Source organism: Juglans microcarpa x Juglans regia, chromosome 8D (assembly GCF_004785595.1).
Source record: "Juglans microcarpa x Juglans regia isolate MS1-56 chromosome 8D, Jm3101_v1.0, whole genome shotgun sequence".
NCBI lineage: Eukaryota > Viridiplantae > Streptophyta > Magnoliopsida > Fagales > Juglandaceae > Juglans > Juglans microcarpa x Juglans regia.
In genome coordinates this window covers 649,331-721,419 of record NC_054608.1, presented here as the reverse complement: position 1 = coordinate 721,419, position 72,089 = coordinate 649,331, and the positions used below count along the sequence as shown (strand labels likewise).

At 37.8% G+C, this 72,089-nt stretch overlaps 4 protein-coding genes and 1 pseudogene across 5 annotated transcripts; 1 reads left to right on the top strand and 4 right to left on the bottom strand.

Annotated features, from left to right (window-relative positions):
- Positions 1 to 2,341: 2,341 nt before the first annotated feature.
- LOC121243672 (probable carboxylesterase 6) lies at positions 2,342 to 3,651 on the bottom strand. The gene has a single exon (XM_041141790.1). The coding sequence runs from the start codon at positions 3,482 to 3,484 to the stop codon at positions 2,441 to 2,443; it is 1,044 nt and encodes a 347-aa protein (XP_040997724.1). The 5' UTR covers positions 3,485 to 3,651; the 3' UTR covers positions 2,342 to 2,440.
- Positions 3,652 to 15,075: 11,424 nt separating this feature from the next.
- Positions 15,076 to 20,318, bottom strand: LOC121243070 (annotated as a pseudogene).
- A 13,101-nt stretch (positions 20,319 to 33,419) lies between these two features.
- On the bottom strand, positions 33,420 to 37,595 carry LOC121243473 (CTL-like protein DDB_G0274487). Of its 2 annotated transcripts, none has more exons than XM_041141585.1 (7): positions 37,205 to 37,594; positions 36,229 to 36,692; positions 35,834 to 36,017; positions 35,495 to 35,719; positions 35,290 to 35,406; positions 34,348 to 34,581; positions 33,420 to 33,826 (listed from the first exon to the last, which is right to left on the bottom strand). In XM_041141585.1, the coding sequence occupies exons 1-7, from the start codon at positions 37,268 to 37,270 to the stop codon at positions 33,608 to 33,610; spliced, it is 1,509 nt and encodes a 502-aa protein (XP_040997519.1). In that variant the 5' UTR covers positions 37,271 to 37,594; the 3' UTR covers positions 33,420 to 33,607. The 2 variants fall into 2 exon arrangements, with proteins under 2 accessions (XP_040997519.1, XP_040997520.1); XM_041141586.1 differs by having other exon boundaries at positions 33,525 to 33,765; positions 37,205 to 37,595.
- A 13,269-nt stretch (positions 37,596 to 50,864) lies between these two features.
- On the bottom strand, positions 50,865 to 52,980 carry LOC121243258 (protein ASPARTIC PROTEASE IN GUARD CELL 1). Its single transcript, XM_041141359.1, has one exon. It carries the CDS (start codon positions 52,553 to 52,555, stop codon positions 51,095 to 51,097), a length of 1,461 nt encoding a protein of 486 aa, XP_040997293.1. The 5' UTR covers positions 52,556 to 52,980; the 3' UTR covers positions 50,865 to 51,094.
- A 13,436-nt stretch (positions 52,981 to 66,416) lies between these two features.
- On the top strand, positions 66,417 to 71,141 carry LOC121243550 (GDT1-like protein 5). Its single transcript, XM_041141680.1, has 13 exons — positions 66,417 to 66,663; positions 66,792 to 66,860; positions 67,781 to 67,840; positions 67,950 to 67,997; positions 69,094 to 69,182; positions 69,326 to 69,362; positions 69,435 to 69,482; positions 69,801 to 69,869; positions 69,952 to 69,996; positions 70,085 to 70,146; positions 70,342 to 70,414; positions 70,517 to 70,608; positions 70,803 to 71,141. Exons 1-12 carry the CDS (start codon positions 66,646 to 66,648, stop codon positions 70,586 to 70,588), a joined length of 690 nt encoding a protein of 229 aa, XP_040997614.1. The 5' UTR covers positions 66,417 to 66,645; the 3' UTR covers positions 70,589 to 70,608; positions 70,803 to 71,141.
- Positions 71,142 to 72,089: the final 948 nt, after the last annotated feature.

Genomic DNA, 72,089 nt, shown 5'->3' with positions numbered 1-72,089 from the left:
TTTTACAAGGACTTCCTTGAATATCGAACGACCCAATATTTCATTTTGAAGACGTTTACATCTAGATCTGCATAAGTTATTTTCCTAATAATATTGCTCGGAATATTACTACTTTACTGTATAATGTCTAAGCCTTGCGCTAGCTAATTAAACACACATGCATGGACCTTCTTAATTTGTATAATACGCCTCCTTTGGTTACAAGATGAAATGAAATAAAAGTTAAAAGTTAAATAAAATATTGTTAGAATATAATTATTTTTTAATATTATTTTTATTTTTGATTTTGAAAAAGTTGAATTATTTGTTATATATATTTTGTATGTGAGTTCGAGAAAATTGTAATAATTAAATGAGATGAGATGAGATAAAATGTCTACATAACCAAACGAATTCATGATCTTGTACTAATTAATATTCTTAATCCTAGAACTTCTCTTTGATCTTCGTGTGGATGGAAGACGAATAATTAAGTTAATTGGAGATTTTGTTCTCTGATGGCTACGTCTTCCAAACTAGACTGGTCTTTTAATTTATAAAAATTCTTTTAAATTAATTAGATGGTCCCCTTTAATTAACTTATAAAAGCCATCAAAATGAGAAATGTAAAAATCTAATAAGTTGACGTATAAGGCTGAAACATAAAAAACATAATGATTCTTGACTAGTAATATATATATATATATATATATATATATATATTTATATTATCACCAAAATTTTCTGCCAATAAATCAAATACCTTTTTTTTGAGCTGAATAAATCAAATACCTAGCTAGCTAGCTAGCTATTTGGTTTATTGATATGATGCATCAAGTCAAGCATTATACCTATTTTTGAAGAGCAAAGGTATCTTGACAAAGTAGATCAATTTCCGAGGGCCAAAACCATGGTCGAATATATATATATATATTATAAGAAAATTGATTATTTGTGATTAGTTATTTCATACAAAAATGACTATTTCTACTAAACTAAATTTATTTACATCATAAATAGTCATTATTATCACAAATAATCCATCACAAATACTATTTTTTTTGTAACATGATCATGATCATGAGCTGAGGCCAGCCTGGTGCATATATATATATATATATATATATATATGTATCAGTATATAAAATACTCCACTGCCAAAAAATTCTTAATTTGATGGAGAATAAAGCAAGTCGAAACTGATAACATCCATCCCTTTGGGTTAAGACTGATAAACGAAGTTTAATTCCTATTTAAAGTGGCAATTTGTTTTCCTAAACAGCTTTCGATCGATCAGCATTCAAATTCCCACATTGAAATTAAAAGAAATAAAAAGATCATAGAGAAATATCTTAATTGGTTGGTGTGAAATATTTTAATAGTGACTTAATTAATTAGTACTCCACCGTTGAAATGAAAACTCATTTAAAATAGGAAAAATTTAATTGTAATTAATACGCGCATCCATTCAATATGATTGGTTAGAAAATATATTTTATTGAAAACATTGCTAATTTGAATTTAGAAAATAAAGGTAACAACTTTAGTACTTAGATTGGTATGCAAACTTGCTTGTACATAGTAAAACTCTTAAAAATATCTCACACGTCAATTAATATAAAATTAAAGATAAAAAAAATTGAAGATAAATAATATATAATGTTTTTAAAAATAATTATATATATTCTAATATTACGAAAAAAATAAATAAAAAATAATAGTTGGAAGCTGGAATCTTTTCATGTAAATATAGATATATATATATATAAAAAGAATTCTAAGTCATTATTCACTTTTACATTTCATATTTATATTTTTTTTATAAAATATGGAGTAGTAAATAATACCTGATAGAAAAAAGAATTCTTTTATATATAATACTTTTATTTGTTTGGGAAATGCTTGAGCACAATATAATGTAACCTTTTGAACTCTAAGCATATAGTACTCTCCATTAAAATGGACTCTTTTATGACGTCGACGCACCATGAAGGGCCAATACCATTTATCCTTTTTATGCATGAGTATGTTTAATTTGCTAGTCTTTGTCACACTTGGAACATCACAGTACTACTAGTACTTCATGTATTAGCTAGCTAGCTTAGATGCCTTGTATAGAGCCTATATATATATATATTTATATATATTGACTTAAATAGTATAAGAGGATGATGTAATTATATTAATGGGCAAATATCTTTCGCATGCACAGGCTAGCTAGCAAACATTGCACATGCCAAAGGCCTGCAAAGCGTAAATCAAAGGCATCTAGCTAGAAGGCATAAATAAAGTTGGTCCCTATTTTTCTTCGGGAGGAAGTTATAATTAAAGACAAAATTAAAGCATTAACTTTCCAGAAATATTGGTGCAATATTGAAAATAATTTTATTTCCAGTTTAATTTGTACGAACATAAGCACATGATGGGGGGAGAGAGAGAGAGAGAGAGAGAGAGAGACAGATCATCGACTAATTAGGAAGGCTTTGATATGAGCCAGCATTTCATGGGTTCGGGTTTGCGAGAGCTGGCTCCTGCTCAGAACCTGAAATGCATGCCCTACACCTTTAAACACCACGTATTCAGCCCTTTTACCTGCTCTGACCAAAGCCGTACAAAACTCCAAGTTTCTATCTTTCAATATATCCATCTCTGATATGCACACCATCGTAGGCATCAGCCTTACATCCTCCAATTTTGTCGACAAAGGGTTACACCACGGATGGTCGCGGTTCGCCCCAGCTGGCAAAGCCAACCGCCAATATGTATCGGAAGATGATAAGCTCAGCGCCGAGCGCGGCGGCTGAACCATGTAGCTCTCTGAGTGTGTCCGAGCATCTCCTCCAAAAAATGGCTGTATTAAAATGGTACCCTTTAGACCCAATGGCTTTAAAGTCATTGCTTCGATTGAGTTGTTGGAACCAAGCCTCGAGGCCACATTGTAGGCTATATTGGCACCGGCGCTGTCACCAGCAAGGAAGATTTTAGAGAAATCACAAAGCCTAGACCACCAATATTGATCGCTGGACCCACGTAGAGATTGTCGTTTCAGCCATATCAGAGCCTTTAATCCGTCCTCATAAGCGGCTGGAAGAGGATTTTCCGGCGCCAAACGATAATTTACCGACATGATTTGGCAACCGGCTTTGGCTGATAACCTTGCCAAAAACTCATGGTAACAACTCCAAGCAGCTGAGCCAACACAAAACCCTCCTCCATGGAAGTAGACAAGTAAAGGGAGCTTCCCATGGCTGCAGATAGACGGGACATAAAAACGAGCCCAGATGTTGGTGAACTTGTCAATTACTATGTCACGAGAAGTCACTCCAAGCTCCAAAGACAATGGCGCGGCTGTGACAAATGGAACAATCTGAGGTCTTTCCACCTGTCCATCTCTGTATACTTTTATAAGCCCTTCAATTTCCTCAACAACAGCACCGTGATGGTGAGGGTCTTTGCCATTGATATGTTGTAGTCGTAGACTTGGATCTAGACTAATGGCGGCCATTCTTTTTTGTCTCCTAAACTGCAGCTAGCGAATTAAGGAAGATGATCAGCTCGATCGTAAATAATTGGAATGTGTTTTTGAGGCCAGTTACATGAAAAATGTGCAAGCCTTTGGAATTCCTTATATAGGACATGAAAAGATAAGGCCAGAGTTTGGGATACCAAAGGGTAAAGAAAGAATCTACCTATCTTGTGCTGCCAAGTGGGCAACTGGGACTTCACTATGCCCCCCTTCACGTGGCTTCAGAAGTGTTGGGGAGGGTGGCCCCCAAAAACTTCGGCCTGCATTTTCAGAATTCAAAGACTACTTCAGAGTTCAGACACATCCCATGTTGGGAATGCATCACTTTATTAAAAACAAAAAAAAAAAAGTAGATGTTTTCATTTTTATTATTTGGTTATTGGAAAAGTAATGTGGAATTAATGTCTTGGTCGTCGTAGAGGTGGGTGGTTGGGGCCAACCCCAATAATTAAGTCTAAATGTGTTTTTTCATGCCAAGTTACATGCATAATATATATTTGGCGACATTCATTTGACGATGACATTATCGAGATTCATGATAGTTACAGTAACACTGCAATTACCACTAACATGCATGCTCACCCCCCACTAACTCTGATCCCTTATAAATAAATTACATACATAAGAATTATAGTTATATATATATATATATATAGTACTTTGAAAATATATAAGATATATATAATTTTCATCATTTCATTTGTCAATTTAATTTCCCTTAAAAACACAATGATTAATATAATATTTCATGTTTCCAATTAGATGTTTTCTAGTACTAATGCAAATAATTAATGCATGACATGGTGGTCATGATATTTTTGCTATTAATAAGGATGATTTTTTTTATTTGAAATTCATTGTATTCTAGCTAGCTAGCTATTTGGTACAAGAATTAGAGCTATATATTCATGGGTTTAACCAATATATATATATATATATGTACACATAATAAACTTGTTTATTTGTAATAAGTTATTTTTAGCGAAAATAATTACTTCATGTTAAAATAAGTCTGTTTTTATCGTAAATAGTTGTTATCATCGCAAATAATCCGTCACAAATATTTTTTTTTCTTTTTTTCTTTTTATAATTTCCTACAAACACAATTACATAATTTAACATATTTTACACTACATATAATTATATGTTTATGCTATTATATATCTATTTTAAATAAGATGGAGAGGATATATATGATCATGATCTTAGTTCTAGTACTACTAGTTTCAGTACGAGTACCATCGATCGATCACCATCACCGCAAATCACTGTCACCACTCTTGAAAAAGTGGAAGAAGAATCCAATTAATTAGTGCTTATTTAACAGAATAATTCTAAAGTAGCTTAACTAAGAATTATGATTCGTAAGGCCAGAATTGTACCGACACAAATTTAAGGGTTCTAATCATGAACTGTTGGCTCTGAACAACACAAATTCAAGGGCTCTAATTCCTTGTTGGCTCTGACCAACTCAAATTTGAGGGCTGAAGATGCATGCTGCATGTAGTATAATATGAAAGCATCAATTACCATATAGATATATATAATGGGTTGCAGGCCGCAGCTTAAATATTCTTTGTCCATTTAAAATGGGTAGCTAGTGGCATGACAATGTTGACCATTTTACCAAACAATGCCATGTTGTGTTGTGGTGTGAAGTCAAAACAGCGCACACACAGATGTAGAGAAGTAGTAACTTTTAGGCTGCCTCCCAATAACATCTTTTCGAATGAGCTTGTGGGACATTATCTGCATATATAAAGTTAAAGGTATTCCCGATTTTTCTTCCACCAATATGAGAATTGGGAGCCTAGCTAGCTTCCGCGCTAGTTGCCCAGTTACTTTCGCAAAAACTATTTGTGCTAGCTTTTTCAGAAGAAGAGGCCCCTCCCTACTTCCGGGACGTCCACGGAACATGCTTCCCGGTGGACACCTAGCTATTTCAGATATATATTAAAAGGCTGAAAAGCTAGCATTCCTATATATATCAGACTTGTTGGTCGAAAGACTTTGGCTTGTCAATGCCCCAATCAATTTGCATTCATGCATATGGAGGTTGTCCTTACACATAATTGGGTACTGTGACTTGATTCTAATCAAATCACTGAGTACTTCTTCTCTTCTTCTCTCTCTCTTTCTCTCCATGTATGTCAGCCTTGGAATTACGTATTACTCTTTCATCTGGTCAACGTACGTACGTACGCACGCGTGTCATACATAGTAAGTCGAATTGGCCTCTTGAACCACCTTAGAGAATTTATATAAACAGGTACGTTCAGCCTGCATGATTTTGTTTTGGGAGTGTGGGAATTTATACTAGTGATAATGAATGGTGCATTAATGCACATGAAGAAGATCAGTCGATCTAGAGTACTAGTGTCATACTCGACTAATGTTCTCAACATATATATAAATATATATACATACACTATGTTAATTAATTCACCAGATATCCCCAAGAATATATGAAGTTAAGAAAGAGTGAGATTAATCATCTAGAGTATAACTTGCGGAAATATGTTCTAGCTCTAGGCCGATTTCGTGCAAGTCATCATGAAACACATTTCAACTTAACTTTTTTTGGCGGTGTGAATTAGGACAATTGTTGAAAAATATTAAGGTTGTGTTTGAATGTTAAAATAAGTTGAGATGATAAAATATTGTTAGAATATTATTTTTTAATATTATTATTATTTTAAGATTTAAAAAAATTAAATTATTTATTATATTTTATATTAAAATTTAAAAAAAATTATAATCATAAATTAAAATAAATTGAGAAAAATTATATATCCAAACTAAGCCTTACAGATAAAGGACATGTATAGTGAGAATTTTCCAATTTTTTCGCTTTTACCATGCATGCAGTAAAAAGCTTGTCGAGTCTGTCATGCAATTGTCGAGGATCATGCTGATATTGTAATCATAAAGCTGTCTTCTAAGTAAGAGTCATCATGATTCATGATCACCAGCATCTCCTAATTAATGTTCTTGTCTTTGTAGGCAGTTGGGAAAGGGGAAAAAAAAAAAAAAAACAAAGAACAACCAAAATAGAAATCATGTCTAACGTCAACTGTTTAGCTTATTGATCGTACAGATTCTTCATGGGTAGACAGCTAATTAGATTGTTCAAATCAGTCTGATGTTTCGTTTAGTTAATTGAATTGTTTGTTATATTTTATATTAAAATTTAAAAAGATTATAATAATAAGTTAAAATAAATTAAGATGAGTTAAATAATTAAATCTCAAAATAATAATAATATTAAAAAATAATATTCTAACAATATTTTATCATCTCAACTCAATTCAACTCAATTCAGTTCAACATCTAAATGCAACCTAATTCTACCATTACATAATTGACAATTAGTCTTGGTTTTTGTTTCCATTTCAAGATTCACAGTGAAGAATATATAGATTTAGTTCCTATTGTTATTGATGTCGTATTTCGTAGGCTTGGACAGCTCTACATAGATAGTGTACAGACTATCACCTGCACAGTGGAGAAGGGGACCTCGGGATTCGTTATACCTCCGATGCTTAAGTCAATTTTGATGTAGGAGATGAAGAGAAAATAATAATAAAGATGAGTGTAGATGTTAACCTTCTTGTCGGTTGTAGAAATCATTTATTTATACCTGCTGACCTGGTCTCCATGGTAGTGGAGTGTTGCTTTGTAGGAGATCGGGTGTTCATGCTGCCTACTCATCGAGCTATAAGGCACTCAGGCTTGATGTGAGCGTTCCGAGCTCATGCTGCATTGAATGTGACACGCTTTTATCTTTTGAGTTTCCCTTATCTCATTAATGTAGCGTGCCTTCCTCTATAAGCTTCATTTTCTTGCATTGAATGCGGCGAGCCTTCTTCCTTAAGTGTCTTTTGTCCCATTAATGTGTAGTGTGAATTATCCCGAATTGTCCTGGATATTCCTGGATTGCATTGAATGTAACATCCCTTCTTCCTTAAGTCTTTCTCCCTGGACTTCTTATGTGTGCATGGCTTGGCTCGAGCTCCAAGCCCCGGATCCAACCCAATCCTTCCTAACCCGTTCGGCCTTACCCAGGCCTCCCGACTGGGTTTTGACTTGGGCCTTTCTCCTGGTGAGGCCCAAAGGAATTACTCCCTTTACAATTGTAATATCTCATTTAAACATATATAAAATCTGTACAATCTCAGTAATGAAAAGCTAAGCTTCTTTACTATAATTCACTTATTGTGTGAAACTCCTCGTAATAAAATATTAGAGTAGAAGTTCTAAGTTCAAATCGTAACTCTACATTCTATTCAATTTAATAAAATATTCTACGTATTGGGGCTCACTTATTGAGAAGAGTCTGGACCACATTTGAGGTGGAGTATTAAGACAAAATATAAATGGTTAAATCTACATTTTCGCATTAACTTAAACTTTTGGGACACGTGAGGGGGAGGGGGAGTTTCAAACCAAGAAGTGTATATTTCTTGGTTACAACTCTGATCACCATGGTTATCGTTGCCTTGACCCCACTTTCAATCATTTATTTTTCTCTAGAAATGTCGTATTTGATGAGCAGAATTTTCCACCAAAGGATAAGACTCATTCTCCCTCAATGACTTCCAAGGACTCTTCCACAGGTATTATTTCTTCTCCCTCTCATATCTCTTATTCCTTTTTTCCTCTTAGCCTCTCTTCTTTTTCTCGCCTTATACCATCATCCAATTCACCATCATCCCCACTCTAACTTCTACTCAGAACCATACTACTCCTAATATTCTCCCCCTACATCAGTCCCTACCTCACCTACTACTTCACCCCCAATACCATTACCCCTACAATCCACTCACACAATGATTACTCGAGCCAAAACAGAATCCTAAAAATCCAAAATCTTCTATGACTATCGTCTATTCTACTCCCATCTCCTTAAAGCCTTCCACACTACCATCCTCCTTAAAAAACCTACTTCTTTTTTCCAAGCTACTAAATGTGAGGAATGGATGGCTATCATGATTGCTAAGTTCAATGTTCTTTGAGCCTTTGTTGTTAAATCTAGGGGTGTAACTGGTTCGGTTCGGTCTGGTTATAGACATATTTTAGAATCAAACCAGTATACACCGATTTTGAGGTTTGAAGAATCGATATCGTACCGGTTACACTCCTAAACCGGTACTTCTAATTTTATTGGTTTCGGTTTTATTTTTTCGGTATATTATATATATAATATCTATAATATAGTATATATATATATTATAGTATATAATAATATAGTGATAATATATAGTTATTTATATATAGTGGATTACTAATAGTATTAGTATTAGTATTAGTATTAGTATTAGTGTGTGTGTATATATATATATATATTTATATAATAGTATCATATAGTGATACAATATTTGATTATATATGTTAGTGATAATATGATGGATACATACACTTTTTATATGAGTGTATATGATCAAATGTATAGAAATGTTTATATAAAAAATAATATGTATTATAATTTATTATGACATAAAATGTATTTATCCTTCATATATATATAGTTTATATTAATTACATATGATCAAATGTTCTTGTTTAAGATTAAATTTTATGTTATATTAATTTTATGTTATTACATTATTATTATATATGAATAATAGGATTTTAAAGTTTAATGTTATATTAAAAATTTAGCATATAATATAAAACTATTTTATATATAATTATATATAAAAATTATAAAAATCATATATAATATCAAAAATCATATCAAAAATTTATATATATACATATGAATTGGTCCGGTCCGGTGTTAGAAAAAGGAAAACCGGAACTAGACTGATTTCAATCGGTTTTGAGAAAAATGGAACAGTATCAGACCAAATTGGTTCACCAGTTTTGAGAAAAATGGTTCGGTTCACTAGTTTCGTGAAAAATGGTCCGAGTCACCGGTTTTTTTTTTTGGCCCCTAGTTAAATCCCCTTAAAGTCTTTCACTCTTGATTCAACTTTTTCAAAAAGACTTTCATGCTGTCAAAGAATTGTGCAACTTGGCATTCTTTCCTGGAGTACAAGCTTCCAAGGATCTCAATGGAATTCATCTTAGTCGGTTGAAGTATATCTTAGATATACTGCAGTACTGAGCTCATATGGTTGAAGCCAAGTTTAACACCCGGCCCATCACGAAGTTTATGAGCAATTTTGTTTTATTTGTGGATGAAAAGGCCATTTGAGTTTTAACGAGTAACTTTAGAGTAAGTTACGAGCCCAAAAATTTATTTGGCAGAATATGGATTTCTTTGGGCCCAATGTTTGGATAAAAACCCAAATAATATTTACAGACCAAGGGGCCGAATTAATTAGAATTCTCCTAAAAGTCTGAAGATATTATCAGACAATGGATTTATTTTGGAGAGGATTAAGGCCTAAGCCCAGGATAGTATCCAATTTTTTTTAAGCACACTAGGGTTTCCGTTTTTTTAGGTCCCCTTAGGTTGGAATCCATTAAACCCACTGCCTTCTATGTATTTTAAAACCCATGCATGAAATTTCTTTCCTCGTCAAATTTAGGTTTCTTGGTTTCACAGCAGCTCCACGTCGCACGTCTTCCCCACGGCAGACCATGACTATTGGTTTTCACTTGCTCCCCAACCCCACGAAGACCCACGCCAAAGCACCTAGTGCGTCCTCGCCTAGCAAGCAACAGTAGCTCCCCCTCTTCAACAGGGAAACCGCCCAAACTGCAAGCTACCATCAACCACACTGGCGCCCAAAGTCACCTTCAGCCCCACCATCGTAAAGCCCTACATACACCACGCAATGTCACTTTGTAGCACATGTAGCACTCGCCACCAGCGGCTGTTTAGCAACCTAAACGAGCGACCATCGAAAGCCACAACCAGCCCTGTTTCATGCCAACCTGGTATGTTCAAGACATCCAAAACAAACAAAGACTGCACCTTTCAGCCATCGTCGTTGCCGTCCCTGCAGCACCACTGTGATAGCCCACTGCTCTACCATCGAATCCATCTGTTAAGAGAACCACCAGGTCATCCTCAAGCCAGCAGATAAACCAACCGTTGTCCTCTGTTTCTCCTCCCAAAAACAGGGCAACACCACAAACTCGGTTGAGCCACTGTACGACGGAATAAATTATCGGGCTAGCCACATAATCCACTGGTCTTCACCTTCCCGTCAGTCTCGAGCCGGTTCTGCCTTGTCCCTCACGGTGAGCCATCGCCGAACGTTCCACTACTTCTCCGCCTCTCTCTCTCTGCCTCTCTAGCTCTCGCCGCCCAGCGTGGCAGCCTCGTCGCAGTACGCCCTCCTCTGCACTCCAGCCGCGCCACCACAGTTCCTCCAACCTAGCCCGTCGCACCTTGCCCCTCCACGCATATCTCGGTTTCAGTTGTAAGTCCACGCCGCCGCACTTCAATTCATCTATTTCTCATGTTTGCTAACTTAAAGAGTTATATATATATATATATATATATATATATATATATATATATTGAGTAATTCTGTAACCTATTAGAATAGGAATTATTACTGTTATGCCATTTATCATGTTTTCAAATGATAAGGTATTACAGAAGCAATTGCATAGTTGGTCTTCTAAATAGATAAAATTACAGTATTACCTTTGAGTTACAAGTTGCATTATTGTCTTTAAAACTTGTAATATGTATTTGTAAACTCTAAGTTTTCCATTTTTACGGAAATTATTTTGGTAGGTTAAATTTATTTTAAGTAAAGTTTTCTTTCAAAGGTAAGTGATAATGTTGTAATTTTATTATCTTCTAGTTTATTAAATAATTATTGTTGTATAACTTAAAAAGGAATTTTGGTATAATTATGTTATTTAGTATTAAATTTGATAATTTGATTTTTCAATAATAGGTCAGTTAGAATTTAATACTTTAGTCAAATATTAAATTTAGGATATTTTTAGGGTTTTGTGGAATTTAAATTTTTAGGAAAATAGGTTACTTAGCATTTCAGTTGTAAGTATTGAAAAATTGTGTTAATCTCGGATATTTATAGGAGTACGTGACTATTTTTATAGGTGACGATTGATTTTCGTTCAATACTGCTATGGAGAAATTCTGAAAAGTTAAGAAATCCAGGTAAGCAGGACTCCTATGCTAGGTTTTATACGAGTTAATAAGACTGAGGTTGACTTTATGAAAACTTGCATATTTTGTGATGAAATGAAGACTTGGGAAAACAAAACCAACCTCGGTCGCTTATTTTCATTACTTATGAAATCTGTGTGGAAAAGGAAAAATATTTTCTGACATGCATTGTATAGACATGAGCTAAATTTTGTTATGATGTCTCTGAAATCTGAAAAGAGCAATATTTGATAACTCTGAAAAATTGTGCATTTATTTAGAAAGATACTTCGACTTTTGTTTTCATTATGTAAGAATGACCTGGTTATGTTTTGGTACTATCTGTTTTGATATGACATCTGAAAACTTTTGGCATGGTGTACTGATTTTGTATCCGACTCTGTCTCTACTCTGCTCTGCTATGCTCTGCTCTGTTTGGGTTGGTACCAACTTCTCTGTCTCTGAGTGCACCTACTTTGGAAACAAAGTGGTTTTATTGTGGTCTTTCCTGTGTGCACACTCGGGGCTCTGAGAAGAATAAAGGAAAGATTTCACCTCTGTCTCTGCCCGATTTGGCCACCGGGGTTAGCACAACCCTACCACGGGGCTGAAACATGGTCTCTGCTCTGTGAGATGCTCTGTTTTGATGTGATGATGATGCTCAGGTTATGTTATGCCAAAGTACTCTGGGTTTTACTTATCTTAAAACCATCGCTTTGTTACTTTTGAAAACATATTTTGTTCTGCTTAATAACTCGGTAAAATATTTTATACTGCATACTGTACTTTGTAAATGCTCATATTTGCACACTAGCATATGTCCTATGCTTACTGAGTTGTTGATAACTCACCCCTTATCTCCAAATATTTTTAAGATGATTTTGAATAGTTTAGCTAAGGATCAGGATTATGGAGCATCGATGAGATGATTATTTAAACATAACGAATTACTCATAGAAGATTTATGAGAATTGACAGATTTTATTAAGAGATTTTAAGTATTCTGATGACTTTAAATTTTGGAGTCTTTAAATACATTGATGAATTGTGAGTTTTAAATTACAGGAGGTAACTCTTCGATTCCTGCAGGACCGGGGAGTTACACCAAGCCTTGTTTTTCGCTTGTTGTGTCTAGCACCAAACCGTCTTAGCATGATGGTGATTCCCTTCTTGATGGAACTGAATACAGAAAAATTGTAGGTGCCTAGCTTACAATATTTCACCTTAACAAGACTGGACATTGCTTATGATGTAAATAAGTTTTTCCAGTTTCTTTATTCTCCTGCAACCTCTCATTGGACTACTACCAAAAAGGTGCTAAGATATCTTAAGGGCTCCATTACTCACGGTCTTTAATTTTCTCGTGGCTCTCTTATACTGTTGGGCAGGTTATGTTGATGACTGTAAGTCCACTGTTGGTTTTGGTGTCTATCTTGATCCGTGGCTCATTTCATGGTGTACTAAAAAGAAAAGAGCTGTATCTTGTAGCAACAGTTACAGTTGAACTCCATTGGTTAAGGATGCTTCTTTTTGAGTTAAAATCTCACTTTCTTCACCCCGACTGTATGGTACTGTGACAATCTTGGCACTATAGCTTTAACTTTCAATCCCATATTACTATATATATTTGGGAGAATGTGTTAAATAAAGATCTTCAAATCAAATACATTCCTACATCTTATGAGTGTGCAGACAAGTTCACCAAGGGCCTTACCTCTACCTATTTCATTCTCCTTAGATACAAGCTAATTCTTTGAACTCTCCCCATTAGTTTGCAGGGGACTGTTAAGCATATTGATTGCACATATTTCTCGGGTGAAGACAGCTCATTAGATTACTCAAATCACTCTGATTCTACTGTTCTATAATCAACAAATGATCTTGCTTTTTGTTTCCATTCCAAGATTCATTGTCAAGAACATATAGATTTAGTTACTACTGTAATATTTCACACAAACATGTATATAATTTGCACAATCTCAGTAATGAAAGCCTAATTAAGCTTCTTTATTGTAATTCACTTCTCTTGTGAAACTCATACAACAATGACAATATAGTCATCCCACGTGAAAGTGTGGAATGCTACAAAAATGAAGGAAATGAACCATACGTGTCTCATTTGCCAAAAGAATGACCTCACAATTGCATACATCATTACAATAATTGCAGAGTTCAGAGGACCAAGGTCCCTGAAAGTGTAAGTTTAACTCATAGGCGACAACAGATCTTGCAGAATTTGTTTGTTTGGTTGCATTGTAGACGTTCCTTTACTAGGCATCAGGGGGCATTTGGAAATCTGAAGAAAGTGGATGAAGAGGCGGAAGCGCTGATGGTTCCTCCTCCATGTCATTCATACTTGAATAATGTAATGATGCATTGAACTTTGGGGCCCAATAAACAGGTTTTGAAGTCACTCTTTTTTTCTTTTCTTTTTTTTTTTTGGCTTTCGGAGGAAAGTGAAAGAGTGCATGCCATGAAACTAACGTGCCTCCTCATTCAAGAGCGGTTGGGCAAATCGTCAATATATAGGATTACAAGGATTTTCATTTCGGTTGAACATTGTGTCAAAGATCCATTTGTGGACTAAGCTTAATTCTATCTCATTCTTTTTTGAAGTGCCAAAATCAATTATTAGCAAGACATGTCATCACACACACTGCGGTAATATTATGGAAAACGAAAATTATAAAATTGACAATTCCTTAAATCCTCGCTAGACCTTCGTGAGGCCTTCAATCAACCAAAAATTACATTGCTACACGCATAAAGACTCTCGATCGGGCAAACATGCAACTCATACACCATTTTTTCACTTCGTCTTCAAGTCATGACGTTGTTGACACTAAGGTGGTTCCTTAGTGTGTTCCTATCCATTAATGTGATTTTAGAACGTTTCTGCTTATTAATGAATCTTTGTAGCTTGATTTCAAAAGCAAAATAAGTTTAAAAAAAAATGTGCAACACATTAAGTTTCTACTTAATATTGAAGAACCACGAAGAAAAAACAAAAAGGAGATTGGGTGGTTTGCATTTTATTAAACTACAAGAAAAACAAGCATTTGTGACGGATTATTTGTGATGATAACGACTATATACGATAAAAATAAACTCATTTTGACATAAAATAATCATTTTCGCTGAAAATGACTGGTCATAAAAAAAAATTAATTTTCTTGTAGTGTTAAAATCAAGAAAGCATTCCATTAATACAAAAAATCTTGCAGAACTTTCCTCCATTTAACGGCTTTAAACTTTTACTCGCTCGAATATATAATGTGATTAAAGATCTCAATGAGCCAAGAGCAGATATGCATACCTATGATCAATTGCTGCACTTGAAGATGAATTTCTTGGTCCAATCCACATGATCATTCTCCATCTTCGAGGACCCATGCAAAGCTATATTAGGGGGCTCCTAATGGACCTCATACATAGCCAATTAATCATCTGAGAAGCATTTGCGAAGTTCTAAAGTAGGATTCGTTGAATGTCATTCTCTAGGGCGTGCTAACCATAATGAACTGAGTGCCCGGAGTTTTGAGACGTAATCGCTGATGACAAGAAGTGTACGGGCTACTGGGCGAGTCATCAAAATTTGATGCATTTGTTGTAGCGTTTGCTGCCTCAAAAGGCTAGCCTAGCAAGCAATAGAATACAAGAGTTATAGTTACAATTTCCTATTGTCCTAGCATAGATGAATCTGCTTTTGAACATCAACACGCGTGCGCGCACACACACAAAGCAACGAAAACAAGTTCATCTAATTCTAAGCATTATGTGCGAGGTTAATTTATTACTTGGTGTTGGAATATAGAAAATCATATAGAGAAATTAGAGTTAAAATCTCTAGAAGCCAAACAGAGAGCTTCATATGTAAATTGTAAATAAACAGATAAGTTAGTTAAGTCTGTTACAGATTTACTTGGGTAAATGAAGTGTATAAATAGACCCTTTGTACAGTCTTTTATCTTCACGAATGTAATGAGAATTATACAAGTCTCCATTCATACAATCATCTGTTTTCAAGCTTTACTTATTATAGAAATTTACAATTGGTGAAGAAAATTCTCTAGTGTTGCAAGCTTGCCCATGGCAATTGCCATTTGTCCCATCTAGTAAGCTACATTTCCAGAACCACTAGGGCCCAAAGATGTAGAAGAAAGTGTCTCTACTAGAGATTATTGCAAAGCTTCCATCCCTTGAGATAAGGCATCTTTAGTCTATTAGGACAATTGCTGCAAATTACATATGCTCATCCACTACTGTTGATTTGTCAAAGGTTTAAGGTGGTTCCCAATTATCTGAACCTTCAAAATGTTAGTCTCTCTCTGACCAGGGAAGTAATGTCAATTTCATCGTAATGCACCATCACACCATCAACAATAAGTAGCAATTCATTGTCACCCCCATAAGAGAGAGGGCCGATCTTAGATCATTTATCAGTCGTTGATGCTCATTGATCCATGCAGCATGCATATTCAATGTCAAACGGCAAGGCTCCTGGAGATACAATTAGTTACAAGAAATCATCATTAAAGCATACTATTTTAGTTTCAAAAACAATCATTGAGCTATAAGGTCAAAAACTCAATCTTTCAAGATCATTTAATAGCAGTACATAATACTAATAATGGCTTCCTCACCCTTCCAATTTTAAATACAATGAGCAAAGATCAATGAATAACATTTAGGTATGTAATGATAGAAATGATATTTATCGCATATCGGTGTGGTACACATGCAACAACTTTTCAGAAGAGGGAAACATCTAAAAATATTTTGTATCAGTCCACATAAATATACCTATACCCAAAATCCCTTCCCATTCCCAGTCATTGAATGACTATGATCTCTTGAAAATCCATTTGCAATAAACATACCTTGTATTGATATCAAACTCGAGAGAAAATGAGTTTAGTTTCTCCTCAACCCACCCCCCAACCTCCTCAAAATGAATTTCAATGGAATAAGAGTTAACTTGTAGCACCTGTTGGCATGCCCTCTAGAGCTTTTGCTCTAGCTGCTTGAGCCTGAGTCAATTGTTCTCCCGCTATTGGACATATGCCTATCTAGAAACAAAACCTATAAACGATCAAGTACGTTTCATTCATTAAAATAATTAAGTTTCGGACAACACCTAGGACACTGAATAATCATGACTTAAAAAAGACCTCTGAAGCGTAATTAAAAACACTATTTAATCCAATATATAGAAGATCATAAAAAACTAGCATGGCAATATTACTTTCGTTCTTAACCAACTCTTCCTTGGCAGCTTCTCGATTTTGAGCCAGCCTTCTAAGTGTCTGCAAAAGTGTGAACCCAAAAAATTTACCTTCCAGCACAAAACTTGATAACTATCAGTCTACCATGCAACATCATGATGGTAACCTTTTGGCCATCAGCTTTTGTCTTGGATTGATCCATGGAATCTATTGCCACAAGGGCTCCGTTTTGTGCTGGTACAAAAGGGGCTACAAAACAAAAAATAGTGAGAGAAAAGTTTGCTTCAAGGCGTATTACGAATGTCGCTTTCCTTAAGACAATATTCGCCCCCACAATAACGGTATGCACATGAGTTACAAGCGAATTTGCTTCCAAGATACAATGAAGCTTAGAAAAAGTCTGTTTGTCTAACTGCGTTATGTACACACGAAATTAGACCCTGAATACCTTTAGATTTTGCTATTCAACCAAGAGATTAGAAATCTGTTCTCTACAAAATGAACAGATCCTAATAACAAGTTTTGAAGAAATGACAACTTTTGAGAGAGAGAGAATTTCAAAAATTGCCTTCTTTCCGTTCTGTAATCTTTGTTGAATTCGTAGGCCAATGAGTCTATTTATAGATAACCAAAGAATGTGAATGAAAAGTTATAACTTTTCATTTTTCTGTAATCTGATCAAAATAGGTATGTATATTATGCCTGTGACCAAGTGACATAATTGTTGGACCTAGTCCAACAGTCATGTTGCTTCCCACCATTTGGTTTGCCCAGGTTCAAGTCCTAAGCAGTGCGACTTTTTGCATTTTTATTTGCAAGCACTTGTGTGCCAAACGCTGCACACACATGGGCAAGCGCGCTACTGCGCCTTGGGTTGACTGGGTTGTGCGCCCTTGTGCTGGCTGGGCCGCACACACCCAGGCCCGTGGTAGGGGCCCATCCTTTGTATAAATAATTAAAACTCCTTTTTGATAGAGGTGTGGTTCGAATCTCTACCTTCAAGGTAGATAGTGTTAGTCAATACCACTGAGCCACTTGACAACTACAACCACAACAATGGACATAAATTATTATAACCATAAGCAAAAGTTTACAAACTTTCCTTAATCTCTTTCTTCCCAAAATAATCAATAACTTCCAAAATAAATCCCCAAAATATTATAAATAAAAATATAATATATTATTTTGAAAATATTTCCAACAATCCCTCACCATTTTCAAAATACATCCTGATTAGAATAGGAAAATTTATATATAAATGAAGGTGTCTTTAGGACTTGAACCTTCACATAGTGAAAACACATAAAAGCTAACCAGAATGACATAGTAGACATGCTTTGAACTAGCGATTCTATACAATTAGCCAGATATATCTCACATATAAATTCTCTTCTCTTTGGGTAGTTCATAAAAGCCGACACGTGGATTGGCCTTGTGTCTATATCCTAGTTTCATGAGCGCTCTAGAGACAAAGCCTAATTCGCATAGGAGGCGACACCACCCCCGACACTCATATAGGTAGACTTATCGAAAGTGTCCTATAACTAAACATTTTAACATAACTATGTTATAAGTCTATTAAAAGCTTATTGCTCATCCTCTCCTTTTCATTACAGTACCAAGCACTTAAAACCTTGGGATGGTAAATTAGTTTGAAAAACTAATTTAATATCATAGTGCTTATAAACCACGAACATATAATGTACTTTGCTCATTGAACTCAAGTCATGATATGTTCATGAGTTGAGTTGAGTTTCCATTATTGATGATTTTATTGTTTTGGCTTTAAACCCATCCCTTTGCTGTCCCACATCAAATCTCTTGCAAGTTCTTTAGTTAATGGATATGCTTGTTCCGGCAATATCTCGTAAAATCAATCGTAATTACTCTATCTGTGAGTAATTGCCTTAATATGGCTAGACTTGACATTATATATATGGCTTAGGCCCGTGACAATATAGTCTGACTATCACAATGTAAAGACATTGGTGGCATTGATTTTTGCCAAATCTGAGATTTCTATCAATAATTTCTTAGCCACTCTACCTCTATGTTTCAAGAAGCCAATGCTATAAACTTAGTCGTTATGGTTGAGTAAGTTATGCATGCTTGATTCTTTGATTACAGGAGATTACTCATCCACCAAGGGTAAATATCCATTCACTGGTTTATTTGATCATCATGCTCAGTTCCCAACTAACATTTATATTTCTTCTACAACCGAAGGAAACCTCCTTCTATAATCGAAGGAAATCCGTTGTACTCAATACCATAATCCATGATATTTCTTAAATACCATAAAATGCTTTGTACAACTATTCAATTAACTTGATCCTTTAAAAGCATTCTATAAACATAGCAATATATAGAAAAAATCATATATAAAAGTCACATTTTTTATTTGTTTGCATTTACATTCATAATGTGTTCTAAACAAAAATGCCACAAATAATATAAATTAAGTAAAATATTAATTTAATTAATAATATCGAGTTTGAACATGCCTTCACTTAAATATCCCTTCCTCACAAAATTACCATTTTTGGTCAGTACAAATTTATCTGACTCAAAAAATTAATTTAAATCCAAACTTATTCAGAAGACTACCAGATACAAGATTTTTTCTAACTTCTGGTACATGACACACATCCTTGCGAGTAAGAACTTTTCCGGAGGTAAACTCCATTTTTATGGTCCCTTTGCCTTTAACTACGACAGTGGATGAGTTTTCCATGTACAGAACATGGTCATCTTCTATTGGCTCGTACCTCTTGAACAAGATCCTGTCTTTACAGACATGCCTTGTTGCTCCTGAGTCAATCCACCAAGAGTTATCTCTTTCAAAAGTATTAGTCTCAGAGATCATGGCCTCATAATTCTCTATAGAACCAGATTCCCATCTTTCCTTTTTAAGAAAATGACAGTCTCTTTTGTAATGTCCTTGTTTGCCACAATGGAAACAACTTACTCCCAGATTTTTCTGATTCTCATTTTGGAAGTGATGACTTTGCTTTCTTCCAAAATTATTCTTTCTCTTCTAGTTTTCATATCCGGATTCATTGGGTTGTCCAGGTTTGTGGGTCTTTCCTTCTTCTACCATGTGCATGTTGGAAGTCAAAGAGTCACGCTCTTCATTAATGTCTCTAAGCCTAATCTATTCTTCTATACGAAGATGTTGACCTAATTCTTCTAGAGACATTTCCTCTCTTCTATATTTGAAACTTATTTTATAGTTTTTCCATGATTGAGAAAGTTTATCGATAATGGATGAAACTGATATGGATTCATTCATTTTCATCTCATGTTGAGAGAATTGATTAAGAATATGCAAAATCTCATTGAATTGTTCAACAACAGGCCTAGAATCTACCATGGTATAATTGAGAAATGTTATAGTCAGAAATTTCTTACTTGTAGCATCTTCTAAAAGATACTTAGCCTCAAGTGTGTCCCACAGATCCTTGGCAGTTGCTTTGTTTTGGTACGCGTCAAACAATGTGTCAGACATCACATTGCAAATATGTCACTTGCAGATGTAGTCGTCTTGTTCCCATTTGATCCTTGCCCGACTTTGAGCGATTGTCTCATCTTCATTTATAGATGGCCTAGGAGTGGTTAGAACATACACCACTTTGAGACTGGCCAAGAGGAAGTGCATTTTCTTTTGCCAGCGGCAAAAATTGGCTCCATCAAAGCGTTTGAGTTTTACAAAATCCGCAGCAAACTCTCTCAAACTATGTGCCATTAGTAATCAAATATTGTCTTAAGATTGTTGGAACAAAGGGGCTGCGAAACAGAAAATAGTGGGAGAAAAGTTTGCTTCAAGGTGCGTTACGAATATCGCTTTCCTTAAAACAATATTCGCCCCCACTAATAATGATATGCACACGAGTTACAAGCGAATTTGCCTCCAAAATACAATGAAGATGAAAACAAGTCTGTTTGTTTAACTGTGTTATGCACATACAAAATTAGACCCTGAATACTCTTAGATTTTGCTATTCAACTATGAGATTAGAAATCTGTTATCTGCAGAATGAATAGATCCTAATAACAAGTTTTGAAGAAATGACAACGTTTGAGAGAGAGAATTTCGAAAATTGCCTTCTTTCCATTTTGTAATCTCTGTTAAATTCGTAGGTCAATTGGTTTATTTATAGATAACCAAAGGATGTGAATGAAAAGTTATGACTTTTCATTTTTCTGTAATTTGATCAGAACAGGTATATATATTATGCCTATTACCAAGTGACATGATTGTTGAACTTAGTCCAACGGTCATGTTGCTTTCCACCATCCGGTTTGCCCAAGTTCGAGTCCCAAGTAGTGTGACTTTTTGCAAATAAAGTTTGCCCAGGTTCGAGTCTAGTGCGACTTTTTGCATTTTTATTTGCAAGCACTTGTGTGCCAAACATTGCAAGCACTTGTGTGCCAAACATTGCACGCACATGGGTTAGCGCGCTTTTGCACCTTGGGCCAACTGGGTTATGGTCCCTCGTGCTGGCTAAGCCGCACAAAACTAGGCCCGTGGTAGGGGCCCATCCTTTGGGCAAATAATTAAAACTCCTTTTTGATAGAGGTGTGGTTTGAACCTCTACCTTCAAGGTAGATAGTGATAGTTAATACCACTAAGCCACTTGACAGCTACAACCACAACAATGGACCTAAATTATTATAGCCATAAGCAAAAGCTTACAAACTTTCCTTAATCTCTCTCTTTTCAAAATAATTATAACTTCCAAAATAAATCTCCAACATATTATAAATAATAAATATAATATATTATTTTGACAATATTTTCAACATTTTGTCCTCCATGGAACTACAACACAATAGAGATATAATATCGGAAACCTCCAAGAAATAAAATTTGTAATTTAAAGTAATGAGATCAATAGATACCATTCATCAAATGGCATCCCAAGATGAGCCACATTACATTTTCAAAATTGTTCACCAACGTAGCCATTTTTAGTCCAACTGAACCATAACACACGGAAAATTACCATCAAATGAGTAGTTTTAATTAGTTAATTTTTTAAAATGTAAGCATATATGTATATGTATGAAACAGAGCAAATGTTGAAGAAAAAGACACTTAATCTATTTTTATAATCAATATCAACATCTGTAGAAGGATCAGTCAATTAGCTTGGTGTCTGCAGCCTTGCTTGACTCACACTAGTTGTCAATGCGTTGCCCGCTTCCCAGACTTGCACCAATTGTGTGCACACTCTTATGGTACATGAATTACTGCCCTGTGTCCATAGAACCAATGCTCTATGCGAGCACACACACCATTCAAGACACTGAAAATAAACACAAATGAATCAAGCATGCAATTTGATAATATATTCCATTCAAGTTTATGCATACCTTAAGAGGTAGGTAAAAAAGAATACTGCGTTCAAAGCCCCATAGTGTAGGTTATTAGGAACAACAACGATACTGACTGATTGTTCTTTGAAGATTGAGGCTACAAACTATTAAACATAGAGAAGGTATTTGACAAAAAGACAAGAAGAGAAACCAATTTCTAAAATTCTATTGAAGATTCTCATTTTTCATATCTCTTGTGTACCCATAATGCTATATATAGACTTCACGTTTACATTATAGTATAATAACAGAATGGGATTCTAGAATACTCTTTGAATTACAATCAATTATTCTTTGTGAATGACGTGGCTAAGAGGTGATTCCTCTGTTTTGCTCCTCTGTTGTTCATGTGTATCTTTGGTTGAGTCAGTTATTGAAAATGCCTTAATATCCCTCCTCGCTACAAGCAGCATAGGTAAGATTGTGAGGCTTGAACGAAGAGTAGAGAACCTTGCAGCTAAAAGAGGTTTGGTGAGGATATTGACCAGTTGATCCTTACTTGAAACAAAAGAGACTCTAAGAATCTTGGCAGCCACTCATTCTCACACAAAGTGAAAATCCAGTTCAAGATGTTTAGTGTGCACATGCATAACAAGATTAATAGACAAATATGTGGCCCCAACATTATCACACCATAAATTGGGGGATGTTTTAAGAAAGATTCCAAGTTCTTTTAACAAAGATTGAAGCCAAATTAATTCACAAGCAGTATTAGCAATAGACTTATATTCAGCTTCTGTGGATGATCTAGCAACAATGGGTTGGTTTTTAGATCCCTAAGATCTAAGATAAGATCTGAAAAAGACACAAAAACCACCAATAGATTTTCGGTCATCAAGGCAACCAGCCTAATCTGCATCAGAGAAGGCTGTGAGTTCGAGTGAGGAGGTGGGTGAAAAATATAAACCAAGAGAAGATGTTTGATGAAGATAACGAAGAATCCTCTTGACAGCTTGCCAATGAAGAATACAAGGAGAATGCATAAACTGGCACACTCAGTTGGCAGTGAAAAAAATATATGGACGTGTGAAAGTAAGGTACTAAAGGCTTCCTACAACACTACTATAAGGATGTGGATCTTCGAATGAAGTACCATCGAGGGCTATGAGTTTATTAGAAACTGACATAGGGGTGCTAACAGGTTTGGAAAGATGCATATTAGTCCTAGTTAATAAACTAGAAATGTATTTGGTTTGGGACATGTAAAGACCTATAGCATCACGGTGAACTTGTATCCCTAGGAAATAATGCAAGGCACCTTAAGTCTTTGACAAGAAATGACAAACTCAAAGCAAAACTAAATTCAGTAATTAGAGATGGTTTAGATGACCTCAATATCATCAACATAAATCAACACATAAATCGAAATTGGAGGAGTAGAGTAAATAAATAATGAAGAGTCAGATATGGAATCAACAAAACCTAGTTCTAACAGTTTAGCACTAAGCTTAGAAAACCAAGCCCAAGGGGCTTGCTTCAAGCCATAGATTGACCTACACAGTTTACAAACGTAAGAGGGAAAATTAGATTGAACAAATCTTTGGGGTTGCTGCATATAGATGTCCTCCTCCAGATCTCCTTGTAGGAAGCGTTCTAGATGTCCAATGGATGGAGGCACCAGTTGTTGTGTATGCTAAGAGAGAGTAGAAGCTGAATGATGCTTGGTTTGAAAAATGGACTAAAAGTCTCGGTATAGTTTAATTCGGCTTGTTGATGGTACCTTTTGGCAACAAGTGAGCCTTGTGCAGTTCAAGAGTACCGTCAGCTCGTCATTTAGACTCGATGACCCATTTGCATCCAAGGACATTGAAGGTTGAAGAAGGGGGAACAGGGTCCTAGGTGTGGTTATGGAGGAGAGCCTGGAACTTAGTATTCAGGGCAAGACGCCATTCATGAAACTTGAAAGCTTCTGTAAATGAGGAAGGTTCCTCAAGAACTAAAAGAGATTTGGTGAGAGATGCAAAGGGTCTCGTGGGCCAAGGGATTGTACCATCAGAACGTACAAGGGGGCGATGAATGTGAGATTGAGATTGGGTAACCGTAGGGTGTGGAAGAGGAAGTTGAATAGGCGAAGGAGAAGCAGATGAATGGATTAGGGCATTAGGGCTTGTATCGGGGGAGAGGAGGCTATCGTGTAGAGAAGACGAAGTGGGGCTCGGGTTAGGGCTAGGAGAAAGTGAGGGAGGTGGGTCAGTGAGCTGAGTAAGAGGAGACGAATGCCTAGTAGAAATAAGAGACTGAGTAGAAGGAATAATAGAGGGGAGAGGGAGAGGCCTGGGTTGGATGAGGATGGGCTGACTGACGTGGTTGGGCTGGACTGAGTGTGGAATGGGAAATGAGATTCTTCAAAAAATAACGTCCTGAGACACAAAGAGTTTTCCATTGGGTATATGCAAGCAATTGTAACCTTTATGATCTGGTGTATAGCCCATAAAAATACACAATTTGGAACGAAAATCCATTTTGTGGTAATTAAAGGGTCGTAGATTGGGCAATATGCATACCCAAAAACACATAAAAATGAGTAATCAGGAATGTGACCAAAGAGGACTTGAAATGGTGACTTATTTTGAAGAATTGGAGTGGGCATTCTGTTTATTAGAAATACTACAATCTGGAATGCCTCAGTCTAATATTTGAATGGAACAGAGGCATAAGCTAAGAAGGATAAACCTATTTCAAGAATGTGTCTATGACGTCTTTTGACCGTACCATTTTGAGCATACGAATAACAAGTAATTCGGTGAGAAATGCTAAATTTTTTAAGTAATGAGTGAATGGGGCGAATTCACTACCCCAATCCGTTTGAATTGAAATGACATTAAAGGAAAAAGAATTGCTAACATATAGTAAAAAAGCCATAAAAATGGTAGACACATCAGATTTAGAATGTAATGGAAAATACCAAATATATTTTGTATAGTCATCTATAATAGAAAGATAAAACTTATGACTAGAGGTAGACAGCATAAGCGCTGGGCCCCAGACATCTAAAAACAGGGAATGGGGAAGTCCGTGAGATTTTGCTTGAGCACATGATGAGCATGGGGAGATCACTGATTTATTTGTGACTGGAAGCTGAAAATTGGAAATGGTAAAGGAAGTCATGCGAAGTTGTGATTAGTTCTTTCACCAATGAAGGCCGCAGCAGATTGTGATGAAGGAGAGGTGTTCTCGGCATCAATGGGAAGCACATAGAGGCCATTCCTAACGGTCCTTGAAGTAGCACCGCCTGTGTACGCAGGTCCTTCACAAGAAAACCAGAAGAATTAAATTCAAAATAAAAGGAATTGTCCAAGAAGAATTGACGAACTGATAAAAGGTTACGAGTAATATTTGGAACATGTAAAAGCTTCTTGAGGAAAAATTTTCCAGTAGATGAGAAAATATGAGCCATGCTAGTGTTTGAAATTGGGAGAGACGACCCATCACCTGTGCAGATTTGTTCTAGACCATGATAAGGAGTGGAACCAAGATTGAGATTGGAGTGGAACCAAGATTGAGATTGGACAACTCAACTGTGAAGTGGTTCGTAGCAGCTATATTTGGGAACTAGTTTGTAGTGGGAGAAGTGAGATTAGGGAGAGCAGTGTAATGTGTGGCTAGAGAAAGAGGTGGTGAGACCTGATAACTCTGATCGAAACGATGGTGACAGGAAATGGTTGAGTGTCTTATTTTGTGACAGACTTGACATGTGGGGCGAGAAGATGATTGAAGGGAAAAAAAGGAGGAAGGGGAGGGACTTGAGCGACCAGAACCACATGGCCACGACCACGATATGATGCAAAGGAGGGAAAAGGTGGTCTGACCATGGTATTATTTTCAAATAGTGTAGTGTTGGACAGAAGAGACTCATTTTGGGGTGCGAGTCTTGACTCGTGATTTAGCAAATACCCATAGACCTGAAAGGAAGAAATGGAATTTGGTCTGGTAGTAATTGAAGTAACAAAAGACTCTTAATCGGGACTAAGACCAGTTAACAAATAGGTGATGAACTCAGTGGAGGTGAGTTGTTGCCCAGTGGCACTAAGGGAAGCTGAAAGAGATTTGGCTTTGTCAAAATATTGTGTAATAGAATCAGAGCCTTTTTTGAGTGTTGCTAATTTGTTTTGTGTTTGCATGATGTGGGCTAAAGTTTGGGCAGAAAACATGCTCTCCGATGTTGTCCATACTTCACAAAAGGTAGTATAGTCAAGCACTTAGGAGAGCACCGTATCTGTGAGAGAAGAATTGATGGCTAAAATTATAAGTTGGTCTTGGAGAAGCCATTTGTGATGTCCTGGGTTTGATTTATCATCAATGGTGGAAGGGGGCATGGCGATGATGCCATCAACATACCCGAATAGTTTATTTCCTTTAAGGAATGGAAGGAGCTGGGCTTTCTGGAGGAGATAATTTTCATTTGAAAGCTTCTGAGTGATAAAGTGAGTTTCAGAATTGAGAAGGGAGGGATTTGCATATGGGTGTTGATTTTCTGGATTCATGATATAAAAAGGAAAAAGACGAAGATGCTAGTCCTATATGGCTCGTGATACCATATTAAACGTAGAGAAGGTACTTGACCAAAAGACAAGAAGTGAAACCGATTTCTGAAATTCTATTGAAGATTCTAATTTTCCATATCTCTTGTGTTCAGACCCATAATGGTATATATAGACTTCACGTTTACATTGTAGTACAATAACAGAATGGGAATTGTAGTACAATAATAGAATGAGATTCTAGAATACTCTTTGAATTGTAATCAGTTATTCTTTATGAATGATGTGGCTAAGAGGTGATTCCTCTATTTTACTCCTCTGTTGTTCATGTGTATCTTTGGCTGAGTCAATTATTGAAGATGCTTTAATACAAACAATGTTTTAATATCAAAAGCAGTTAGAGAAAATGAACTTTCCAGAGAGAGACATGTAATATGTGAAAATATAAAGTCTTTCATGAAAAGAGATAGGGTAGAGATAGGATAGAGATAGGATACTTGGACTTAAATCAATAGAATCATCGTGATGAAAGGCAGCAGCAGATTGTTCAAACTCTCCAAGATCCGTAAAAAAAATCTGGTCTTGCCCACTTCCATGTTCTCTATTTCACACACACAAACAGAGACAGTTTGTTTCCCCCAAACACTCTGTAACACCCGTATGGAATGCTTGCTAAACAAAAACCTTTAGTTCTTCTTTCTCTTCACAAGTTGTGCTTCGTTCTCCCCAGGTTCTAATCTAACACGATGTGTTAGTTTACATACAACTTGAATATTGTCCATTTTCACCTCTAGTATATTTTCTAGCACCTTTTATATGCATGCCTCTAGTAATTCAAATATTTTTGACTTTTTATGTAGTAGAACGTAGATTTCCTAATACCATCTTTTTCACATTTGCTCATGCTTTCACCAAGTTACAACACATGCCCATACATAAAAGGAAGAGGTGTAAAGAGAAAGAAGGAAGAGAAGAGAGCAACATACTGAAGAAAAGACGAGTGGAAATAGAGTTGAGGTTTAACTGGAGCTTCCTTGAAGCTCTGCATTTTTACCTAACTACACGGTCTTCGTCTGTCTGCCTTTCTCGTGAAGATTATCCCTTTGAAGAAATGGAAATGGACGAAGTTTTTGATTTGAGAAAGAAGAGGCAAAAAGAGGAAGAAAGACAATGCAATGAAGAAAATCTTAAGATATCTTTGAGAACAGGACAGCATATCAACACAGTTGCTTTATTTATGAACTTAACACCAACATATTTTTTATTATTGCTTTCAAACTTGGGATTTTAGTTTCCCAATACCTTCTTCCTTTCTCTACTACCCATGTTTGTCAATATTAGTAAGTGTGTCTAGTTCATTCTCCTTTATATTTTAGACTAAGCACAAAGCCTTTACTGCAAAGTTCAAACAAATCCTAAATGTGTTTCATTTTCTATGTGCTTTACTTAAGTAAAGTGAAATTGTTCTCTATGTAGTAAGCAAATAAATATCTATCATTGTCTTTCTAATACGTGGATGCCACGTGTGTATGAGAAAAGCTTAGTTTCTAACAGTCTTTGATTTCTTTGGAGTTGTTGCCACTGATCTTCCTTTTTGCGAGAAAAGTGCAAATTAGAGTGGATAGAAAGAAAAGAATGAAAAAAGTTCCCACACTCGGTCCAAAACAGTCTAATGTCCAAAACACTGGAAGAATCCTTGGTTTGATTCTCTTGCTCGCTCTCTCTCAAGCGCCTTTCCTACTGAGTATTGAGAGTAGGAGTGTTGTACTTTTTTCTATTTTTCTTCGATTTCTTTAGGGGGGGTAGAATTCCTACCGAGAGTCTAATGTTCTTCCTATTCTTTAGAATTGTATGCGAGAACGCATTATGTAGAGGGTTAGGGTTCTTATGGGAAGGTGTGTCTGGGAGCAAAAGATGATGGGTTAGTGATGAGATGTGGTCCCCCCATAAATTATAAATATTACAGATATGTATATGCAGACAACAAAGTAATTCACAACTCGTTTTGGGGTCTCTGTCATTGTTATTTAAGGGGAAGAAGAGGCTTAAAAACGAGGGCTTTTGCTTGAAAGGAACCTCTTGGGTGAAGGAGAAGGAGTTGGTTAGGGGCTTAAAGAGAAGCATGTGGCAAGCAAAGGCAGAGCAAAGCACAGTCTAATGTTGTTTTGTATGTATGTATGTTTTCGGGCAAATTGGACTCTATACGGCTATCGTAGTCTTGGTGACAACATATCACTTTCCCCTCTGCCTTTGGTGTTTTTTGTGTTGTGGTACAGTTTGATGTAGCATATAGAATATAACATAATGTACTAGCTAAAGTGACATCTGTCATGATGTGATAGGTGAAAGAATCAAAGTTATTATGAATGTTGTCTATAAATAATGTCATGTAATACACTTTTCAAAACAATGAAAATGATAGACTTTGACGGCACTCTTGTATCTCTTTGTGCTAAACATTTTCTCAAACACTATATGTCCTATCCTTTTTCTTCACATGGTATCAAGAGCTAGTGACTAACGTCCCCTTCCATTCCTTATGGTTGATACTGATAAACCCACCACTCCACCCACTGCTCCTTCCATCCTCTCCTCTTCTACAAACTTCATCAACATTAAAGTCACCAAGGACAACTTCCTCTATTGAAAAGCACAAATTGTTCCATTTTTGAAAGGTCATCAACTTTTTGGCTATGTTGATGAATCTATCTCTACTTCTACAGCCTTTATTGATGGTCATCTGAACCCTGCACATGCTCATTGGGTTCTTCAAGATCAACTTCTCATCTCCAGCATTAATTCGTCACTATTTGATTTGGTTCTAGCTCAGGTTCTAGAGTGTACAACCACCCATAAAATCTGGACTACCCTTCAAAATCTGTTTTCAGCCAAGTCAAATGCTTATGCCAGTCAATCTCAATATCAACTTGCAACTCTTAGGAAAGGGTCAAAAACCATAACAGATTACTATAATAAGGCTAAACCTATTTCTTCCTCCCTAAGTGCAATGGGTCATACCCTCACAGATCATGAATTTTCTATCTACCTTTTAGCTAAACTTGGGACCGAATATGAGTCCCTTGTAACATCTTTAACCACCCACCCTGATCCTCTTTCACCCCATCAAATATATAGTTTCCTCCTCAATCACGAATCACGACTAGCTCATCAAACACCGACTTTGCTTTCGGGCACCCATACGTCAGCAAAAAGTAAAATAAAATGACCAGTGGACTGTGTAGGTGAAGGAGGATGGGCCAAGGCATGGGCCTTGGCTGAAGTGCGAAAAGGGAGCCCACGATCTAAAGTAGGAAGGTTGAACTACTGAAGAACGTTGGTTGCGACACGAGGAGAGGGGTGACCTAGCCAAGGTGCCATTGTTGTGCAGTGGTGCGGGAGCTAAGAAAAGTTTTTGGTAAAGAAGCAAGTGACGAGGTCGAAGAGGTCAACGATAGAACATAGAGCCCTTCCTCAACAAGACCCTTGAGAAACACCACATGAGAAGCCAAATCCTTCACAAGAAAAAAATTTGAATGAAACTCAAAGAAGACACTGTTATTAGTGTAGAACTGCCTAACTAACAAACCACAAATTACGAGAAATGGAAGGAACATGAAGAAGATTATGGAAGAGAAATTTGCCAGTGGGAGAACTGAGTTGGGTAGATCCAACATGTAGAATGGGTAGGGAGGAGTCGTCTTCGATGCTCCCTTGGTTGCCAGCCTCTCGCCTTTGGACCCACCCTCACCTCATGCCGTAAGCCCACCTCTTGATTCACCTTCGGCCCACAGCTCACCTAGGCCTTTAACTAATCTGTCTTCACCTTAGAACCCTAATTCCCCTTCACAGAGCGTTGTTTCTCCAAAAATCACAAACCCTAGCTCCACTCTCACGTCTCCTACCTCACTGCGAGAACAAACTGCCTCTTGTCCACCTTCTGCTATGCCTCTTCTTCATCCCATGGTTACTAGGTCCAAGGCTCAAATACACTGTCCCAAAAAATGTATCAATGGTACAATACCCTTGCCTCCACCGCGACCTTCCATCTCCATTATCACTCCTTCTGTTTCTTCTTCGACAGTCATCCCTGAAGAACCTGCTTCATTCTCTAAAGCATCAAAGTATCCCGAGTGGAGGTCTGCTATGCAGACTGAGTTTCAAGCCCCGATTCAAAACCAAACTTGGGAACTTGTTTCCCCTTCCTCTGACCTCAATGTCTTGGGTTCTAAATAGGTCTTGAAGACCAAAATGAGAGCTGATGGGACCTTGGAATGCCGTAAAGCACGGCTTGTGGCCAAGGGCTTTCATCAGCAACCTAGGGTAGATTTTTTTGAAACCTTCGGCCCCGTTATCAAACCTGTTATTGTTCGTCTTATTCTTTCTGTTGCAGTCTCCAAACAATGGCCTCTTCACCAACTCGACGTGCAAAACGTGTTCCTCCATGGAGGCCTTGAGGAAGCCGTTTTCATGAAACAACTGCATGGATTCCTTCATCCTGAATATCCAAATCATGTGTGTAAGTTAAGAAAATCCATTTATGGATTAAAACAGGCCCCTCGAGCCTCGTTTGCAAAGCTTATAGAAAAATTACTTGATTTAGGGTTTCATGGTTCTCGGTCTGATAGCTCTTTATTTATTTTGAATACTCAATCTGATTGCATTTATTTGTTAATATATGTAGATGACATAATTGTTACCGGTTCAAGTTCTACTCTTATATATGATTTATATCTTTTTTAAGCTTGTATTTTCCAGTCAATGATTTGGGTCTGTTGCAGTATTTCCTAGGGTTTGAAGTCAGTCGTGTGTCCTTTCGTCTTTTTCTGTCTCAGTCAAAATACCTTAATGATCTGCTTCTACGTACTAACATGCATAAGGCCAAATCTGTTTCCACCCCTATGGCCATTTATGTTCGACTTTTTGCCCTTGATGGACATACATTTGAAGACCCCCAACTATACCAAAGCATAGCAGAGAGTCTTCAATATTTGTCCTACACTCGCCCAGATATATTCTTTATCGTAAACAATGTTTGTCAATGCATGCATTGTCCTTGACAGTCCCACTAGCAAGTTGTTAAGAGAATTCTCAGATACCTTCAAAACACACAGCATTTGGGTTTTTTATTTTCTACCTCTTCCACATTTAAAATCTCTGCACTCTTTGATGCTAACTAGGCAGGATGCCCTAATGACCGCAAGTCCACAGAATGCTTCTGTGTCTGTTTTGGCGCTCACCTAATTTCATGGGGGTCTAAGAAACAAGAAACTATAGCTCGCTCATCTATTGAAACAGAGTATAAGTCAATGGCCAACACAGCCTGTGAGGTTCTTTGGCTTTAATCCCTGTTAAAAGAATTAGGCATTTTTTTTACTGACTCACCTACTTTGTGGTATGATAATTTAGGAGCTACTTATTTGGCTATTAACCCTGTTCTTCATGCCCGTACCTAACATGTGGAGTTAGACTACCACTTTGTTCGCGAAAGAGTGGCTGCCCTACAAGTCTCCTTCATATCAAGCAAAGACCAACTGACTGACATCTTAACCAAACCCCTTTCCACAGCTTGATTTCTTCAGTTACGATCAAACCTCACTTGTTTCTGTGCCACTTGGATTGCGGGAGGATAATAAGGCATCTCAGCCAACTACAACAACACAAGGCTCTGCACCTCACTTGACAGCTACTAAGGCACCACAGCTAACCATAGCAGTAGCACAAGGCTTTACACCTCACTTGACAGCAGCAGTGCAACGCACTACACCAACAATACATAGTACACTCGCTGCACCACAGAGAGAATATTCTGGATTGTTGTAGCATATAGAATATAACAGAATGTACTAGCTAGAGTGACATCTGTCATAATGTGATAGGTGAAGGAATCAAAGTTGTTATGAATAATGTCTATAATAGTGTCATGTAATACACTTTTCAGAACAATGAAAATGATAGACTTCGAGGGCACTCTTGTATCTGCTTTGTGCTAAACATTTTCTCAAACACCATATGCCATATCCTTTTTCTTCACACATAGAATTTTCTTACTACTAAACGTTTATAGAAATGATGTCATGGGCTTCCACCAGATCGACCTTCTTGTTTCGATTATAGACATGATGGCATCCCCTTGCATAAGGTCCGATTTGGAGCTGTCTGCAATTCATGTTATACAGTGGCGAATGATCGCGTGAAAAAGCCAGTAGCTAGGCATGGCATGCAAATTTCCATGTGGCATGCTGATTCCTAAACAACAGATACGACATCCAAAAAAGCATGGAATTTATATTGTATCACCGAGCAAAAAATCTGACTTCAAGAGCCCAATGCCTTACCAATACTTCGGGGCGGGCATTACCCTCTTCAACCCCTTCAGGAACGTGAAAATCCATCTTTCACAGCTTCTACAACTTGGATGCAGGTGCAGCTTCCATTACTCAACTGCTCCTGGGGACAGTCTTGTTTTGGCTATATATGGTATACATCACAGACTGACTTTCATGACATTGGATCAGTATACTGGACTTATATCGATGACACAAACATATAGATGGTTATTCTCCGATATTGTGTTAAAGATCTGGTCTGGTCGTAGCTCTTGATTATGGAGGTGGGCTTGTATCATTTAGTGTTAACAACACTAACCCAAATCATCCCCACAACACTTGTCAATTGATGTTTCAGGGCAAATGATGTTTGTTTGTCGCTGTTTCTGTTCCATGTAATGCCATCGAGTACTTGCAGCAGTAGTGCTATATTGATCTTTATATTAATAGAATAAAATGCACTTGCAGTCAATATGCCATTCATCACATACAGCATTTGCACATTATGAATACCCAAAGACAAAGACAAGCAACAAACAAAATGATTCATATATCTAAATTGATAAATTAAAGGGTGGTGAATTACATTTCACATGTAAAAGATAGAAGATTCAAGCAGGTGGCATTTGTTGTATGTGGCCATCGAGCCGCCGATTGTGGGTTAATACTTCCCTTGCTCTTGCACTCCTGTACTGAAGACGATGGTGTAGCATCTCTGACATCTGGTCGAAAAATTCGGAATCCCATCTATGAATCAACAATGGATCTTCTGCATAACAGATGTAGATGGATGTAACAGCACTTTCAACCACCACCATTGCCAGTCCCACCTGAGATTAAATATTGATGCTGTGCAACTATCATACAGAAATTACATGGCAACATATATACAACAACATTCCAGCAATGTCACACAACGTCAAAACAATCTCTAGTAGTCGAGAAGGATACTGATACACCATCGTGCCCTATTTCACAGTCAATCGGTGGCTACTTTCAATTTTTTACCTCTTTGCCTCGTTGACAAGCAATCTATCATCTCTTGGTATTTTACAACACATGAAGTGGATATACAACATGTAAACTGGAAGTGGGAGACAAAATGTCGATTCCAACTAGCTAGGGGTGAATTTCTTCCTACGCTCTGGATAATATCGACAGGGTAAAAAATCTGACAAAAAAACTCCTGATTATGGAATCACGTATAGCACACCCAACAAATCCCCTAGAATAATTGGGGTGCGTGTATCACCTCTAAACCAAGTATTAAAACTAGACCTTTCAAACAACTAGAAATTTCAGCAACCATGTGGCAACAGAAAGGGATAGAATTTTTGTGGAAAAAACTTACCAAGACCATTCCCATCAACATTGTAGTGGAGCCCACCATGCTTACTCTGTCCCTCCATTTAATCCATGTCCAGACTCCTGAGCAAGTTCCAGTAACAAGCCCACCCAAAAGAGTGCCCATTAGTAGAACAGCACCCGAACAATCATAGGCCACAAGAGCTTCAACTCCTGTTGACTGGAATAACTCCCAGGCATCCCTTGCTGAATGGTTAAAGCCTTTACCATTTACTGCAATCTGGAGAATAGGGGTGCAAACCAAGCTTTACATAAACAAAATTCTAAAAATGACAATAGCTGGTGACATAAAAATTACTTTTAACAAACATCACATTAACGGTTAGCGTCCAAAGGGATAAAAAGGAATTATCCACCATCCAAGGTTAAGGCAGCATGAAAGAAGAAATAGGTCACGGTAAGTCATAGATCCATAGAGTAAAAAAGAGAAAATGAGGACAGAATTTTAAAAGAAAGAGGTGTGTATTATAAGCTTTAACAACCGCATATATCTACATTCATATTTTATTGATGAGAGAGAAGAGCAACACAAACAAAGGAAAGGAACGCCAATAAAGGTAAGATAATATTGGATGTTACTTGAAATGCAATATTCCTTTCAATGGTAAAATGTTTAGACTTCATGTGCTATCTCAATTGGATCACTTTCCATTATGACCTACCAAACCCATACCCACATTCTAAATTCCCTTTTCCTAGCATACCCAACGAATGGCCCACGAAGCCTAAGACTTGCCAATACCATCTTTTATCTTTTTACTTTAGTTTCACTTGTATGAGTTAAATAAGCCATACTACCGGAAATAATTTTAACCACACAAACAGCTAGATATACACATCAACATACATCCAAACATGCATAGGCATGCACATGTATATTATGTATGCAGACACGCTAGCAAGACAGAGTTAACTAATAGAGCAGTACCTGGACATAGGCATACTTGTTGAAAAAACGAACAAGAGTCTCCACAAGATGAAACAGGAAATCAACACAGCAAAGTAAACACTCATTTTTGCCAATCTTTGACCGAACTCCCCTGATCTGATATATATCCCAAACCATTAAAGTATAAACACACTCAAATTTGAAAGCAACATGGTGAATCAGTCACAAGTGCTGGCATGTATACCTCCCACCGTAGTGTTCGAATAGCAGCAGTGAAGAGTGATCCATAGCAAATGCTGCCAAAAGATGTTGTCACAGCATACCTTAGGGAATTCATCAAGGAGTTCGGAGGTATTGATGATGCTTCGCGACCACCATGGAAAAGAACAAGAAACACCATCCCAGATACTATAACATGTACAGCATTACAGAGGACTGCACCCGTCCAAAATAAACTTACAGATAAAACCTGGACCACAAAATAAAACTTTATTCGTGTACTATGGTTCATTTAAATGGTGGCTTCATGCAATTTTCGTTAGGATAATAACAGCTGAATGAAGAGCAAAACTTGCCAGCTCACCACAAGAAGCCACCAGCGTCCACCATCACCCATGCTTGAAGCCACAACACCAGCTGCTCCAAAAGACCATAATCCCAACCATAAAAGCATGACAAGCATGAAAGCATATGCTACTCTCATAACTTCTGGAAGACTCAATACCATCTTTACTGCTTTTCGCAACACCAGCATGGTAAAAGGAAGTCTATAGTTAAATAAGAGGTAGTTAGATTAAACTTTTTGTGGTAAAATCAATAAATTATCCACACACTCACATACCACCGAGTCGCATTTTTTTGCAAGTAATTAACCTTTATTGATAAAAAATAAATCTCTTTTGTAAGTAATAAATCTTTAATAATGCACCGATAAACATTCTGCGAAGCTCATAAACTCAAAAATATTTGAAATCGTACCTGTCTATTACTGATATGACATACAAAAACTGAAAAGCAGCACCAGTTGCAAACACAACGCCCCAAAAGAACTGCTCGCCCCAGAAACACAAAACACTAATTACAGCAAGGTAAGTGGTCAAAATGTGCACTGAAACCTTCATCATTTCATTCGCATGCGAGCCCAGTAATAGCAGCCAAGTACATCCGATGACAGTCCCAACTCCGCCGGCAACAGCATACATCGGCCAATAATTCTCCGTCAAGCCCCTGTGGTGTTCCATAAACCTAGCAGTGTACCTATCAATGTTTAGCCTATCCGTTTTCTTAAACCTATTGAGCCCAAGAACCACGAGGCCACATCCCAAAACAACCAAATGAAGCATAAACACTGTCAACCAGAAAATATCGCGCCAGCGACGTGATGTTACAGAAGCAAGCATTTGGCCCCCACCATCCCCGCTCCTCTGACTCCGGACAACGTTCTATAATTATTCAAAAACATTCAAAAGAATTGCGGACTCAAAAGTATTCAATAAATAACAAAAAATCAAAAATTTCATAAAAAACATAGATTTTTCCACTAACTGCTGAATTGAGCAAGAGGCGATCATCTCATGAAACTGAATAGAAAAAGTTTCAACATCTCAACAAGTAAGAGTATATTCCTAGAAAAAAAAGATCACTCATTAAAACAAGGTATCCTTTTGACACTAACTGCTGAACAGCATTAATAATGATAAATGCTAATGAAATTGATTAAAAAAAGTTCCAACTTTTCAAGCCATAAATTAATCGAAGATAGTAAAATTTCTTTTTTTAATCTTACACAACTTGCAATCGGATTAAGAACATATTGGAAATTACGAAAACATGGCGGAAAAAGGTAAAGAAAAATTTTTGACCCTTCGGATAGTGACTTGAATGAACTAAGAAGCTCCAAATGGGATCAAAAGTATTCCAGTCGTTTTACAGTAAATGGGATTAAGAATCAAACCTGGTCGGCGGCGGATATCGAGGCAGAGTCGAAGGAGGAGTTGGAGGAGCTCAGTGAGTCGGTCATGGTGTAAGGGACAGATCGAGAGGCATAGCACGGAGCAGTAGAACAATTTCCTAGAGTCTTTGGTTTTTGAAAGGTAGGTACAGAGAGAAGGAAGGAAAACGGGAAGAGGCAAGGCGGGGAAATGAGGAAAAAGTCAATGGAGGAGAATTCCAGGGTGGTTTTGGATTAGATTAGAACGAAACTTAGAAACTGGAGGGGGGAACTGAAACTCAACGGCTGACTCTGAGAGAGAGAGAGAGAGAGAGAGAGAGAGAGATGCAAAGGTTCTGAGATTTGTATGGGTCGTCTCACTGGAGGCGGACGAATAGGAGTTTCCTTTTTCCTTCCTTCCTTTTTCTTATTTTTATTTTTATTTTTTATTTTGAATTTCATCCAAAGTTAACTATTTTTTAACAAAAAAGTATATTTTAATAATTATATGAAGATTTTCTATCGATACAAATCTATCTACTCATAGCAGCCTATTCAGCAAAGCTTAGGTTGTCTGACTTCTATATTATCTTTTATCTTTACTCGAAAATAAATGAATTGATATTATTTTATCTACATTCATTACTAATATTTTGGCATTGTGAAATGATGTTCATCTAAATTTATTCTGATTGCACTAACTAATGATAATTAATTAGGACACCGGTAAAAAAGCGTGAGCAAACATGAAGATGAATGTTTTAATCATAAAAAGATTTTATAAAAATAAATATTTAATTTAATATGATTTGATGATACGTTAGATTATAAAATTATTTTTATTATAAAATTAATTTAACATATGATATAAAATAACACCAACTTATAAATTTACTTGTATGGCCATAGAACTTGTAAACATGAAATACATCAAATCTTTAGTCACAATTCATATGATCACAAATGCTGTTGACATCGAAGCTGCTTTTATCCATGATCTTTGGCCTGTGTCTGGAGTCAACGAATGGATAGTGATGTATCTTATGTTTGTAGTAGTGAACATGATGGTATCTTATCTTAACTAATATCACACGTAAAATAATAATAATAATAATAATAATAATAATAATTTTTTTCATCAGTTACTATTCACTAACCACACTCTATACCTTATGAAAAAAATAAAAAAAATTATCAGAATATAATATGTGAGATGTGAAAATAAATAGTGACAGATATATAGCAAAACCTCAATAATAATATAGAATATTATCTAACTAATGATAATTTGGGGGATCATTGTCTCCCTTTCTCATTCGGAAGCTCTTTTGGATTAAATAGAGTTAATTTATAAAGGGGCTTGAAGAAATTCATGGACTTAACTCATCTCATAAAATCGATTCAACAAGAGAGGATTGCTCCTTATTTATAAACATGCTCGAGACATTGTCCACAGGCAATGTGGAATTATTCCTCAATAGGGCCAACATGCATTGGCTGATTCTCAATTGGCCCACGCCACCCACGATTCCACTTGTCGCTTATACAAGACCAAAAATAAAATAAAACAAGAGTCTTACAACTTTGTTTTCACAACTCCTTAGAGGCCTTAGAGGTTAGAGCAATTCATCAAATTAATATTATATGGTAGTGATGTTATTACATCACTTATATTATAATAGTTTTATTTGAAAATCTTTAAATCATACACCATTCACGTGGTATAATTTAATTTAAATTTTAAATTTTAAAATTTAAATCTTACAAATCAAATTATATCACGTAAATGGTGTGTGGTGTAAAGACCATTCAAATAGTACAAATCAAATAGAAAGTGTCTTTCCATATTGTCTTTCATGCAATTCTCTCCTCTCCATGTCTCATTTTATTGTCTATTTTCTTTGTTAGTTTGGGATTGTGATTGAAGCTAGGACATGGCAATCAATAATTTATGAATGGCAAACTTCTGTGCGCAGAGAAGGATAACACTAGTGCTTTTACTTTGCAATTGTAAGCATTGGGTAGAAGGATAATCTGCCTAAATTCTCTATTTGCAAAGCCTTCCCCCTTTGTGTATAAGCACTGCAAAATGGAGAAGCCGAACAGAGAATTTTCCATGATGCTGCAACATTATTATAGGATGAAAAATGCTTTAACTACAAAGAGATTTTACAAAAAGATTCATTTCCTTAGGATTAACCTCCTCTTCCAACGTTAATGGTAATGTATTCGGTGATATTAAGATTTCATTTCTTGGATTAGACTTTCTTTTTCGTTTATCTCTTCAGAATATTGTTAGTCATAAATGGAAATGACTGCTGTGAGGCATACCTACTTGAATATTTATACACTTTGATAGGTGGCCGATCTGCTTGAATAATTGCCCATAAAAGAAAGAAAAGGAAGCCTTTCACCTACACGGAGACAATGCAGTCACCGTACAGAAATTAAGCATGCATTCTACAGCAGCAGTACTAAAAAAAACTATCTTAGATGTTTGTCACATTGCTAAGTTGTGTACAAATCGTGTTTAATCAACAGATGTTAATGCTACTACCAGCAAGGCAAGCGAGCCCCAGATTCTTGTCTTGGCAACCTCATCACAATTTCCTCCGCCAAGCACAATCTTATGTTTTCTTGAGTGATGCGTTGGAATAACATCATTAAAACCTCTAAACGTTTTGAATTGTGTAAAGAAAAATGATAAATACACATAATTTTTCACAACACATTACACAACTATGTTTTAAAATGAATGGTAGTTTAGTAAAATACTTTATAAAAGTAACATCATTTTACAAAAATACCCTTACTTTAAAACATGTGCTGTGAAATATGTTGTGAAATGTATTGTGTAGTTATCATTACTCTTGTGTAAGATTGTGATAGATGATGTCATGGAAAAAAGTAATTTAGTGCTCTGCAATTAGGAATTGGCTCCGTACTTTTCGGGATTCCTTTCTTGGCTTTTTGTGAGTTTACGTTTCTAGGGTTTTTTTCATGGCGGCTTGCGCCGCCCCTTGGTGGGTCCTACACCAATGGGGTCTCCTTCTGAGGGTGGTGTTGGTCCAAATACTGTTGCCCATGCAGTTTTACGTGCGTCTTCTTCTTCCTCATCGTATAAACTTCCTATGTGGTATCCTGTTGATGTGGATGGGGAAGTTGGACTCATTTTTTCTAAGATAGAGATGCACAAAGCGGCAAAGGATTTTTGATATGCATTGGTCATGAAGTTTCTACATTTCAATCCCTCCATTGATGTGATCAGACTTTCGATTATCAAGAGGTGGGGTCTGTCGGAGATACCGACTATTAGTTTCATGGATGATTTCCAGGTGTTGATCCAGATGAGGAACGAGAGAGATTTTCTGCATGGATGGGCGAGAGAAGGTAGGGTTTTGGCTGGGAGTTCCTTTCGTCTCTTCCGCTGGAAGAAGGATTTTAATCTGAACAATGAGCCATCTCTGGCCTCTCAATGGATATTTCTTCCAGGTCTTCCGATGCATATGTACAGATCTGACTGCTTACAGATTCTAGCTACAAGGTTTGGACAGTATTTGGGAACTGACAATCCTACGATAAATCGAACTTGGGCTACGGGTGCAAGGTTGTGTGTGGAGGTGGATTTATTGGCAGACCAGGTGGAGCAATTCTCGATTGTTGTCTCTGCAAACCATAAAATGTGGCAGGAAGTAAGGTATGAAAAACAAGGTTTTATTGTGATAAATGCCATAGACAAGGACATTCAAAGGTGGTATGTTGAGCGGGGGAGAAGAAACTACCTATCAGTGTTAATGAAAAACATAAGGAACGGAATGGTCTTCGATAAGAAGTTTGGCGGATGAAAAAAACCAGATCGGATAGAGGTAGTTGCAAGGGAGAATGACAAGAAGGTAGTTGCTAGGGAGAATGACAAGGAGGATCACGGAAGTTCAAAGAAAGTATGTAAAGACGATAATGAAAACATAGTAGTCTTGATGAAAAACAGCGTGCTGCAGTTGATATTGAATTGGCGATAGTGGCTGTGAACACAACGACTCCTTAGAAGGACTTGGAAGAAGGGGAAATTGTGCATGAAGAGGTTAATGATCTTGTGGGATTAGGGGGTGTGCGTAAGGAACATCAAGGGGACAAGCATGTGGAAGAACCTACTGTTGAAAATGTGCAGGTTGATCAAATCAGTGTTGGTTAGTGTTTGGCTGTATAGGAGGCAAATATGTAGCTAGTAGAAGGACCTGCTATGGTGCGAGATCATTTATCGCAGTCTCATGATGTGGTTTCAGAAATACTGGAAAAAGAATGTTGGTTCTCGATTTCGCATGTTCCTCATGAGTGTGAATCTAATCGGGAGGAGGAGGTAATTGCTCTAGAAAAATTACCTTTGGAAAAAGGCTATAGTTCGAATAAGGATTTGCAGATTCACCTTGCAAAACCGAATGCTAATGGGCAAAGTGCAAAGAAATCTCATCGGGTGATCACCCGTCCAAATAAATTCAACTTATGATCAAGACAATTTTAGTTTGGAATGTGCGGGGGTTGGGTACATCAAGAAGTCAATTAAAGGAATTGGTGCCTTCTATTGAGGTTATTTCTGAACCGTTCATTGAGGAGAATATGATGCTTAGATGGGTGAGTTTTTTGAGTTTTCCAAACTATCATGCCAATGAATCTGTGGAGGGGAAGCTTTGGATTTTTTGGAGTGTGAAATTGAAGTTTGAGTTTGCTCGTATGTTTGATCAAAACTCATTTCTGGGTTTTTTAGCTTTGAAGAGAAGATATATATATATATATATATATATATATATATTTCTTTGTTTATGCAAAATGTCGTCAATCTGATCGTCGTGAGCTTTGGAGGGACCTAGAGCTTGCAAAGAGGGAGGATATTTCTTGGCTAGTAGCGGCCGACTTTAACATAATACGGGATGACACTGAACGCATTGGTGGTAATCCAAGGCCTTTATTGGCTATGGAAGAGTTCAATAATTGTCTGGATGGTTGTGGCCTTATGGATATTGGAGTGAATGGTAGGAACATGTCTTGGTGTAATGGACATGATGGCTCATCCAAAAGCTGGGAAAAACTATATCGAGCTCTCTCAAATGCGTCTCTTCTGCAGGATTTTCCAAACACTTTTTATGAGTATGGCAATCGAAAGTCTTCGGATCATAACCCGATGATAATTTGGTTTCAAAGGGAGGTCTTTAGATATGAACCCTCACCTTTCCGATTCCAAAATATGTGGTGCACTCATCATAATTTTTAGAAATATATTGAGGATTCTTGGAGGGACGAGGTTCAGGGCACGGGTTTAGATTAGCGACAAAGCTCAAAAGAGCAAAGTTGGCCATCCGAAATAGGAACTGGCAGGTGTTTGGGCATGTTGATCACAATATTAAGAGACTAGAGGAACGCATGGAAGGACTAGAGGTCCAACTTCAGGGAGGGCACTCACCAGAATTAGAGGAAGAATTTTTTCTTACTAAAATTGAGCTAGAAGCCTGGGAAAAGAGAGAGGAAATTCGTATAACTTAACAGGCCAAAAAGAAATGGTTGGTGGAAGGGGACAACAACTCAAAAACTTTTCATGCTTTTGTGAATCAAAGGAGGAAAAAGTCCTTAATTTCCTCATTGTCGTTTGCGGATGGGGAAGTACTTGAGTCTCCGGAAGCTGTACATGAGGGTGTTATGCTTTACTTCCATTCCTTTTCAACTGGCATCTGGCCTAGTGGAAGAGCAGAGATTGATGAGATTATTTTTCCTGTAGTTTTTGAGGAGGAAAATCTAGTTTTATGTAGTGTGCCTACGGAGGTGGAGGTAAGGTATTCTTTCTATTCCTAGACAAAGTAGCCCAGGTTCAGATGGATTTGGTTCAGTTTTTTTTCATGATTACTGGGATATTGTCAAAGAGGAGGTTGTAGAGGCGGCCAAGGATTTTTTTAATGGTTCTCCTCTACCAAGATTTTACTCTGCATCTTATATTGTTCTGATTCCAAAGGTTCCTAATCCTCAAAGCTTTGATAAATTCAGCCCCATTAGCCTTTGCAGTGTTATTTATAAAAAAATTTCTAAGGTTCATGTTGTGCGCATGACGGGCTTATTATCTAGATTGATATCTCCAGAACAGGGAGCTTTCATTCCAGGTAGAAGCATTGTTGTGCGCATGACGAGTTTGTTCTTTCGAGACAATTTTATGAAGTAAAGGACTGAGCCACTTAACCAGAATCTCGGAGAATACTTTATACACCACCGTGCACAAACTAATGGGCCTGAATTTAGCAAAACTCGAGGGGTTGTCTTCTTTTGGAACAATAAAAATAAAAGTGGAGTAATAAAATTTAGGAAGAGGAGAGAACCATGAAATAAGTCAACGGCAACTTCTAGGTCTTCCTTGATAATATCCCAACAATGCATAAAGAAACAAGAACCAAATCCGTCAGGTCTCGGACTGCTATCTTCTGGAATGTCAAACAGAGCAGTTTTTACTTCCTCCAACGAAGGACTTTGACAAAGAGTAGCATTTTCCTCCTCTCTGATAACTAATTGAAAGAGATCCTTCCAATTGTCCATAAGATACACAATTTTCATGATTGCATCTTCAACATTTTGCACATGTAATTCCACCTTGCCAAAAATCTCTTTATTCCAGGTCCAGAGGATGGGTTTCAACCTTTTTACTTTAGCAGCAAATTTCATGAAGCCTCCCCCATAAATGGGTTGGTTCCAGTTATTCGAGATGACTGTTGTAAAAAGACTTATGTGTTCACCACATCCTTATGAATCTAAAACAGGAGGGTCATATCTTAAACCTTCATCTTTGACTCGAATAAGAAGAGGACTATGATCAGAATATGTCCTAGCTAAGACCGTAGTATATAAAAGAGGAAAATTCGCAAGCAAGCTGTGTGAAACTAGAGTACAGTCCAGCTTGGCCCATATACGTGCTTGTCCCTCATGCCTATTGCACCAAGTATACTTGGAACCATAATACTAGGTTCCAACAGATTGCATTGAGAAATAACATTATTGAAATCATCCATAACCACTTGCGGTTTTGCTTTGCCTCTAATCTTCTCAAAATTGCTCTTAACAGTATTAAAATCACCACATATCAATCACTTATTAGTAAGGATGGAGATTTGTTGTAATTCATCCCATAGAATCATTCTATCTAGATATCCACAACTCCCATAAATAAAAGAAACCATGTACAACAAATTACGACAATTAATGAAACCTGTAATGGCTTGTTGATGAATGGAAATAGGAGAAAAATAAATATCGCCCATCCAAAATACCCAAATTTTACCGTGTTGCTCTTCATTGGATATACAATTCTGCATTTGCAATCTTTTAGCTATCGCATCAACCTTATTGAAACTAATAAAAGGCTCCAAAATGGCAATTATTTTAGGCTTAAACTTTCTGACAATTTTTTTAAGCTTTCCAATTGTGAGCATATTACCAATCTCTCGAATGTTCCACACCAGGGTCTTCGGGATCATGTATAATTCGTAAATATAGTCCCATCAACTAGGGACAAGTATTTTGTATTCTTACCCTTCTTTCTATCATTTTGTTTTTGTCTTTCAGAATCTGACTTGTACCCTTTGTAGGAACTGAATATGTCCTGTAACAATTCTTCTTCGTCATCCAGGTCTTTGAAGGAATTGAAAGAATTTGAGATCAAGGTCACAAGGCCCTCTTCTTCCTTTGATTCGCCTTGTGAATTCTGGCCCTTCGATAGAGTTATTTCTCCCAAGTAAGACCCCCTCATGTTCTCCACCTCAAACGACATTACTAGTCCATAGGTAGCCTCAACATTGTTCTTTGTGGGACTACTATCTGAGATTTCTTTGGGGTGAATGGACCTCTGCTTTACACACATTTGGTCTTGTACATCAAGCCTTTGCCCCTCTATTTTTTCCTCTTCAACATCTACTCTTTCTGTGTTGTGTCCATTATTATCATGAAGTTTCTCCTCGAGATTCTTTCCAGCTATCACCATCACCTCATGTTTCCTTGTCTCTGTTTGACCTCAATATCCACTCTTTATGCGTTGTGTCTATTATTATCATTAGCCTCCTGAAACACTGTAAGGTTTTCTTTATGCCTACCATGTGGATTTTTAACAGCATACTTCATGTTTGGGGCTTTTCCTATGGGTTTAATGGATTTACCCAAGAGATTGTTCTTAGTCATTTCGACAAACACCTACGTAGTGTCCTTGTTGCCTACATATGAAGCAGTAGGTTGGGACTTTTTCGTATACCACATGTTGCCAAAAGCCATTATTCTCCGATGTTCCCACCTAAAACCATCAATCAAATTTTTCGAGATATCTATTTCAATACATACACGAGCACATGAAGGTATAGTTCTACTTATAGTCGGATTATTAGTACATAAGAATCTACCCATAACACTCAAAAAAAATATGAAGATAAGCTAATTAAAAAAAAAAAAGCAAAGGTAGAGATGGAAAATTTACCCAGACTGGAGCTAGAGGAGGTTTTTCTCTACCATTGAAATCTAGATACCACTTGAAAACCCAATATGTAAAGCCCTCCATTTCTCGTCTCTCTTGCCCAAGCTTTAGCAAAATCATATTCACTCTTCATCATCACCATGATGTGTCGATTATCAAAAATCCCAATCATGGAAAAGCTAGCAAGCCCCCACGGTTCACCACGTAAATTTTGATACTGTCTAGTGAAGGTCGACCACAAGGGAATTTCATAACCAAAGTATTTTTGACAGATTTTTCAACCACTGCCATCTTTTTCTAAGAGAAAATAAATGCCAGGGAGCCGTTCAGATTCATCGGAGAAACCATTGGAATACCAGCAAAAGAGGTCGCCAGCACCTGAGGTTTAAGCATCTCGACATATGTGTGGGAGGGACCAGCAGTCAGAGCCAGCAGGGCCATATCAGCAGAGTAGGCGTTCACGAGCACAGTAGAGCTCATCGGCACTTGAGGTATGCCGGCAAAGGGGTTCGTCGTCGCCAGGAGCATGGGCATCTCAACCTGGGTGCAGGGAGGCCCCGCCGTTAGGGCCGAAGGAGCCATGGACTCCAGTGGCAGATCTAAAGTTCCCCTCAAGTGAGATTTAAAAATCAGCAGACCTTTTCCTACGCAGTTCGCGCCCACCTCACTCAATCTACAAAAGAGGATGAATTTGTTGCTTCAAAACCCTCTTCGTCGTCCTCCTCAAAATCTGCTTCAAAACCCTCTTCATCGTCTTCACCCTCTTCGTTAGAGTTCTCTCTGGTCTTCTCGTGTTTCTCTCTAAATGGATGATAGCTTACAGCTGGTGGTTACGATGGAGGAAACGGCGGTGGAATGGCTTTGGTGGAGGGTATGGCAAAATGGTGGTGGTGGTTATGGGTCGGGCATTGGTGGTAGCGGTGGAGGGGTTGGTAATGGAGGGGGCTCAGATGATGGCAACGGTGCAGGCCAAGGTGGAGGATATGGTTCAGGTGGTGGTAATGGTGGCAATGGTGGTGGTTTTGGTGGTGGATGGGGCAATGTGGGTCTGGTTTGGGAGGGGAGGAGGTGGTGGCTTTGGGTTTGGGTCTGGTTCTGTCTTTGAGTCTAACCATAGCCTAATAAACCTTTAACAATATACCTGCAAAGGAATAGATCAGTCACAACTTGAAACAAATTATAACAATTCAAGATCAGAACAAAATCCTTCTATAACTAATCGATTCTCGACTATGTAACGCTTGCGAGAGCCTATAATCAGGAGGTTCTAAATCATAGCAAGTAGCCAAGCAAACTGCTTAGGGTACCTGTAAGGATAAGCCCACAACAGAAAAGTACATAGATTATTTTGCTCTGAGAAAAAGAAAGGATGAAAAGTCCATTGCAAGAGAATTAATGTTATATGAGACCAATTCCACTCCGACTATATGGGAAACACTAGTAATATAGAAACAAAGAACCACTCTGATTATATGGATAACAGTAGCACAAAGCATGTTAACAAACGTCCCTTGATAATTTCATCACTCCAATCTACTTATAATGGAATTGATAAACCCCATGAACTAGTAATATTGTTTGGAAGGAATTGGTGGGTGCAGTACATAAATTTTTTTGGGGGCTAATCTCCCCATGAACTTTGCAGCTTCTTTTTTGACTCTTATTCGTAAGGTGGAGACGCCAACAAGTTTTGACAAGTTTAGACCAATTAGTCTATGCTCAGTATTCTACAAAATCTGCTCAAAAATATTGGTGAGTCGCCTGGCTCCGATACTCCAACGAATTATATCCCCAGAATAAGGAGCCTTCATTCCAGGCCGAAGCATTTTCGACAACATAAGTCTCACTCAGGAACTGGCACATAGTATTAACAAACACGTTCGGGGTGGTAACATCATCTTGAAACTTGATATGGAGAAAGCTTATGACAGTGTATATTGGGACTTTCTTTTACACATTATGGCGCACTTTGGATTCTCAAATCAGATGTGTGGTTTGATCAGGCAATGCATCTCTAACCCGTGGTTCTCAGTCGTCATGAATGGGGTCTCAAAAGGTTTTGTTAAAAGTGGTCGAGGCTTGAGGCAAGGAGATCCAATCTCACCTTATTTATTTATCATTGTTGAAGAAATCCTTTCTGGATTGCTTAAGGTGAGATTTGAAGAAAAGAAAATTGGAGTCTACTTGCAACCGAGAGGCACACCATTGATATCGCATTTGCTGTATGCCGATGACATGGTTGTTTTTGCTAATGGGAGTAAAAAGTCAGTGAGTGCCATAGGGGATACTCTGTCTACTTATGAGCAATGGTCAGGACAAAAGGTTAGTAAAGCCAAATCCTCTATAACTTTTTCAAAATATGTTACCAATACTCAACGTCGTTCTCTCCTTAATCTCACTGGTTTTGTGGAAGGTAAAATGCCTTTCAAATACTTGGGAGTGCCAATCACAATTGGGCGAATGAAAGCTGTATATCTAGAGGAACTTGTTGGAAAAATAAAGTCAAGGTTGGAGGGGTGGAAAAATAAGTTGTTAGCTAATGGGGCCCGTGTACTACTCTTAAAGCATGTTCTAATGAGTCTTCCTATATACTTATTATCTACTGGGAATGTGCCTGCTTCGGTGTTGAAAAGTATAAATAGATGTTTGTGCAATTTTTTCTGAGGTATGCATGAAGGAAAGCCAAAAAAATATTGGAAGTCATGGGATAATTTATGTTTCCCAACAGCAGAAGGTGGAATGGGATTTAGAAATTTTAAAGATGTTCAAAGGTCTCTTTTCATGAAGTTTGCGTGGAAGATTATGGTGGAAGACTCTTTATGGACAAAATTTTTTAGAGCCAAATATGTTAGAAATAACCATATTTCACTTGTGGATCAAGGAAAAGGCTCAAGATTCTGGAGGATGGTAGCTTCGTGTATCCCAGATATAATTAACCATTCAAAATGGAAGATTAAAAACGGGAATGTCTCTTTCTGGTTTGACAAGTGGCCTTTTGTGTAACTTGATTTCTATGGGTGATTCCCCAAGCTTACAGGTGAAAGACTGCAAAATAGAGAATGGCTGGGATGTTGCCATGTTACGTCGCCTACTGGGGGAAGAAATAGCCGAAAAAGTGTTGAATGTTTTAAGCAAAAGCAGAGAAGGGGCTGATTTGCTGGTATGGACAGAAAATAATGATGGAAAATTCTCTACAAAGAGTGCATGGAACTGTGTTCGAGTAACTACCTCCAAGGTTAGATGGGCTGAGTGGGTATGGCACCCTTGTATTCCAAAGAATTTTTCGTTTATTATGTGGAAAGTCTTCAACAACGTTTTAAGTGTGGATGATAAAGTTAGAAAGTTTGGCATTCCTATAGTCTCAAAATGTGATTGTTGTTTGAATGGTGGCTATTAAGACATAAATCATGTTCTTGCAAATGGTGATATTGTAAAGGAAGTGTGGACTAGAGTCTCTATGCAGATGGGCTTGGGCAGAATTACAAGATGTTCATGGAATCAACTAGTAGAGGTTTGGTTTACTAAGGCATCAAAATCAGCCCAAATGGGGTAGCTGCTGGGTATAATTCCTTCTATTGTCACTTGGTCCCTCTGGTCGAGAAGATGTAAGGCACGTATGGATGGAGTTAAAGACTCAGCTGCTACCGTGTGGTATAATATCAAGATATGGATTGAAAAGTGGGAGAAAAACTCAAAGCGGGAAAATTGTTGTCGAGACAAGATGAAATAATTCTATCGGAGCTCAACATCCCAATTAAACCTTCGAAAAGATTAGTTCCAATTTGGTTCGATGGGCAAAGTCGGCAACTGGACGTCTAAAACTGAATGTAGATGGAAGCTCAAATGGGAATCCAGGTGCTGCGGGTGCGGGTGGAGTGCTTAGAGATGCAAATGGAGACTTGCTCATGGCATATTCGGTTCACCTCGGTACAGGTACTAATAACTTTGCAGAACTTATGAGTTTAGTTCATGGTATACGTTTGATTAAAATGATGGGGTGGGGCGCATTGATCTGGAATTAGATTCCATGGTAGTGGTCAGATGGTTGAAAATATCGGTTTGTGAAGTATGGTATCTAGTAGACTACTAGGATGAACTAATGGAGGTGTTGAAAGAAGTAGATTCACAAGTTATGCATATATATCGGGAAGGAAACGCCTCGGCAGATTATTTGGCGTGATTGGGAGCGAGGGGTTGCACTCAACAATGGTGTTATGAGGATATCCCCAACAACTTTAGAGGAATTTTACGTTTGGAAAAATTTGATTTGCCTAGTATCAAAAATGGGAGATAAAAGGATTAGTAGACTTTAGTCTGCTTCGTTTTCTTGCTTTGTTTTTTTTTGTCTTTGTAAAGCCTTTATGTTTTACGGCAAGTAGTTGTACCACGGGTTGGTTTAAATTGGCTGATGTTACCACGGTTTTCCTCCACCAAAAGTGAGGGTTTTCAATAAATTTCGGAGGTTCCGTCCTCCTTTATTTAAAAAAAAAAAAAGAGAAAAAAAAAACCCCAAATAATCCAATTTTATATTAAATATTTACTGCAGAAGGGCAGATGTGGGTAACTTACCAAGACAAAGGAACAACAGATGAAGGCCAATATGGTCTGTCTCACTCATATTTGCTTTGTCCTCACCAAGTTCCTAAACCAACGAAACATAAAAGAAATACATGCTACAACAATCTCATATAAAAGATTATGAAAACAAACCGCAAATGAGTAGCAGCAGCCAATCCACGAATATAATGTAAATGGAAACAAACCTGTTAGATAAACATTTGCATGATTCCTGTTTTGACACCTAAGCAATGCAGTAGAGAAAGTCCCAGATGAAATTATTTCAAATGACGAACAATGACACGAAACGTTAAGAACAGAGAAAAAGAGAGAGTAAAGCAGAGCACTCCAATGAAATCTGAAATGCAACCTTCAAGAAAGATGGTATCGGTTTCTCCAATAAATTTCCAACTAGTCAGTTAAATAGCTAAAGAACTGAAAAGAATAGTGGATCTCTATTTCAGATGAACATTCAAAGAAAACAATAATCCGGTGCTTAAGTTGATGGAAGCTGCCATATTCAGATTATAATAATCAAAGTTTTGACAATAGCAGAGAATATGCAAAGGGACAGTGAGACCAGCGATTTTGTTTAAATATTAATGGTAATTCGTTTCTCCGCCGCAAGATATAACATAAAAACTTTGCGAAATAATTTGATTGCCTTTCGCTTACAAAAACTAAAAACACAGCGGTGGTAAAACCCATATACAGTACATGACGACCATAAATATGCAATCTTTTTTAATTCAGCTGTTCTGTTTTCTTGACAAAATCACCAACCATCCAACCAAAAGAGCAAACGTTATCGTCAAACATGACCTGCCTTCTACATTCAAGTGGAAATCCCATCAAACAGGCATCTACTTCTAGCATCTGTTAGGTGAGAACCCAATCAGGGAATTAGCGAGGTCGAAGCCGACACGAGTCCCTTGCTGTTGCACATTCCCGATTATCGACAACGACGACGGAGTCGAAGCGAACGCCAGACAAAACGTCCCGACCGAGTCAACCGGTATGAGGTAATTCTTTGCCGGTAACGGTAACTCTTTCCCATCTGGGAAATGAAATTTCATTGTTGGGACCACCACGCTGGTCCTCGAAGACAGGTTGTAGCACGTGTCGAACAGCGCCACGCCTTCGGCGGACGGCAAGTTCCGCGTTCGCTTGACGAAGGCATCGCGGACCGAGTTGTAGGCGTCGGTCTGGAGCCGAGTCACGGCCGTGCCCGAGTCGACGATGATTCCACCGTTTCCGCTGTCGTCGATGTGAAAGATGGACTCGGGAATCGAGAGCAACTCGCCTCCGACACTGATTCCAGTCATGCCGAGATAGTAGAACGTATCGAGTTGGGGGTTACGACGCAAAGGCGCCGTAATGGCATCACGAGGGATAGGTGAGTGGAACTCGAGGGTCGAGGCTGAGTCGGAGTCGCGGTCCACAAGGCAGTACGAGAAGGAAGAGGCATTGAGCTGAGACGGGAACGAGAGCGAGCCACCACCGAGTCCGAGTAAACCTGCCGCGCCGATGAACAGGCCTTCATTATTGTGGCCGCAGCCGATGGCTACGTCGTTAACCGAAGCAGAGCCGAGCGTGATGGTCTCTGTGACGAAATCCCCGACGGTATACGACCCGTCGCCATAGGATACCTCATAGAGACACGTACCGTTACGGCACTCGGACACGTCGAGGGACTTGCATTGCCGGGTCTCGCACGAGAGCGGCGAGTACGAAGACGAAGCAGCAGGTTCGAAGATCGGGTCGGCTTGCTGGTAGCAGTCGGCACAGGGAGCGCACTGTTGCCAGCTGACATCACTGCCCGTGTCGAGCACCATGTACACCGGACTCGGAGGCTCACCGATTCCGACTCGAGAGAAGTACTCACCGCTTCCCTGACTCGTCCCCGACACAACTGGACCTTTCATGAGCTCGGTTTCAAAGCCCCGACCATTGCTCGTATCCAGCGGCTCGAGATCTGATGGGACGATGCCTGTGAGTGCCAGATCTAACCGGGTCGTCAAAGATCTGACTCGGGCAGAATCGCGCTGGAGTCGTGCCAAAGTCAGGGACTTGTACTCCCTGTGTGAAGGTTTCTGAAGAGAAACTCTCGAATGTAGCTGAAGAGTGAACGGAGACTTGGCTGAGAAGCTTCGCTTTTGTTGGTCGAATGTTGTTGTCGCGAAAACGGTCTTGGTGTTTTGTATCAAAGCCGCGACGTCCAGGATGGTAGTTTGAGGGCTCTGAGACAAGCTTCGAGAGTGACCAAAGCCGATCAAAGTGCAGAAGAAGGCGACTACTGCGAAGACAATGTAAACGAGCTGAAACCTCATTTTGGGTTGGCCACTGAACAGAAGTGCAGGAGTGAAGTGAGGAAGCGTACGAGAAGTGCTCGAGAGCAACGGGGCATTTATTTGCAGCGATTCACGTAAAGAAGGTTGGAAGAAACAAAAGCAACGGGGGATCGATCGGTGTGGGAGAGAAGCTTTGAATGCTCACTCTCTTGCCCGAGGCCAGTTTGAGTTGGTGGGGCTTAAAAGACGTTTTGGATATGATGTTGGATCTTTAATTAGATTTAAAAGCATTGAGTTGAGGGGCCGTACATCGATCATATGGTTCACGAGTTTTTTCAGGGTGTCATTACCTTTGCATTTTTGGGAATAATATTAACACCTCCTTTGTTATGCACTTTTTTTTTTTACGATGTGGGGTTGGTTGAGGGTCGCTGCAAAAAACTAGTTTTGAGAAGAGTTTTTACTGTTTAGAAATGTGAAAAACGAGTGGGATAATAGAAGATTGTTGATTGATTCTTCATGTGCTGATCATGTAGTGCTTGCATGCACCGGCTGTTTATGCTAGCTAGCTCTTTTTTTACCATAATTCATGGACGGATGAACCTCTTGCTTTAATCCCCTTTAACCACATAATTATCTCAAATTTAGTAAGGCTGCCTTAAAGCTAATTTGGTGGGTGACTTTCTTGGGAACATTCCAGGTCAAAAGGGAAAACCTTGTTGGAGTCTATGACTATGGGATACTCTCTCTCTCTCTCTCGCTCTCTCTGAAGCAAAATTGTCCATGATTTTGGTTTATTTAATACATATGTAATTATGTATAAGCTTGTAATCATGATATGATGCATTCTGTGTCCATAATAATTATGCTTGCAAGTTGATGGCACTAAATCAGTAGGTCAAAAGAAAACCTTTTTCTTTCGACGTGGGACAACCGGACAGGCACTAATAATTGGTTTGAGTCCGGACTTGGTTCAACAACTTCAACCGTTCAAAGATGAACACAAAATAGCCCATTCTTTTTTACTTTTTCTTTTTTTTTTTTTTTTTTCTTTTTTTCTTTTTTGAAAGAGGGTGTTACACGCCGACAAGGAAAGAACTGAATTGGAAAGATGAAATATGGGAGAGTGTTGAGAGGTGAGATAACCCTAGAGCAAAAGTCTAAGGCCTCGTTTGAAATATGGACTCATCTCAAATCATTTTGAGTTCTGTTAAAACTAAAAAATAGAGAGCACGAGAGACGTTTGAGAAAATGCCTTAATGACTAGAATTTCATTCATTGTGGCAGAGGAAAGAATATTGTTTCCTGCCTCACGAGTACAACAGGTTCACAAGGTATTTAAAAGGGTTTTTACATTTCAGTAGAATATTCTTTCTAACAGAATTGGTTACAAGAAATTATTCTAGAGTATTTTATTTGCCACATAGGTCTCCATCAGTCGATTGTGCAGCACTATCCTGGCTGGAGGAGTCTTTGAGAATATGTTTTGTTTTTATCTCTTTAGCAACACCCCGTGAATCAAGCGGTACTGGGCAGATAGTGAGGCTTGAGTGCAAAATATTAAACCTCGTTGTGGACAGTGGTTTAGTAAGGATATCGGCAAGTCGATCCTTGCTAAACAAAAATGAAACTTGAAGAGCTTTGGCAGCCACCCGATCACGGATAAAGTGATAATTAATTTCAACATGTTTGGTGCGACAATGCATGACAGGATTAACAGATGGATAAGTTGCACCAAAATTATCACACTATAGAGTAGGTGGCTTAGAAAGGAAAATCCCAAACTCCTTTAACAGTGTTTGCAACCACAAAATTTCACAAGTCATATTTGCTATAGCTTTATACTCAGCCTCAGTCGAAGAGCGAGCATTAGTGAGCTGCTTTTTAGAGCCACAAGAAATGAGGTGAGATCCAAAGTAGATACATAAACCACGTGTAGACTTGCGGTCATCAGGACATTCATCTCAGTCAGCATCGGAGTAGGGAGACAGAGTGGAGGTGGTGACTGATGAAAAATAAAGATCAAAGTGTTGAGTGAGATGTAAATAGCGAATGATTTGTTTGATAGCTTGTTAGTGAGGGACACGAGGACAATGCATGAACTGACACACTTTATTAATAGAAAATGATATGTCAGGTCGAGTGAAAGTCAAATATTACAGACTACCGACAACACTACGGTGTAACTGAGGATCTTCAAAGGATGGTCCATGTAAGCTTAGTGGAAAAGGACATGAGGTAGGCACTGGTTACAGACTTATGCATGTTGGTCCAAATGAGTAAATCAGAAATATACTTGGATTAAGATAAGAATAAACCAGATGAATTACGACATACTTCAATGCCTAAGAAAAAATGTAATGACCCCTTAACAGGAAAATAAACACGAAGTGCATCAATAAAATCTGATACAATAGAGACATTAGTTCTAGTAACAATAATATCATCTACATAAATTAGAACATAAATAACAGTAGATGCAAAATTAAGAATAAAAGAGTGAAGAATCTGATTTGAAACTTTGAAAACCAAGGGTCAACAAACGATCACTCAGTTTTGAAAACCAAGCCCTGGGGGCTTGTTTGAGTCCGTAAATGGACTTTTTCAACTTACAGGCATGAGTGGGGAGATCCGAATTGACGAAGTTAGGAGGTTGCTGCATGTACATAGCCTCTTCGAGATCCTCTTGTAAAAAAACGTTTTGTATGTCCAGTTGATGTAGCAACGAGTGAGAGGAAACAGCAAGCGAAAGGAGGAGACAGATTGTAACTGGTTTTACAACCAAGATAAAAGTATCCGTGTAGTCCACGCCAGCTTGCTGATGAAAACCCTTGGCTACAAGCCGTGCTTCGCGGCGTTCAAGGGAGCCATAAGCAAGTCTTTTGGTTTTAAGAACCCATTTAAAACCTAAAACGTTGAGATTGGAAGAGAACGGTACCAAATCCCAAGTTCGGTTAAGAAGTAGAGCTTGAAATTCAACATCCATGGCAGAGCGCCACTCGGGGTACTTGGATGTCTCGGTGTAAGATGCAGGTTCTTCGAAAACTAAGGAAGGCTGATAAATCGTGAGAGAGAGGGATGGTTCAGAGGAAGGCCAGGGAACAGTTCGTCAGAACAATGAAGAGGAAATTATTTGTGGGCTTTCAGACGGGTGACTATAGGGTGGTTGGGGAGGGGTCGAGGAGTAATGGAAGACTGTGGTTCATCAACATGAGGAAAAACGTGGGGAATCGATTATGGGAGAAGGGGAAGCAGAGGAAGAGGGAACGAGTTCTCAGGTGCAGAAGTGATCGAAGAAAAATGATGAAGGGGGTCAGGTAGGGTTTGATTGGAGGTTAAGTTGGGCTCAAGAAAGGATAGGCCTGGCTGAAGGAGTGGATTGGGGAGAACAACCAGTGGACCATTAGATGCAATAGGGGGAATGTGTAAACAATTACTAAAATCAGAAGGAATAGCAGTAGGGGCCGAATTGGGCTGAGATGAAAAGGGAAAATGCAACTCATCAAATTTAGCATCCCTAGAAATATAGACACAGCCCATAGGAATGTGTAAGCAATTATAGCCCTTATGGTTAGAACTATATCCCTTAAAAATGCAAAGTTGAGATCTTAGGTCTATTTTGTGTTTATTAAGTGGACATAAATTTGGCCAACAGGCAGAGCCAAAGGTATGGAAAAATTTGCAGTCAGGAGGATGGTGAAACAATTTCTAAAAAGGAGAGATATTATTAAGGAGTGGAGTGGGCATTTAATTAATTAGATGAAATGCGGCAAACCAATATTTAAAGGGTACAAGGACATGGGCTAAGAGTGAAAGCCTAATTTCAATAATATGGTGATGACTCTTTTCAATACTTCCATTTTGAGCATGAGAATAAGGACATGTAATTCTATGATTAATTCCAAAAGATTTTAATAAGAGTGAGGGGGGCGAAAATTGTCTCCCCAATATGATTGAACTGAAATAATGTTGTGAAAAAATAATTACTAACATAACGTAAAATGGCAAGAAAGACAGAAGAAACATTAGATTTAGATTGAAGCGGAAAGAACCAAATGTATTTAGTGAAATCATCTACAATAACAAGATAGGATCGACAACCCAGTGTAGACAACACAGGTGCCAGCCCCCAAACATTTAGAAAAAAAAGTTCAAAAGGTTTATGAGATTGTGAAGGTGAAGGTGGGTGAGGAAGTGTATGAGATTTTGCTTGAAAGCAGGCAGAACAGGAGGATAAGACCGTGCCACTAGTCACTGGAAGCTGAAAATGTCGAAGTGTAAGAGAAGTAGTCTGAGGAAAAGGATGTCCAAGTCGGGAATGCCAGATTTGAGGAGTGGTACATTCACCCATACAAGCTTGTGGAGAAGTATTTTTGGAGAAGGCCGCAGCATCAGTGGGAAGAACATACTGTCCATTTTCAACGGTGCCATGAAAGACTACCTCCTGTGTTCGCAAATCCTTCACAAGAAAAAAAGAGTCATGAAATTCAAAATTAATAGAATTATTAATACAAAATTGACGAATAGATAATAAATGGCGAGAAATAAAAGGAACATGAAGAAATTGGTGAAGAAATTTGCCAAATGATGTAGGAAGGTGAGTCGAGCCAATGTTGTGGACGGGGAGTGTCGAGCCATTACCAATGCTAATGCCGTCAGGACCTTGATAAACTGTCGAGTCTAAGTTGAGATTTACAAAATCTGCCGTAAAATGATTAGTAGTTATAGTATCGGGAAACCACGCATTAGTGAGAATTGAGGGAGAGGGCAAGGAGGTCAAATGAGCAGCCAAGGAAGGTGGAGGTGGGGCTTGATACGTTTGGTTGAACCTGTGGTAGCACAATAAGGCTGTCTTAGTTTAAGGCAAACTTGACAAACAAGCTGTGTATCAGGTTTGTTTGAAAAAAATTTTGAGTGGCCAATACTAGCCCCACATCCATGGTGAAAACCACGAAAGCCTCGACTTCTAGCGGAAGATGATAGGGAGAATGAAGGCTTGGTGATGGTGGTATTAGCCGATAGTGGGCTACCGAAGAGAAGGCGCTGGGTTTGATGAGAAAGTCTAGATTCATGGTTAATGAGATAGCTGTAAATGTATTGGGGTGATAGAGGATCTAGTCTGGTGGTGAGGGATGTCACTAGAGACTCATAATTGGTGCCTAATCCAGCTAAGAGGTAAATGGAAAATTTAGAGGGTGAGAGGGTGGCCGATGGCACTGAGAGAAGCAGGAAGTGTTGTTGTTTTGTTATAGTATTCTATAATGGTCTCAGATCCTTTTTTTAGGGTAGCTACTTGGTATTGTGTTTGCATAACATAAGCAAAAGATTGTGTAGCAAAGAGATTGTGAAGAGTAGACCACGTGTGAGGTTGAGCATTTAAGGACTTGAGCAAGAACCGAATCAGAAAGTGAAGAGTTGATTGCCGATATGATAAGTTGGTCTTGAAGGACCCATCTGGCGTATGCTGGGTTAGGCTGGCCATCGAGTGTAGGGGAGGGCATGGGAGTGGTGCCATCGAAATGGCCAAACAATTGATGGCCTTTAAGGAAAGGAGCAATCTGTGCTTTCCATAACAAATAACTGTCAATGGTAAGCTTGATGGTGACAAAGTGTGTGGCAGAGTTGATGATGGCGCGGTATTGGGAGGAAGTGGTGGTGAGTTTTTTGTGTTTTTCTTTGAAGAGTTGCTAGAATCTATTTTTGGTTATTGGAAAGAAAATAGACAACGGTCTTTTGGCAGCTCTGGTACCATGATAAAACTAAAAAATATAGAGCATGAGAGACGTTTGAGAAAATGCTTTAATGACCAGAATTTCATTCATCTTGGCAGACGAGAGAATATTGTTTCTTGCCTTACGAGTACAATAGATTCATAAGGTATTTAAAAGAGTTTTTACATCTCAGTAGAATATTATTTCTAACAGAATTGGTTACAAGAAATGATTCTAGAGTATTCTATTTGCCACATAGGTCTCCATCAATCGGTTGTGCAGCACTATCCTGGCTGGAGGAGTCTTCGAGAATATGCTGTGTTTTTATCTCCTTAACAAGTTCAAATTTAAGCTTAGCCTAACATCAAAATACACAACTTATGAATCATTAAATATCACTTAACTCAAGACTTATTTACACGTGTAACTCACAATTTTTTTCAATTCAACATCTTTTTACATGCGGGACCCACATCTTTTTCAACTTTTCATAAATACATTTAAACTTATCTTAACATTCAAACACATCTAAACTCATCATGGTAGGCCCATAAACTTCACTCTACCATCTCAATTCACTATTATTTATAAATAATTCAACTCATATCAATTCAGCTCAACACTCAAACGAGGCCTAAAAGGGCTTATACGTGATGGGCCATGAAGAAGGGCTACGAAGACTAAAGACGTCCAGGCCTGGCTTACATTGGGCTATGGCCCAACTCTATCTTAGATCCTTATATTGTTGTAGTGTCTTAATTGTAACCCATGGTACTTAAAAGGCATTTTCATATTTCATGATATTAGTATAACTAGGGTAGCAGAAGGAAGAAGGGGATCATCGAGATTTTTTGTGTTGTACTGTTCTATTGTTTGGAGGTGCTCCCCTAGAAAAGAGCCTTATTTCCTTATCAATATACATATATTTCCCTTCCATTCATATTTTCCATTACATTCCCTTACTTAGTTGTTACAAAATGGTACTAGAGCCACCGATTCTACACTAAAAAAAAATTTCATGGCTGAAGGTACGCGTCTTAAAGACTTAAAAGAAGAACTCACTTATTTCAAGAAAAATACAGAAACCCACATAAAAAATGTTGGGAGTCAGTTTAACACAATTGGAGTATAGATGCTAGCAATGAGACGCTAGATGGAGACCATGATGCAGCAATTTTCATCTATGGCAGCAGATCTGCACAACGTAAACAAAGCAGTATCAGGTAGATCTTCGAGTCATAATGAGAGCAATAGGCCACAACAAATCATACCTCATGCAAGGGAGATTCAACCCATATCTGTAAGATTGGACTTCCCTCTATTTCATGGTGATTACCCACATGGGTGGCTGCATAAGTTGAACCAGTTTTTCACATTTCGCAATACTCTTCCACAACATCGATTAAGAATAGTGTCATTTCATATGGAAGTAAAACACAAGTAAGGTTTCAGGACCTCGATGAATCTGGTGGATTAACTGGATGGGATGAGTTTGTTCAAGCACTATTAGTTAGATTTGGCCCTAGTAGCTATAATGATCCTATGGAACAACTGACTAGACTAAGACAAGTGGGCACTATATAGGAATACAAAACAAACTTTGAAGTCTTATCCAACAGGCTATGTGGGTTATCTGAGACATACAAATTAAATTGTTTTCTTAATGACCTATGAGATGAAATTAGGTTTACTGTCAGAATGTTTAGCCTAAACAATCTAGTCACGGCTTATGGGTTGGCCAAAATACAAGAAGAGAATGTCTCTTTACATAAAAGAATAACCTATAAAAACCCACCCTCACACCACCCTGAGCCAGCCTCCCTTAAATTTACCCAAAATTTCCATACCACAGACAACCCTAAAACCCAACCAAAGGCAGTAGTGCCAACCCAAAAGATCAGCCAGAACCAAATGAGGGAACGTAGAGAAAAGGGCCTCTTTTACTATTATGACTCCAAATGGGCTCCAGGCCATAGGTGCTAAAGTCCAAAATTATATTTAATTGAAGAAGTGGATGAGGAACAAGAAGTTCTTGGGGTGGATACTAGTCAATTGAGTGACCCTGACAGTAGTATGATATTGCCTCCACCTGGGAAATGCCTAGAAAGAGCCCAAGGGCTGGGCTCTATCTTATGGAAATTTTAGCAACTCACCATGCAGTTTACACATAAAAAAGGTTGTAGTGACATTAAAGGGGTTGAGTGGCAGCACATGGATTGAAGAAGGGGCAGTTAACAAGGCCAACAGATTAGAGAAAAATGGGTCTTACTGCAATTGATAAAAGAACTTCCTCCAACCACAACAATAACCCACATTCCAAAACTTATACAACTCTTCCTCAACCTTTACTTTGACATTTTTGCCCTCCATTTTGGCCTACCACCAACCAGATCCCATGAACATGCCATCACCCTCCAATCTGGAACTCAACTAGTCTTAATTAGGCCATACCGCTACCTATATTTCCAAAAGGACGAAATTGAAAAAATAATCAAGGAATTACTGGAGTCAAGAGTGGTTAGGCCCAGTCAAAGCCCCTATTCATCCCCCGTACTATTGGTGAGGAAGGCAAATGGTACATGGCATTTATGTGTCGACTATAAGGCACTAAACAGTGTCACTATGAATGCTAAGTACCCTATTCTAGTTGTGGAAGAATTAATGGATGATCTAAATGGCACCAAAGTGTTCCCCAAATTTGATTTAAAGTCGAGTTGCCATCAAATTAGGGTGAAACCTGAAGATATCCCTAAGACTGCGTTCAAAACACACGAGGGGTATTACGAGTTTTTGGTTGTGCATTTTGGCTTAACCAATGCCCCCTTCAACTTTTCAAAGCCTAATGAATCAGATTTTTAAACCTCATCTTAGAAAGTTTATTTTTGATTTTTTTTTTAATTTATATATATATATATATATATATATATATGACATTTTGATCTATAGCAGGGATGATGAAGCCCACTTAAACCATCTGAAGGTAGCCTTCAATATCCTAAGGGAAAATCAACTATTTGCTAAGGTTAGAAAATGTTGTTTTGGATGCACAGAGATCTCATGTCTAGGCCATTTAATATCTAGCCAAGGTGTTCGAGCAGATCTAGAGAAGATTAAGGTTATGTTGGGTTGGAGAAATACCTAAATCTATTAAGGCCTTCTGAGGCTTCTAGGGCTTGATAGGCTATTACAGAATATTTGTTCGAGGTTATGAGGCTATAGCTGCCAAGCTAACCAGCTTGCTTAAGAAGGATAGTTTTGTGTGGGATGAGGAAGCACAAACTGCTTTTGACAAGCTAAAAACAACCACGACTGAACCCCTAGTCTTGACACTTCCCAAATTTCAATCACCCTTTGTCATTGAGTGTGACACTTCAGGAGAAGCTATTGGAGCAGTTTTGATGTAGTCAAGCAGACCCTTAGCATTCTTCAATCAAGCTTTGAAGGGCAGAGCCCTAAGACTCTCCACCTATGAGAAAGAATTGCTAGCCCTAGTTTCTGCAGTACAAAAGTGGCACCACTACCTATTAGGTCAACCTCTTGTTGTCAAAACAGACCATCAAAAGCTTAAGTTCCCATTGGATCAAAGAGTATGGACTGTCATGCAACAAAAATGGATTTCCAAGCTTATGGGCTATGACTTCATTGTTGAATACAAGAAGGGCAAGGAAAACCTAGTAGCTGATGCTTTATCTAGGCAAGGATGAGAAACTAAAATAACTGTCTCGATGATTTCTTTTCCTAATTGGGATTGGATGACTGAAATCAAGGTTTTATATATGACTGATTACAGAATTCAAGCTATGAGGGAGAAACACCAACAAGGGCAATTACCATCACCATACTTAGTAAGAAATGAAGTTTTATTCTACAAGGGGCGAGTGTACATCCCTACCAACCAAACCTTCATCCACAAGTTACTAGACTTGATGCACAGTAGCCCTCTGGGGGGCCACTTAGGCTTTGATAAAACTCTGCACAAGGTTAAGAGAGACTTCTACTGGCCAGGTCAAAAGTTTGACGTGAAGGCATTTTTAAGAAGTTGTGATATTTGCCAAACTGTGAAGGTCAATAACACATTTCCCAGTGGCCTCCTCCAGCCCCTACCCATACCCTCTACACCATGGATTGACATAACCATGGACTTTGTTGATGGTTTACCTATAACTAGAGGGTTTAATGCTATGTGGGTGGTAGTTGACATGTTTACCAAGTACTCTCACTTTATTCCACTCTCTCATCCCTATACTGCTAAGGTGGTAGCCCAACTTTTCTTGAGACATATTTTTAAATTGCATGGCATGCCCAACTCGATTATATTAGACAGGGATCCTACTTTTACCAATAGGTTTTGAAAGGAGTTGTTCTCATTACAAGGGGTTCAACTAGCATTTAGCATTGCTTACCATCCTCAAATGGATGGTCAAACATAAGTTGTCTATAAATGGGTGGAGAACTACCTGAGGAGCTACGTAGGTGTCAGGCCAAAGGAATGGTCAAAATGGATTGCCTTAGCAGAATGGTGCTACAATTCTAATCAGCATGTATCAAGTAAAGTCGCACCCTTTGAGGCTTTATATGGGTATAAACCCCCTAGACTATTTAGTCACACGACATGCACAACAAGAGTTGAAGAAGTGGAGATTACTTTGCGTGACCGCGACCAGTTGTGGAACCTGTAGAAACAGAACCTGATTAGGGCTCAAGAATGTATGAAAAATTATGCTAACAAAGGGAGAAAAGAACAACATCAAGAATGTATGAAAGTTCAGCCATACTGACAATCCTCCATCTGCCATCACCAAAGCTTCAAGCTTTCTCCTCGTTTCTACGGACCAGTTCAAATGGTCCAAAAAATTGGCGAGGTAGCCTACCGCCTTCAGTTCTTGGAATTTGCTCAAATCCACGATGTGTTTCATGTCTCACAATTAAAACAGGGGATATGTTAGCAATTTAGCCCCATTTCAACACTACCACCCATAGATAAAAGAGGAGTTTTTAAGTCGGAGCCTGAGGAAGTGCTTACCAGGCGAATGAAGAAGGTGAAAAATAAGCCCTTTATTGAACTCTTGATTTGGTGGCAAGGACAGCCACAAGAAGAAGCATCATGGGAGCTGTATCACCAACTGTGCGTTGAGTACTCACACCTTGTGGGTAAGGTGTTTTGATGGAAGGGAGATTTGTTACATGCCGACAAGGGAATAACTGAATTGGGAAGATGAAGTATGGGAGAGTATCGGTCAGTGAGATAACCCTAGAGCAGAAGTCTAAAAGGGCTTATATGTGATGGACCCTGAAGAAGGGCTACGAAGACTAAAGGCAACTAGGCTTGGGCTTACGTTGGGCTATGGCCCAACTCTATCTTAGATCCTTATATTATTTTAGTGTCTTAATTGTAACCCATAGTACTTAAGGTTATTTTTGTATTTCATGATATTAGTATAACTAGGATAGCAGAAGGAAGAAGTCTGAAATTTCTGTTATGTACTGTTCTATTGTTTGGAGGTTCTCCTCTCGAAGAGAGTCTTATTACCTTATCAATATACATATATTTCCCTTCCATTGGTGTTTTCCATTACAATCCCTTACTTAGTCGTTACAGAGGGGACCAATATTTTCAAGCCCATCACATGAGAGAAGATTGATGAATATATGAACATTCGTCCCTTATCATATATGCACAGATAGTATGACTATGGAGTCGGCCACATGCTAAGAAATAATGGGAAATATTTCATGATCATTGTACGTACAGAATATAAAGGGAAAATGTTATATGCTTGACAATATTGCAATTGCCATCCATGCATGCAGAGGTGCTTCATGAGTTGCGTAGCTGTTTTGGCATTCATGGCGGATTGTGATTATCGGAGCTAACTCGAGCTAGCTGATGAGTTTTAAGCTGTACCTAGGAAAACTTTGTTTCCTACCTCTAAATTCGAGTCTAGACATCATTGATTTGTTTTAATCCTCGAACAGTTATCGGTTGGTTTATGGAAGTACTAAATGCCAAGCTGTCGCAGTCACTTGTGCAAACCTTGTTATCTTCTTGCTTTGAGCATTTTGTCCCAAACCATTTGTCCCTACTCTCTAGCAGGGACCATGTACCTCCTCTCACGTCCCGAATCCGAGGACATAAATAAAACCAAAACCAAATATATATTAATATATATTCTGTTAAATATTTATGTATCCAGCTTTGAAAAATTAGTAGGTTCCAAACTCTAAATTAAATTATATATAAATTCCTGATGATCTACTATTAATTCTGGACTCAACTATTCTTGAAATTGACTTGTATTGTTGAGGATAAGATCACTTTTCTTAGAACGGCCTATGGTTTTCTTTTTTCTTTTTTCCATTTATATATAAGTTAGCTTCTTTATGACTGTAGTTTGGGCAAAGCAGCATATTATATATATATATATATACACACTTCATTTTTACACATGCATGCAACTATATATATTTGTTAAAACAATCAACACGTACACCAAAACAAAGCAAGAATACTTTCGTCTCTTTCTTTTATGATCGATCTTTGACTTCATGCATGCAAAAGCAAGCTAGCGATCGATCGAACAGACAAATATCATGGATTCTGGAACTAGGCCTAGCTAGCTGTAGATTTTGTCATTTTGATTTGGTTTTGTTTGGTAATTTGATCCGGGTGCATGCATGGCCTACCTTTCTGTCGAAAGCGATATCTCGTGCGTACGTACGTTGCGGCCAGTTGAGAACGACGCATGCAACATGAATATATGTGGTTGATGCATGCCAAACCCGAAAAAGATGAGAATTAATACTGATGATCATGATGAGCTTATCATCTGAATCATGTTGGCAGCTTGCTAGCTTGAAATGCATGCCAATATAAGTTTACTACAGCTGCACGCATGCAGTTGCACGTACGCAATTATTCCTTACCATTTTAGGATGCTAATTTATTGCCTCGATTGCATATATAATATGCATGGGCTAGCGTCTACAGATTAAGAAACGTCTTTTTATTTAAAGATCAACAACTCGATGATGATCGAAATTACTCGCCTAAAAGAAAACAAGTACTGATATATGCAGCTCATCATGATCGATAAAGAAGTTAATTTTCTTACTTGGTTAATTTCATGTACTGTTCTATGTGACATCCGGCCAGTACGTGTAGTTCATGACATGCATGCATGATAATTAACCCATGTATAAATTAATCCTCCCTTCTTCTAAATTAATGTTGGTTGATATATACGAGGAAGTCACAATCCATAGTACATGTTCTTGTAGGATTTACAATGTCACATGGTTCAAAACAACTTTATGAACAATAGTACTAATTAGGTTGCGTTTAGGTAGTGAGGTATTATCAGATATTTTATAAATAGTAATGGAAAAATAATTAAAAAGTAATGATAGAACATTAAATAATAGTGAATAATAGTGAAAAATAATAATAAAATAATAAATAGTAGTGAGTTATTATGATAATACATGCCTCAAGTATCCAGTAGGGTACATGATAGTGTCCAAGTACTTTGTATATACCTAGATCTCAAAATTAAAAAAGATATCTACATGTAATTATTAATTAAAAAGATACTTATAAACTGTACGTGGTGTAGAGGGTTTAGAATGAGAAATTTTATTTACAATTCTTAATGGGGGACTGTGTGTGCAGTCTCATTAATAAATGAAGGTAAAAGAAAAAAAATCATTTTAAAAAAATATTATTATAATTTTAAATTTTTTTTAAACATAATTGTATGAGCTTGCATGAACAGTCATCAAATAAGGATTGCATATAGACTAACTTGATTAGAATAACATTACTTTTTAATTTAAAGTATATAACTTGTCATATTGTAAAGTTAGTTTCTACAACAAAGTTGACATTCTAGATAAAACCAATTCAATTTAAAAAGCCATTAATTCAGCTTATTCACCTAACATTTATCTACTTATAAATAACACCAACGGGAAGTTTACACGGCAATACATTACTAAAAATTAATGGGATCTGAAAACTAGCTTGTTTGTTTGTTTGACACCAAGATCGGGGTACATTAATTAACGAATTAAAGGATAAATTAATATACAATAAACGTATTAGATTACACGTGACACGTCATAGGATGCCAACCAATCAGTGAGTCCCAATAAAGAGTGTGTTTCAATCCTCTACCTTCGCTTGAAAGCATCTTCGCCGCTTCTTCCGGGGATCAAATCTCACGTGCCGTACCCGCACCCATTATTTTAAGACTGTTTTCTTCTTCTTCAGCCAATTCGTAAAATTTCAACCACTCGGCCGAACTGAGTGTGACAGATAGAGTGAATCGGATCCCTCTGACGCCGCTGCTAAGTATTTTGGCTCTGTCTCTTTCGTTATTATCTTCTGCTCTTTCTCCGTATTACGGTAACAGAGCAAAGATGAGCTCAGTCCTGCAGGTTCGTTGTCTTGTATATGATATCGGTTGAACTATAGTAAAAATTTTTGCTGTCTTTTCGATTTCTAATATGTTTTTAGCTAATGTGATTCTCTTTTTTTTTTTTTTTTTTTTGGTCGGTTCAATTAGGGTCTCACCAAGTCGCTTGCCATGACTGTACTCTCCGAGATCGGCGACAAGACGTTTTTCGCTGCCGCGGTTAGAATACAATTCCCATTTCGTTGTTTCTTTGTATATTTTTTTCCATCACTTTTATTTATTCTAGTGGAGAATCAATTTCTCTTTTTGTATTAGTTTCCAAGTGATTCGAGAATGTAATGCTACCAAATTTTTTTATTTTTTTTTATTTACTTATCTAATTGAAGAAGTGTAAAACAAGCTGGAAAGAGAGATATTTTCGATGAGATGGAGAATTGCTCTATGGAGCTTAGTTCACTTGATTGGTCGGCTGGGCTCAATAGGGTCCCCTTCATGTGATGTTGTGCGGATTAATCCTCAATTCATTGACTGAAATTTATACAGAGCTGGCTAGTCTGGCATCTTTGTTAGTGAAAAATGAAAATTTAATTTTTCTTCTATTGCTCAACACCTTCACCGGAAAACTACTGTTACTGGTGGTTTTAACCGCTGAAAAGTTATACTTGGAGGATATATGTTGTGACTCTGCACCCATTCATATTGCTCATTACTTGGAGAGCTAATGATGATGGTTTTTTCTGCTGGAGGCCACAAATAAAAGATCACCAGCATATATTGAAAGATGTTGTATCCACAAGGATATATGATGTTAAAGCGTCTAAAATTCTGATGGAGAAATTTGTTATTTTGTTGTTTTAGAGACAATCAATTCTGACATTCAAGTTAATACTTGTTAAGTGCCCGTTTCTCTCCAAGGAAAAGACTGTTTAATGTAATAGTTAGTATTGTCTCTTTGTACTTAGTTCTTGCGTGCTTGGTTGATTTTTGGGATGTGTGTCATGTTGTTATGTAGAACTTTTCTTGAATTTCTTTTGATTAGGGAGCCGTGTGAAAACCACAATTTATACTTCATGATTCTTTGACATGGATGATGTTTCTACCTTCTTCGCTTTTCCTGACATTGTGATGGTTGTTTTAAGATCCTTGCTATGCGTCACCCAAGGAGACTTGTCTTGTTCGGTTGCCTGTCATCTTTGATTGTAAGTGGGTTTTTTGCATGTCTCACTTTTGTTTTTATGTGGTTTTAGTTCTGATCTCTGATAAGCTTTTTAATGCCCCAATGTGCTGGAAACATTTCTTGTTTTGTAGGTGATGACTGTTCTTTCTGCTCTTGTTGGCTGGGCTGCTCCAAATCTTGTAAGAGTCACACTTTCCTTCTAAAAATAACTTGTCCTTGTAGATTATTTTTTTTATGCTTGAAGAAGCAGTTCTGATCTCTGATAAGTTTTTTGATGCTTGTATAATTGATTTGTTTTGTGTATTATGCTGAATGTCAATCAATATTAGATAATTAATTAGTTTTGCAGATGTTATGTTTGTTTGAAAATTGTATATTTTGGAAGATAATGAAAGAATATCAGGCACATGGCACTTATAAAAAAAGAAAAAAAGAAAAAAAAAAAGAATATCAGGCATATGGGAATGGTCTAAAGCTGAAAACTTTCTTTGCTGAGTTTCTTTGTTGTTGTGCATCCAATATTTTTTGCCGGTCTGGCAAAATACAAATGAACTTGATTTTTCTTCAGTTAAGTGAGTTTCCATAGAATTTCTTCTGATTGGAGATGTCTTGTTCATGATTAACAAGGATCATAAGTAACAGTAGCTGGCTGCTCATAGGGTAAATGTATTTCATGCATTGGGTTTATCTTTCTAAACCTTGTCAAAAATACTAAAGGAAATAGGTGTGTAAAATTGGCTGAAACCTTGGCGAGCATCATCAACACCTCTTCATGCTCAAGGTGCTGTTTGGTGATTATGCGATAATACTAGCATAATCAACAAGCTGGCTGAAATGGTGTTGCTGATAAACAGCCCAACAGTTCTGCAGTTGTTACTGAAAACATAAGGTGGCATTAGGTTACTTTTCTCCTGGACTCCTTTAGGCCGATAATGTTCTGATGTACGCGAACCACAGCACTTGATGTTAGATAGTGCAACCTCAAAGGTCATTTTCACAACAATCAGTGTTGTTATATGCCATCATCATACCGGTGAAGTTTTGACTCTTTGTTTGTATTTGTCTAACATTTGAGGTAGAAAAGAGATTTATATTCGGTTGTCTTTGAGTCTTTGTTTGTACTTGTTGAGTATATTGATGAGGACCTGTTTAATCACATATTTTGCAGCTTCTAATCAAGTGCATGTATCTTCTAAAGTAATCTGAAACAGATCTTTATCCTTGTGTAACTTTTGTGTTCTAAACACAAAAGCTTTCTGATTGTAAAATGTGCAGATCTCTCGGAAATGGACTCATCACATCACAACATTGTTGTTCTTTGGGTTTGGGCTGTGGTCTTTATGGGATGGATTTACTGAGGAAGGGTAATGATTTATTTATTTCATTCTTTCACTTGTCTGCTGCTTTTCTCATGAAAACAAGTTCTCATCTCAAATATATTTGTACTGGAGTCTAATCCTGGTTCACTCCCAAATTTTTAAATGTATTTTTTTCCAATTGGAAACAGGGAGGCTGAAGAGTTGGCCGAGGTCGAAGCAAAATTGGTGGGTTTTCTTCTGTTAATTAATCTCTAATATTTAACTCAAGGCCTCTTTTGACCTTACCATTATGGTTAGGGTGCTGATTGGAAGGCTGACACAGAGACCACGAAAAAGAATAATAAGGTATGGCTTATTACAATCTTTCATATTTCAATGGCTTAAAATGATCTCCCCTCCCTTGCTTTCTCCATGTTTTCATTTTAGCAACTGTTGCTATTGCTCTCTGTTATTTCACTAAAAAATGGAAACGATCTGTTGGAAATGTTCAGAAGATTCTGTACTCTTTACATGCATGTTTAGACTTGAGACATCTTTAATTTTGACATGATGGAGACTGACTAGAGCATTATGCGTTAGATGCCTTTTGAACTTATAAGTTAGCAGATACATCATGAGTCATGTTTGGATAATTTATAAGCATTTTTTCTTCTTTCCTTACAGGAAGATGATGATTTGAAAAAACTGAAACGGCCATTTCTCTCACAATTCTTTTCTCCAATCTTTTTGAAGGTTATACTCCTATGGCTTATTATAATTAAAACCAAGCAGGGATAACAAACGCCTAACCAGTTTCATCATGTTCATACTGCAGGCATTTTCTATTACCTTTTTCGGTGAATGGGGCGACAAGAGCCAGGTAAGCGTGAGCTAGGGAATGCATCTTGTGTGTGTCTCCATGATTCATTGTTACTTTGTTAACTATATAGTAGTAACTGTCTTTTCAGATAGCCACAATTGGCCTGGCTGCAGATGAGAACCCGTTTGGAGTTGTTCTTGGTGGAATTATGTAAGTTTCTAAACTCTTTCAAATTATTTGACATAGTGCCATACATATACTTGTTTTTGTACGTATGTGCTTGCGTGTGCATGCACTCCAGTGTTCAGACTTTAAGGCGTGCATGCATGTGTGCCAGCAAGTCAGACACTTAAATCTGTGTATTTATTTGTAATATGTCTAAGTGATGGTGTTTCCTTCTCTCAGAGGGCAAGCATTGTGCACAACTGCAGCTGTCCTTGGTGGAAAGAGCTTGGCATCTCAAATATCTGAGAAAATAGTAATCCTGGAACTTCAATCTACTTTTCTTTTCATATTGTAGACAAGGTTGTTGAGGCAGGTTGTAACATCCCAATAATATGCAAATATGTTTTTTCTGCAGGTTGCACTCTCAGGTGGTGTTCTTTTCGTTGTTTTTGGGATTCAATCCTTCCTTTCAACCGTTGACTCATGATGCAGATGGTCTTGCTAATGGTTAGTAATATCCTTAATGCATTATGTAACACATTTCTAACAGGAAAGTATATAGAGTGGCGTGGTGGGAGAACGTTGCCCTTCCTAGCTTAGTAATATCCTTAATGCATTACCAACTTCATAACTAAGATCATTATAAAGACTTATGTTTCTTATACTAGGAGAATTTGTGTTCATTGTTATTGGTGTTGCAGGCAACACGATATGGTGGAAGAAAGTGGCATCATGTGGTGGACCTCAGTCCCTGATTTTGATCTCTTTTTTCATGGATATTTATTTTATGTTGGTTAGAACCAGTCCATGTAACTACTTTTAATTATCATGATCTGGTTTTGTTAGGAATTGTGGATTTGTAGTTGTAGTCACATTACAAAAGACGCCAATTTTTTTTCCCTACACAATGGGGAAGGGGAGTTGAATCCGGCTCTCAACGGTGAGACCCGGGCTACGAAGATTCACACAAAATGAGGCACTGATGACTGAACTACTGACTTAACTCGATGCAGCAGGAGATATATGAGAACATTTGAATGTATACATGTACTTTGTATAAGAGAATATTCACTGCAGGGGTTTTGAAAGAATTGTTTCTCACACTTTCATTGATATGAAAACTGAAATATATACGCAGAATCTAGAGTTCTATTTTAGGAATGATATAGATGTTTAAGCCAAAAACTATGCTACGGTTACAATTTACAGATGTGAGAATAAAATGTGTAGAAGTTACAGAAACTATACACTACAATTTCAGCCTAGATATGCTTTGTTGTGTCTTGAATTGGATTCATGCAATCTTCCTTTATACGCCCCCGCAAGATTGAGTTTCCATCAACAAGACTAATCTTGTTGCGTAGTAATTCAGTTCGCTGTCGAGACAATGGCTTGGTCAATAAGTCGGCCAGTTGATCTTGGGTGTGAACATGTCGGACTTGAAGACTTTCTTGTTGAACTAGGTCCCTCACAAAATGAAGATTGATTTGAATGTGTTTCATACAGGAATGATTGACTAGATTGAAGATGAGATGTGTAGCCCCAAGATTATCACAGAGAAGTTGAGGTGTTGTTTTGAGTGGAAATCCAAGTTCATTGAGAGGATTTTGAAGCCACATGGTTTCGGAAGCTACATTTGCAAGTGCTTTGTATTCAGTTTCTGTTGAAGACCTTGTAGCAACTCTTTGCTTATTTGAACTCTAAGAAATTGGAGTGGATCCTAGAAAGCTTATGTATGCAGAAGTATAGGTATGGTCATCAACATTTCTAGTCCAATCAACATTTGAAAAAGTTGTTAAAAAAAGCAAACCAGCTTTAGAAATCTGTATACCATGAAAGATGGTTTGTTTTAAATAACGAAGAAGCCGTTTTGTTGTTGTCCAATGAGTTTGCGCTGGCTTGTGCATAAATTGCAAGAGCTTGTTGACTGCAAAGGAGATATTTGGACGTGTCAAGGAGAGATACTGAAGACTTTTAATAATTTGACA

Excerpts from the sequence above, each read along its gene's own strand:
- LOC121243672 (XM_041141790.1), bottom strand. The coding sequence starts at position 3,484 with ATGGCCGCCATTAGTCTAGATCCAAGTCTACGACTACAACATATCAAT.
- LOC121243473 (XM_041141585.1), bottom strand. The coding sequence starts at position 37,270 with ATGACCGACTCACTGAGCTCCTCCAACTCCTCCTTCGACTCTGCCTCG. Across the intron at positions 36,693-37,204 it reads CGATATCCGCCGCCGACCAG|AACGTTGTCCGGAGTCAGAG; the intron begins GTTTGATTCTTA and ends GAATAATTATAG. Across the intron at positions 34,582-35,289 it reads ACAAGTATGCCTATGTCCAG|ATTGCAGTAAATGGTAAAGG; the intron begins GTACTGCTCTAT and ends CCTATTCTCCAG.
- LOC121243258 (XM_041141359.1), bottom strand. The coding sequence starts at position 52,555 with ATGAGGTTTCAGCTCGTTTACATTGTCTTCGCAGTAGTCGCCTTCTTC.
- LOC121243550 (XM_041141680.1), top strand. Across the intron at positions 67,841-67,949 it reads GTTGCCTGTCATCTTTGATT|GTGATGACTGTTCTTTCTGC; the intron begins GTAAGTGGGTTT and ends CTTGTTTTGTAG. Across the intron at positions 70,415-70,516 it reads CTCAAATATCTGAGAAAATA|GTTGCACTCTCAGGTGGTGT; the intron begins GTAATCCTGGAA and ends TTTTTTCTGCAG.